The sequence below is a fragment of the Canis lupus genome, chromosome 20 (genome assembly GCF_048164855.1).
Source record: "Canis lupus baileyi chromosome 20, mCanLup2.hap1, whole genome shotgun sequence".
Lineage (NCBI taxonomy): Eukaryota > Metazoa > Chordata > Mammalia > Carnivora > Canidae > Canis > Canis lupus.
Genome location: NC_132857.1, coordinates 26,941,486 through 27,013,574, shown reverse-complemented (window position 1 = coordinate 27,013,574; position 72,089 = coordinate 26,941,486).

Below are 72,089 nucleotides of genomic sequence, written 5' to 3'. Positions count from 1 at the left end.
TGTATATTACATATATATATATATATATATATATATATTAATATACCAGAGAAATGTGGATACAAAGAAGCCTAAGAGAAATACATTCCAAGAAGGGATTATCTTTTCTGCCCTCTGTGGGGCATCTGCTCAGTCAGGATGTTGACTGGAAGATTTGGCTTAGTTAAAAGTGAATGGAATGGAATCTGTAGGAGACTCAGATGCAAGAATGAATTTCTCCCTCTAGCACATTCACCCTCAAAGAACATTTGCTGAATGTGAGAAATGCCAGAATGGAAGACTGGGACCTGGGTATGTAAAGGAAGACAAAGTATTAGAATTGTGGAGGAAACTAGAAAATACGTTTATTCTTCTAGAAGTGTTTTTTTTAAAAAATATTTTATTTATTTATTCATGAGAGACACAGAGAGAGAGAGGCAGAGACACAGGCAGAGGGAGAGACAGGTTCTGTGCAGGGAGCCCAACATGGGACTCGATCCCATATTTCCAGGATCAGGCCCTGGGCTGAAGGTGGCGCTAAACCGCTGATACCTGGATTGCCTCTCTAGAAGTGTTTTTAAATAGCTTTATTGACATACCTTTGAAATATAAAAAGTATCTATATTTAAGGTGTAAAATGATGTTTTGATATATGTATACATTGTGAGAAGGCCACTACAATCAAGCTAATAACTTATTCATTTACCGCCATATAATTTTATCACTGTATATGTTGAGATTTATTTTTTTAAAGATTTTATACATTGAATAAATAAAGGGAGAAGCAGAGACATAGGCAGGGGGAGAAGCAGGCTCTCCATAGGAAGCCTGATGTGGGACTCGATCCCAGGACCCCGGGATCACACCCTGAGCCAAAGGCAAAGGCTCAACAGCTGAGCCACCCAGGTGTCCCTATGTTGAGATTTAATTGAAGATCTACATTCTTGGCAAATTTCAATTACGAAATATACTACTGTTACTTATCACCATGTTATATGTTAGATCTCCAGGGCCCAATGATCTTGCATAAGCTAAACTTTCTACCCTTTAACCAACATCTTAACATTTCATCCTCCTCAGTATTCCACTGCCCCACAAACTGGAAACTACCATTCTACTCTCTATTTTAAGAGCTTGACTGTTTTAGAGTCATTATCTAAGTGAGATATGCAGTATTTGTCTTTCTGTGTCTTATTTCCCTTATAATAATATTCTTCAGGTAGATTTATGTTCTTGCAAATGGCAAGGTTTCCTTCTTTTTAATGTTGAATGATATTCCATTGTATATATGTACACCACACATTCTTCATTAATTTATCCATTGATAGACATTTAGATTATTTCCATATCTTGGCTATAGTGAATGGTGCTGCAATAAACATGGAAGCGCAGCTATCACTTTGAGATCGAGATTTCATTTCCTTTGCATATATATCCAGAAGTGAGTTTGCTGGATCATATGGCAGTTCTATTTTTAATTTTTTCAGGGACCTCCATACTGTCTTCCACAGTGGCTGAACCAGTTTCTATATCCACCAACAGTACAGGAGGGTTCCTTTTTCCTCCACATCCTAGCCAATATTCATTGTTTCTTACCTTTTTTATTTTAGCCATTCTGACATGTGTGAGGTTGTATCTCCTTGAAGTTTTGATTTGAATTTCACTAATGATCAGTGATGTTGAGCATCTTTTTATGTGTCAGCCATCTGTATGTCTTCTTTGGAAAAATGTCTATTTATATCTTATGTCCCATTTTTAATTGGATTTTTTTTAGTATTGAATTATAGAAGTTCTTTATATATTTTGGATACTAGCCCTTTATGAGATATGTCATTTGCAAATATCTTCTCACATTCAGTAGGTTGCCTTTTAGTTTTGCTGACTGTTCCCTTTGCTGTGAAGAAACTTTATTTTGATGATGTCTCAATAATTTATTTTTGCTTTTGTTTCCCTTGTCTCAGGAGATATAGCTAATATGAATTTGCTATGGCTGATGTCAAAGAAGTCACCTGCATGTGCTCTCATCTATGATTTTTATGGTTTCATGTCTCACATTTTGGTCCATAATCCATTTTGAATTTATTTTATTAATGGTATAAGGAAGTGATCCAGTTTCATTCTTTTACATGTAGCTGGCAGTTTTCCCAACACCATTGCTGAAGAGACTTTTTCCCATTGCACATTCTTTCTTCCTTGTCAAAGATTATTTGACCATGTAGTTGTGTGCTCATTTCTGGGTTTTTTATTTTCTTCCATTGATCTACATGTCTATTTTTGTGCCAGGATCATACTGTATTGATTGCTACAGCTTTGTAATAACTTGAAGTCTATAGTTGTGATACTTCTATTCTCTTTTCCTTTTTTTCTGTACTTTTATTTTGTTTTATTGTTTTTAGGAATAGAATTTAGTGACTCAGCACTTGTATTTAAAACTCAGTGCTTAACATGACAAGTACCCTTCTTTTTTTTCATTTTTAATTGAAATTCAATTTGCCAACATACAGTATAACAGTCAGTGCTCATCCTGTCAAGTGCCCTCCTCAGTGCCTGTCACCCAGTTACCCCATCCCCCCACTCAACTCCCCTCCTTGCTAATCCATCACCCTCCTCCTTCATCAACTCTCAGTTTTTTCTCTATTGTTAATAGTCTCTAATGGTTTAATTCCCTCTCTCTTTCTCCTCCTTCCCATATGTACAACTGTTTTGTTTCTATAATTCCACACATGAGTGAAACCATATGGTATTTGTCTCTGACTGACTTATTTTGCTTAGCATAATACATTCTAGTTCCATTCATTTCAGGACAAATGTCAAGATTCCATCCCTTTTGAGGACTAGTATATGTATTTATTTTTTGTATATTTTGTTATTGGAGTTCGATTTGCCAACATATACCATAACACCTGGTGCTCATTCCTACAAATGCCCCCCTCAGTGCCCACATCCAGTCACCCCAAACACTGCCCACCTTCCTTTCCACTACCCCTTGTTCATTTCCCAGAGTTAGGAGTCCCTCATGTTCTTTCAGCCTCACTGATATTTCCCACTCATTTTCTCTCCTTTGCCCTTTATTTCCTTTCTACTTTTTATATTCCCCAAATGAAAGAGACCATATAATGTTTGTGCTTCTCCAATTGACTTACTCATTCAAAATAATACCCTCCAGTTCTATCCATGGTGAACAAAAGGTGGGCATTTGTCATTTCTAATGACTGAGTAATATTCCTTTACATATATAGACCACATCTTCTTTATTCATTCATCCTTCGATGGACACCAAGGCTCCTTCCACAGTTTGGATATTGTGGATATTGCTGCTATAAGCATTGGGGAGCAGGTGTCATGCTGTTTCACTGCATTTGTATCTTTGGGGTAAATACCCAGCAGTGCAATTGCTGGGTGTTAGGGCAGTTCTATTTTTAACTTTTTGAGGAACCTCCACACAGTTTTCCAGAGTAGCTACACCAGTTGACATTCCCACCAACAGTGTAAGAGGGTTCCCCTTTCTCCACATCCTCTCCAACGTTTGTTGTTTCCAGTCTTGTTAATTTTCACATTCTCACTGGTGTGAGGTGGTATCTCATTGTGGTTTGGATTTGTATTTCCCTGATGGCAAGTGATGCAGAGCATTTTCTCATGGCTTGTTGGCCATGTCTATGTCTTCCTCTGTGAGAATTCTGTTCATGTCTTTTGCCCATTTCATGATTGGATTGTTTGTTTCTTTGTGGTTGAGTTTAATAAGTTGTTTACAGATCTTGGATACCAGCCCTTTATCTGATATGTCATTTGCAAAAATCTTCTCCCATTCCGTAGGTTGCCTTTTAGTTTTGTTGACTGTTTCTTTTCCTGTGCAGAAGGTTTTTATCCTGAAGAAGTCCCAATAGTTCATTTTTACTTTTGTTTCCCTTGCCTTCGTGTATGTATCTTGCAAGAAGTTGCTGTGGCCAAGTTCAAAAAGGGTGTTGCCTGTGTTGTCCTCTAGGATTTTGATGGCTTCTTGTCTCACAATTAAATCTTTCATCTATTTTGAGTTTATCGTTGTGTATGGTGTAAGAGAATGGTCTAGTTTCAGTCTTCTGCATGTGGATGTCCAAATTTCCCAGCACCATTTATTGAAGACACTGTCCTTTTTCCAGTGGATAGTCTTTCCTGCTTTGTCGAATATTAGTTGACCATAGAACTGAGAACCCATTTCTGGACTCTCTATTCTGTTACATTTATCTATGTGTCTGTTTTTGTGCTAGTACCACAGTGGCTTGATGATCACAGCTTTGTAGTACAATCTGAAGTCTGGCATTGTGATGCCCCCAGCTCTGGTTTTCTTTTTCAGTATTCCCCTGGCTATTCAGGGTCTTTTCTGATTCCACACAAATCTTAAGATGATTTGTTCCAACTCTCTGAAGAAAGTCCATGGTACTTTGATAGGGACTGCATTGAATGTGTAAATTGCCCTGGGTAGGATTGACATTTTCAGAATATTACTTCTTCCAATCCATGAGCATGAAATATTTTTCCATCTCTTGATGTCTTTCTTAATTCCTTTCAGAAGTGTTCTGTAGTTTTTAGGGTATAGATCCTTTACCTCTTTGGTTAGGTTTATTCCTAGGTATCTTATGCTTTTGGGTGAAATTGTAAATGGGATTTACTCCTTAATTTCTCTTTCTTCAGTCTCAGTGTATAGAAATGCCACTGATTTCTGGGTATTGATTTGGTAGCCTGCCACACTGCCAAATTGCTGTATGAGTTCTAGCAATCTTGGGGTGGAGTCTTTTGGGTTTTCTACATACAGTATCATGTCATCTGCAAAGAGCGAGAGTGTGACTTCTTTGCCAATTTGAATGCCTTTTATTTCTTTTTGTTGCCTGATTGCTGAGGCTAGGACTTCTAGTACTATGTTGAATAGCAGTGGTGAGAGTGGACATCCCTGTTGTGGTCCTTATCTTAGGAGAAAGGCTCTCAGTGTTTCCCTATTGAAAATGATATTTGCTGTGGGCTTTTCATAGATGGCTTTTAAGATGCTGAGGAATATCCCCCCTAACCCTACCCTCTGAAGAATTTTGATCAGGAATGGATACCGTATTTTGTCAAATGCTATCTCTGCATCTATTGTGAGGATCGTATGATTCTTGTTTTTTCTCTTGTTGATATGATCTATCACATTGATTGCTTTATGAAGGTCGAACCAGCTCTGCATCCTGGAGATAAACCCCACTTGGTCATGGTGAATAATCTTCTTAATGTACTATTGGATCCTATTGGCTAATATCTTGTTTAGAATTTTTGCAACTGTGTTCATCAGGGATATTGGTCCATAATTCTCCTTTTCGGTGGGGTCTTTGTCTGGTTTTGGAATTAACGTGATGCTGGCCTCATAGAACTAGTTATGAAGTATTCCATCCCTTTCCAACTTTCAGAACAGCTTTAGTAGAATAGGTATTGTTTCTTCTTTAAAAGTTTGATAGGATTCCCCTGGAAGCCATCTGGCCCTGGACTTTTGTGTCTTGCGAAGTTTTTGATGACTGCTTCAATTTCCTCCCTGGTGATTGGCTTGTTCAGGTTTTCTATTTCTTCTCGTTCCAGTTTTGGTAGTTTGTGTTTTTCCTGAAATGTGTCCATTTTTTCTAGAGTGCCTAATGTATTGGTGTATAGCTGCTCATAATATGTTTTTAAAATCGTTTGTATTTCCTCTGTATTGGTGGTGATCTCTCCTTTTTCATTCATGATTTTATTAATTTGAGTCTTTTCTCTTTTGTTTTTAGTAAGGCTGGCTAATCATTTATCTTATTAATTCTTTCAACGAACCAACTCCTGGTTTTGTTGGTCTGTTCTACAGGTCTTCTGTTCTCTATTTTATTGCGTTCTGCTTGAATCTTTGTTAGCTCTCTTCCTCTGGATTGAGTAGGTTTTTATTTTTTAAGATTGATTTTATTTATTTATTTATTTATTTATTTATTTATTCACTTATTCATTCATCCATTCATTCATATATTCATTCATTCAGGAGATACACACAGAGAGAGGCAAAGACATAGGCAGATGTAGAACCAGGCTCCATGCAGGAAGCCTGATGTGGGTGTCCATCCCAGGATGCCGGTGTCTCACCCTGAGCCGAAGGCAGTCACTCAACCACTGAGACACCCAGGTGACGCTTGGTGGTTTAGGTTTTATTTGCCTTCTTTCTCTAGTTCCTTTAGGTGCAAGGTTAACTTGTGTATTTGAGTTTTTTCCAGTTTTTGAGGGATGCTTGTATTGTGGTATATTTCCTTCACATGACTGCTTTGGCCTTATCCCAAAGATTTTGAACCGTTGTATCTTCATTCTCTTTAGTTTCCATGAATCTTTTTAATTCTTCTCTAATTTCCTGGTTGGCCCTTTCATCTTTTAGCAGGATAGTCTGTAACCTCCTGGTCTGCCAGGTCTCTGTGTAGAGTTCGGCTCTTAATCTAATATATCTCCCCATATAAGTTAGGGATCTCTTGTCTCTTGCTGCTTTAAAGATCTTCTCTTTATCCTTTTAATTTACAAGTTTCACTATTAAATGTCGGGGTGTTAAACGGTTTTTATTGATTGTAGGCGTGGGTTATCTCTCTATCTCCTGGATCTGAACGCCAGTTTCCCTCCCCAAATTAGGGAAATTCTCAGCTATGATTTGCTCAAATATGCTTTCTGGTCCTCTGTCCCTTTCAGTGTGCTCTGGAACCCCAATTAAACATAGATTTTTCCTTCTGAGGCTGCCATTTATTTCCCTTAACCTTTCCTCATGGTCTTTTAACTGTTTTTCTCTTTTTTTCCTCAGCTTCCTTCCTTGCCATCAACTTGTCTTCTATGTCACTCACTCCTTCTTCTACCTCATTAACCTTCATCTTTAGGTCCTCCAGTTTGGGTGCATCTCATTTAATTGATTTTTCATTTTGGTCTGATTAGATCTAAATTCTACAGTCATGAAGTCTCTTGAATCCTTTATGCTTTTTTCCAGAGCCATAAGTAGGTTTATAATTGTGCTTCTGAATTGGCTTTCTTACATCTAATTGTAATCCAAATTCTTTAACTCTGTGGCAGAGAATACTATTTCTCATTCTTTCTTTTATGAGGAGTTCTTTTTTCTAGTGATTTCTTCAGAGCAGAGTGGCTAAAAACAATTTGTATTGTAAAAAGGAAGAAAAAAAGAGAAAAAAGGTGAAAAATCAAAGAACAAACAAAGAAACAAAAACAAAGGACAAAAACAAAAACTAAAAACAAGGAGGGTGTCCTCTGGTTCTATACAGTGTAAATTCATCGACTTCCCCTGGAGCTTTTCAGTGCTTCTCTGTCAGGAACTTGCTCTCCCCTGTCCTTCCAGTGGTCTTCTGGGAAGGAGGGCCTGTTATGCTGATTCTCAGTTGTGTGCCTCTGGGAAGTTGCTCTGCCCCCCTGCCTGCTACACGAATCCATGTGAGAGCTGTTTATCCTGTGAGGCCCCTGTTCCCTGGTGGCCCTGATCCTCCCAGGCACAGGGTGACACCAGGAGGAACAACAACAGTGGTGTTGTTGACTACCACTGTTGTTGACTAGCTCCCTAGCCCTGGAGTTAACTCCCACAGTGACTACCACAGTCTCTCAGTCTGTAATGGTCTGGATGCTCCGGGGGTTGGGGACCCTGGTCTGCACAGTTTGGGGTGCCCAGCGGCAGGAGTGTCCTCGCTGTCCTGTGCCCTCCCAGCCTCTGCCTGTCCTGAGTGGAACACAGGATCCTGGGCTGTGTCCCCTAGCATCCTGGGTGCTGCTTAAATTGGGCTCCCAGGGCCACGCAGCCCCCTCTGCCCAGAGATGCCGACTTAGCTTCCCCTGAGGCACTGCTGAGAGAGTGTTCCAGCCCTTTCCTGTGCTTGTCCCATGGTGTGTCGTGTGCTCTCCCCTTGGGCGCACTTCATCTGTTAGTGACCCCGGGATCCTGGAGGCTCCACTGCCCCTCCTAGGATCCTATCCAAATTCTCTGGGAGCGACTTTCTGTCTGGGAGGATTTTAAAAGTTCCTGCTTCTGTGGACTGGGCTTTTCTGTCCTGGAGGCTCTGGGTGCTTAGCCTTAGCCTGGCTCCTCGGTGGGCCCCTGGTTTCCTTTCTATTTCTTTTTTTTTTTTTCCATTTTCCTACCTTGTTAGTTGCATGAACTCTTCTCTCTGTAGCATTCCATCTGTTCTGTCTTTAAATCTCAGGCCAAATTCGGAGGTTTTCAGGATGATTTGAAAGCTATCTAGGTAAGTTGGTGGGGACAGGTGACTTTGGGACCCTATTCCTCCACCATCTTGCCCCATCCCCTTGATGGGATGAGCACTGGGTGTTATGCTATATGTTGGCAAATTGAACTCCAATAAAAATAAATTTAAAATATAAAATAAAATGAAATAAAAACATAATTTGAGCAGCTATATGCCAATAAATTAGGTAATCTAGAAGAAATGGACAGATTTCTGGAAAACCACAAACTACCAAAATGGGAACAGGAAGAAATGGAAAACGTGAATAGGCCGATAAGCGGAGAGAATATTGAAGCAGTCATTAAAAACTTCCCAGGGCAATAAAATCCAGAGGCAGATGGCTTCCCAGGGGAATTCTATCAAACGTTTAAAGAGGAAATAATACCTATTCTCGTAAAGGTGTTCCGAAAGATAGAAAGGGATGGAATACTTCCCAACTCGTTTTGTGAGGCCAGCTTCATGTTAATTCCCCAAACTAGACAAAGACCCCACCAACAAGGAAAATTATAGATTAATATACCTGATGAACACAGTTGCAAAAATTGTCAACAAGATACTAGCCAATAGGATCCAACAATACATTAAGATTATTCACTATGACCATGTCGGATTTATCCCTGGAATGCAAGGCTTGTTCAACCTTTGTAGGACAATCAATGAGATTGTTCATATGGTCATATGAACAAAAGGAAAAACAAGAACCATATGATCCTCCCATTAGATGCAGAGAAAGCATTTGACAAAATATAGCATCCATTCCTGATCAAAACTCCTCAGAGTGTAGGGATAGAGGGAACATTCCTCAGCATCTTAAAAGCCATCAAGGAAAAGCCCACAGCAAATATCATTCTCAATGGGGAAGCACTGAGAGCCTTTCCCCTAAGATCAGGAACAAGACAGGGATGTCCACTCTCACCACTGCTATTCAACATAGTACTGGAAGTCTTAGCCTCAACAATCAGGCAACAAAAAGAAATAAAAGGCATTCAAATTGGCAGAGAAGTAGTCAAACTCTCCCTCCTTGTAGATGACATGATACTGTACATAGAAAACCCAAAACTCTCCACCCCGAGATTGCTAGAACTCATATGGCAATTTGGCAGTGTGGCAGGCTACAAAATCAATGCCCAGAAATCAGGGACACTCCTATACACTAACAATGAGACTACAGAAATAGAAATTAAGGAATCAGTCCCATTTACAAGTGCACCCAAAAGCATAAGATACCTAGGAATAACCCTAAGTAAAGAGGTAATGGATATCTACCCTATAAACTACAGTACATTTCTGAAAGAAATTGAGGAAGACACAAAGAGATGGAAAAATAGTCCATGCTCATGCATTGGAAGAATTAATATTGTGAAAATGTCAGTGCTACTTAGGGCAATTTACACATTCAATGCAATCCCTAACAAAATACCATGGACTTTCTTCAGAGAGTTGGAACAAATAATCTTAAGATTTGTGTGGAATCAGAAAAGACCCGAATATCAGGAGAATATTGAAAAAGAAAACCAGAACCATGGGCATCACAATACCGGATTTCAGTTTTAGTACAAAGGTGTGATCATCAAGACAGAGTGGTACTGGCACAAAAACAGACACATAGATCAATGGAACAGAATAGAGAACCCAGAAATGGGCCATCAGCTCTATGGTCAACTAATGTTCAACAAAGCAGGAAAGACTATCCACTGAAAAAAGGACAATGTCTTCATAAATAGTGCTGGGAAAATTGGACATCCACATGCAGAAGAATGAAACTAAACCATTCTCTTGCACCATACACAAAGATAAACTCAAAATGGATGAAAGATTTAAATGTGAGACAAGATTCCATCTAAATCCTAGGGGAGAACACAGGCAACACCCTTTTTGAACTTGGCCACAGCAACTTCTTGCAAGATATGTCTATGAGGGCAAGGGAAACAAAAACAAAAATGGACTATTGGCACTTCATCAGGATAAAAAGCTTCTACACAACAAAAGAACAGTCAACAAAACTCAAAGACAACCTACAGAATGGGAGAAAATATTTGCAAATGGCATAGCAGATAAAGGGCTAGTATCCAAGATCTATAAAGAACTTACTAGACTCAACAGGAATGAAACAATCCAATCATGAAACAGGCAAAAGACATAAACAGAAATTTCACTAAAGAAAACATAGACATGGCCAACAAGCACATGAGAAAATGCTCTGCATCACTTGTCATCAGGGAAATACAAATCAAATACATAATGGGATACCACCTCACACCAGTGAGAGTGGTGAAAATTAACAAGATAGGAAACAACAAATATTGGAGAGGATGTGGAGGAAAGGGAACCCTCTTGCACCTTTGGTAGGAATAGGAACTGGTACAGCCACTCTGGAAATCTGTGTGGAGGTTCCTCAAAGAGTTAAAAATAGAACTGCCCTATGACCCAGCAACTGAACTGCTGAGGATTTACCCTAAAAATACAGATGCGGTGAAACAGCAGGACACCTCGGTGTCCTTCGAAAGATGAATGGATAAAGAAGATGTGGTCTATATATACAATGGAATATTACTCAGCCATTGGAAATTACAAATTTCCACCATTTGTCTCAACGTGGATGGAATTGGAGGGTTTTATACTGAGTGAAGTAAGTCAATGGGAAAAGGTCAAATATGTTCTCATTCATTTGGAGAATATAAAAAAATAAAAAATAACGAAAGAGAATAAAGGGGGAGAGAAAATGAGTGGGGTATATCAGTGAGGGTGACAGAACATGAGAGTCACCTAACTCTGGGAAATGAACAAGGGGTGGTGGAAACAGAGGTAGGTGGGGTTTGGGGTGACTGGGTTTTGGGCACTGAGGGGCACTTGATACAATGAGCACTGGGTGTTATGCTATATGTTGGCATATAGAACTCCAAAAAATACATATATATATACAAAAAAGAATTGTTATTTATACAATAGTGAATTGTAAGAAGAAGAAACTGGCAAAATACTTGGAAAAAAGCTTCTAATTTGGGATCAGCTTTTTTTTTAATTAATAAACTTATTTAATCATTCACTCCCAAAACATATTTTGACTATCTCCAGGTGAACACTCGTAAGACTAGAATGAACCTGGATATTTTCTGCCTTTATGAAACTTGCAGACTTCTGAGAGATATAGATATTCCCATAAATAATTGCAAGAAGCTTTGCTGGGAGAAATTCCTGGCCTGGATAAAAGCATCTAGAAAAGATGGTATTAGAGCTGAGTTTAGCCATTTGAGCTGAGTTTAGCATTTTTAAGACACATTTCAAGACCTATAGAGTAATCTGGTATATAGGGGGATGATTTTGTGTTTCCAGGGACAGAGAAGGCTTGAGCTTGGTAGGTGAAATAAACAAACATTGTAGGCACACTTCACATTATCCCACAGCTGAGCATACTCTTGTTACTTGGGGCCTGGGCCCAGCCACTAAGGGCTGCACACCCAATCACTTTTAAGCATTTATTCATTTTCTGTCATGCTCACAGTCTTAGAGGTGGAAGAGAGATGTGAAGATAACTGGCATGTTGTCTATCAGCAGGTCCCTACATTGAGTCTGAAGGAAGAAGCCTGGATTGCCCTGGCCAGAACCAGAGACTCTTATAACACTCCAGTGGTGGGACCATAAAGTGCAGAAGGACCAGTGATAATCAAGTGCTCTGATGGGGTGAATCATGAGAAGAACTAGAAGTCCTTCTGTGAGGTCAGGTGTGTAAAGTGAAGGCATGGATGGGGGGGATCTGTCTCAGGTGGAGCTCAGTGGGAACATGCACTTTGTTACGGTGGCAACAGTACCAGGTAACCATAGTTCACAGAGGGCATGGATCCCTGCCTGTAGATGTGTTTTTCCTATTAAGCTATTCTGCAGAAATCATTTAAGGTATTTCCCAATGTTTATTAGAAGAAAAGTGCTGGTGGACAATTTTGTATTTGTCTCCTAGTGTGTATGAATAAGAGCTTTTGGGATCAGAGTGCCTGTCGAATAGCAAGTCTAGGCTTATTAGTGGGTCATAAAAACATGTAGTGGTCAAAGTCAGCATAACAAAGAAGGTGGCATGATAGAATACAAAATAAACAGTACTCACATGTGGAAAGGATAAATTTTTTTCATGAAATACACATGCATATTTACATCATACACACTTATGTGTTCTGTATTTTAGGTTATAACGTAAATAAAGTGGGTTTTCTACATGAATTCAGATAAAAACCATTTGGAAGCCCACATTCTGGTTATATACCTAAGAGTGATTTGCTGATCACATGGTAGGTGCATCTTTTACTATGCCTGATATTTCCTGATTCATCACCAAAGTGGTCATGTTAATTTTTATACATCTTGCCCATTTTTAAATCAATTTGTTGGTTAAGAAATTGTATCTCATTATGATTTTAATTTGCTTTTCCTGAATTAGTGGTCTAAGCTGAGCACTTCACCATATTTATTTCCTACTTAAGTTGCCTGCTCATCTTTTTTCCACTTGTTTATTGAGTTATTTGCTTTTTTTCTTTACGATTTGTTAGGCATATATATTTGACATAAATCCTTTTCCAGTTACATGTACAGTTAACCTTCTCTTTGTCTATCTTATCTTCTCACATTATTTAGTATGTCTTTTGTGTACGTTTGTATTTTAACATGTCAAAAATGATCTTTTCCTGTATGAATTGTTCTTTTTGAAACTTTTAGGGAAATCTCCTTATCTGGAGGTCAGAAAAATATTATCCTGTGTTTTCTATTGAAACATTCAAAGATCTAATTTACTCTGTTCCATCTATCAAATAGCCTATCCCTCTTCTACTGGTGTATTACATACTATGCATCCATGATTGTGTGTTTGGGTTTTCTGTTCTCACCCTGAGTCTACCTCTGCCTCTACATCAGCACCCCATTGTCTTAATTGCATTACCATCTGCCCTGACAGGGTCAGGCATCCACGTTCTTCTTCCTAAATACTGTCTTCATTGTTTCTGTCCCTTTGGCCCCTTTATAAAAATTATAGAATCATGTCAAGTCCCCTGAAAATTTTATGGCATTTTTATTATAATGTCATTGAATTTATAAATTTGAGAATAATTGACACTTTTATGATATTGAACCTTCAAATTTATGGATGTATTTCTCCATATACCCAGGTTTTCTTTGATGGCTTTCAGTCATGATTTTTAAGTTTTCCTACCACTGTCTTTCACATATTTATTCCTATAAGTATGAATAGTTTTTGTAACTATTTTTGCAAATATTTTTATTACATATTATAATTGGTAATTGTTGATTTGCAGAAGCATGATTTATTTTTGAATGTTGATCTTATATCTAGTCAGCATGTTATTCTCTCCTCTTAGTTATGATTTTATCTATACTTCCTTTTTTTAAAAGATTTATTTATTTATTTATTCATTTATTTATTTATTTATTTATTATAGACAGAGAGAGAGAGAGAGGCAGAGACACAGGAGGAGGGAGAAGCAGGCTCCATACCAGGAGCCCGATGTGGGACTCGATCCCGGGACTCCAGGATTGCGCCTGGGCCAAAGGCAGGCGCTAAACCGCTGAGCTACCCAGGGATCCTCTATACTTCCTTTTTTATTTTTATGTAGCCTATCATAATTTCAAAAAAGTATGATTTAATTACTTCCTTCACGTTTTTGATACTTTTTTTGTTTAATTTTTACACACATCTTTAATGAACATTTTTTTTTCAAATTTAAATGTCACACACACACTGATTAAAAGATTATCAACTACAGAAAAGTGGAATGAAGAAAATGAAGCCCATAATACTGTTAGCAGAGTGGACTATTGTTATTATTATTATTTTTTTTTACAATTTAAAAACTTCAAAATCTGTATACAGTAAAATTTATTGTTCTTTGAGTGCACTTTTGTGAATTTTGACAAATATATAGTCTTAAAACCATCACTACGTTCAGGATATTGAAGAGTTCCCTCATCCCCAAATTTTCCTTCTTGCTGCTCCTTTGCAAAAAAACTCCTGTCACCTCAATCTCTGGCAAACATTGACCTATTTTCTCTCCTTACAGCTTTACCTTTTCCAGAATGTCACGTAAAAGGAATCATATAGTACGTAAGCTTTTGCTTCTGACTTCTTTCACTTTCAATAATGTATTTTAGATTTATCTATTGATGTGTATATCAATCATTCATTTTTTGAATGCTGAGTAGTGTTGCATTATATGGAGGTATCACAATTTGTTTATCCATTCAACTACTGAAGGATTTGAATTGCTTCAGTTTTGGCAATTATGAACTGATGCTGCTATAAACATCCAAATGGAGGTTTTTGAGTGAACGTAATTTTTTTTTCACTTTTTAAGGCATATGATAAGTATATGTTTGAAATATTCTTTAAAGCCTGAAAACCAAAAAAAAAAAACAAACAAAACAAAACAAAACAAAAAAACAGCGAAACTATTTTCCACAGCAGCTTTACTGTTTTGCAATCCTTCCAGCAATGTATGAGATTTCTAAATGTCTTGTATCCTTACCAGCACTTGGAGCTGCTTTTTTAAAAATCTGTACTCTTCTAATAGGTGAATATTGGTATCTCATTATGATTTTACTTTTAATTTTCTAAATGACTAATGATGTTTAGAATCCATTCATAAGCTTATTAATAGTAGCTTATTAATATTAGCTTATTATGGCCAATAAGCTTATTAGCCACCTGTCTTCTTCAGTGAAGTGTTTGTTCAAATCTTTTATCAATTATTTAATGGTTCTTTTTCTTTATTGTTGAGTTTTGAAAGTACTTTATAAATTCAGAACACAAGTCCTTTGTCACATTTTTTTATTTGAAAATATGTATTTTGGTTTCTAGTTTATTCTTCCATCTTTTGAGAATGTCTTCCATAAGGTGAAAGATTTTTTTAATTTTAATAAAGTCCAATTATTATTTTTTCTTTTGATTATTATGCCTTTGGTGATATATCTGAAAGTCTTCACTAATCCGAGGACACAAAGATTTTCCTCATTTTTTTCCCTAAGAATTTTATAGTTTTACCTATGAACTTTAAGTCTATGATCCATTTTAAAGTACTTTTGTATAAAGTGAGAAGTATAGGTCAAGTTTATTTTAAGGGATGCACAGCTATCCCAACATCATTTTGGAAAATACTTATTTTTACTCATTGAATTGCTTTTAATCTCTGTCAAAACCTCTTTGGCCATATTTGATGGCTCTATTTCTGGACTCCATTCTGTTCTGTTGATACCTGTGTCTGTCATTTCATCAGCACCACAGTCTTGGTTACTGAAGCTTTAAGCATTATCTTCCTTGATGATTACATTTCCAACGGGTAGTCCCCGGGTTTTTGAGGAAGACATTTCTTGAGTTGAACTAGCAAGACTCTGGGAGAAGATTTACATATGGATCAAAATGGACAGAGAGGGTACTTAAAATTACAAGTTTTCTAAAAATAATGATCTAAAGATTGAAAGGTCAGGGGACTACAGGCAGAAAGAAGACTAAGGCTTGGTCAAGCTAAGGGACCCTTGAAGGATGTCTTGGCCCCCCCTGTGAGAAACAATTTTATTAGTAAGAACTCAGTGCTTATGTGCAAGAATTTTTTTTGCCATTATAGATGTCACACATTTTCAAAATTATTTCAGTCAGGAACTTTCTCCACTCCCTTCATTAAAGTTGTTCTATATGTTTGTAATAGAGATAGATATTTTTTTTTGACATTCTGCATTTCATGCTGGGATCCTTTGACCTTCTAAAAATAATTTGCATATATTAAAGTTTACTTTTTAGGTGGTGAAGTTCTGTGGGTTTTGAAGAAGACATATTATGTTTCCTATTATGTTTCCTAGGACTTTAAAGCACCACAGGATTGGAAGTTTAAACAACAGAAACTTATTTTCTCACAGTTCTGGAGGTTGGAAGTCCAAGAACAAAGTGTCAAAGATTGGGTTTCTGCTGAGTCCTCTCTCATTGGCTTGTAGACAGCCATCTTCTTCCTTCTGTGTTCCTCTGTGTCCTGGTTTCTTATGACACCATCATATTGGATTAGGGCCCACCCTAATGATCTCATTTTAACATAATTACTTCTTTACAATCCTGTCTCCAAATAGTCATTTTCTAAAGTATTGTGGGTTAGAACTTCAATATATGAATTTTATGGGGACACAACTCAGCCCATATCTACTATTAGAGTATTATGGAGAATAATTACATTGCCTTTATTTTATTTTTTAAGGTTTTATTTACGTATTTGACAGAGAGAGAGAGAGAGAGAGAGAGGGAGAGAGAGAGAGAGAGAGAACACAAGCAGGGGAGCAGCAGGCAGAGGGAGAAGGAGAGACAAGCACCCTGCTGAGCAAGAAGCCTGATGTAGCGTGCAACTCCAGGACCCTGGGATCATGACCTGAGTCACAGGCAGATGCTTAACCAAATGACTGAGCCACCCAAGAGCCCCATTACACTGCCTTTAAAAATCTCATATGTTTCATTCATTCCATTGCCTCCCCAATCCAAACCCTAGCAACCACTGATTTTTTTTTAATTGTCTCTGTAGTTTTGGCTTTCCTGGAATGTCATATAATAAAATCATGCTATATGTGGTAGCCTTTTCAGACTAAAATCATTCATTTAATGATATGTATTTAAGATTTAAAATAATATATTATTTTTTAGAGAGAGAGAAGAAGGGAGAGAGAGAGTAAGGGGAGGAGCAGAGGGAGAGGGACAAGCAGACTCCACATCAAGTGCAAAACCCAATGCAGGGCTTGATTTCAGGACCTTGAAAACATGACTTGAGCTGAAATCGAGTTGGGAACTCAACGAATTAAGCCACCCCAGGTGTCAATGTATTTAAGATTCATCTATGTCCTTCTATGACTTGATACCTCATTCCTTTTGGTTGCTGATTCGTTTTATCTATTTGATGAATGCACCATAATTTACATACTCATCATTTACTGAAGATTATCTTTGTTGCTTTCAGTTTTCATCAAATATGAATAAAGATACCATAGACACACATGTGCAGGCTTTCATTTGGACATAATTTTTCAAATCAACTGGGTAAATACTCAAGGGGCACAATTTCTGGATTATATGGTAAAATAATATAGCTCTATAAGACACTGCCAAGGTGTCTTCAAAAGTAGCTATACAATTATTATTTTTTTAAATTTCTCCATCAATTAATGAGAGTTTTTGCTCCACCTCCTTGTTTGCATTTGGGATTGTTAGTTTTTGGATTTTAACCATTCTAGTAGGAATGTAATAGATCTCATTGTTTTAGTATGAAATCCCCAAATGCCAAATAATGTTGAGCATTTTTTTAGTATGCTTATTTTCTCCCTAATCCATATGTACTTTGGTGGGATGTCTGTTCGTGTCTGTTGCTTGTTATTTATTTGTTTAATTATTTAATTATTCATTCATTCATTCATTCATTCATTCATAAATTTGTTTTGCTAGTATTTTGTTGAGGATTTTTGCATCTATTTTAACAGTGATATTGGCTTATAGTTTTCTTTTTTAGTGGAGTCTTTATCTGGTTTTGATATCAGGATGATACTGGGTTCAAAAAATGAATTTAGATGTTTTCTTTCTTTTTCATTTTTTTGGAATAGTTTGAGAAGAAATGTTTGTAGAAATCCCCTGTGAAAATGTCTGGTTCTGGACTCTTGTTGGCAGATTTTTTACTGCTGATTCAAATTCTTTGCTGGTTATTGGGCTGTTCAAGTTTTCTATTTCTTCTTGCTTTAGTTTTGGTAGTTTATATGTTTCTAGAAACTTATCTATTTCTTCCATGCTGTCCAATTTGTTGACATTATAGTTTTTCATAATATTCTCTTACAATTATTTGTATGTATATGATGTTGATATTTCTCCTCTTTAATTGTGATTATGAGTCTTTTTTTCCCTCTTTTTTTATGAGTCTGGCTAAAGATATATCAATTTTATTGATGTTTTCAAAGAGCCAGCTACTGGTTTCATTGATCTGGTTTATTGAAAATAATATGTATTCTGTTGCTTTAGGATGAAATGTTCTGAATATATATCTGTTATACCCATCTGTTCCAGTGTGTCACTGAAAACCAGTTTCTTTGTTGATTTTGTTTGAATGATCTGTCCATCTATGTAAGTGGGGTGTTAAAGTCCTCTACTATCATTATGTTATTATCAATAAATTCCTTTAGGTTTATTATTAACTATCTTATGTATTTGGGTGCTCCCATGTTGGATGCATAAATACTTACAATTGTTATTACTTCTTGTTGCATTGTTCCCTTTATTATGATATAGTGTCCTCTTTGTCTCTTGTGACAGTCTTTGTTTTAAGGTCTTTTCTCCCCTAATATAGGTATTGGTGGTCTGGCTTTCTTCTGGCATCCATTTGTATGATAAATGTTTCTCCATCCCTTACTTTCAATCTGTAGTTATCTTTAAGTCTAAATAAATCTTCTGTAGGAGGCATAAGGATGTGTCTTTTTTTTTTTAATGCACTCTGTTACTCTATGCCTTTTGAATGGAGTATTTAGTCCATTTGCATTCAAACTAATTTTTTATTGATATGTATTTATTGCCACTTTGCTACGTGTTTTGTGATTATTTTTGTTTTTCTTTGATGCTTTCTTCTATTTCTCTCTATCAAAATTTACTGGTTTTAATGATTTACTTGAATTGCTTACTTTTATTTTTTGCATACCTATTACTGTTTTTTGATTTGTATTTACCCCGTGGTTTATATAAAACATCTGCATATAGAAGTCTATATTAAGCTGATGGTCAGTTAATGTTGAATTTATTCTTTATTCCTCGCTTCTCTACATTTCATATATTTGGTATCATGTTTTATATCCTTTTGTGATTCTCTTGACTGATTTTTACAGGTATGTTTATTTTATTTATTTGTTTATATTTTGCTTTTGTATTTCCTTTTTTTTTCTTTTACTTTTGGTTTTTGTTTTCTAGTTGTAGGGTCCACCTTAATATTTCTTATAGGGCTGGTTTAATGGTCATGAATTCTTTTGACTTTTGTTTGTCTGGAAAACTCTTTATGTCTCCTTCTGTTCTGAATGACATCCTGGCTGGATAAAATATTTTTGGTTGCAGATTTTTCCCTTTTAGGGAGTGCCAATTTCTTCTGGCCTGCAGAGTTTCTGATGAAAAATCAGCTGATAGCCTTTCCTTTGTATGTAAAGTCTTTTTATTTTCTCTGGCACCTTTAAATTTCTTTCTTTATCATTATTTTGTTGTTGTTGTTGTTGTTATTTTAATCACTATGTGTCTTAATGTGGACCTCCTTGGGTTGAATTTATTGGGCAATCTCTGTGTCTCCTAAATCTGGAGGTCTGTTTCCTTCCTCAGATTCAGGAAGATTTCAGCTATTATTTCTTCAAATACATTTTCTGCTCTCCTATCTCTCTTTTCTCCTTTTGAGATCCCTATAATGCAAATGTTATTACACTTGATGGGGTTATGGAGTTCTTTAAGTCTATTCTTATTGTATAGTATTTTTTTTTTTTTTTTGTCTCTCACTTGTTCAGCTTGGTTTCTTTCCATTGCTCTATCCTCCAGGTCATTGATATATTTCTTTGCTTCCTGAAGCCTACTATTTAGTCCATCTATTGTATTTTTAATTTCACTTATTGAATGGCTTCATTTTTATTTTTTAGTAGAGACTTTATGAAAAGAGGTCCTGTGGTACCCTGCAGTTCAGTGTCCCCTGTTCACCAGAACCTGGCACTTCAGAGGAGTCTCCTCTGTGTATTGCTTGTCTCCTGTTATTATGTCTGAGTTACTTTATCTTTCAGTCTATATGTCTGCACTGACTCTGTCTGTTCTGAGCTATGATTCTCTCCTAGTGAGACTAAGGTATGCCAGTTCTGAGGGAGCATAACAAGAAGGCCTAGAGTAGGGTGGTGGTATTAGCAAAATTTGCACTGAGCCCCTAGTCCTAAGATGGATTCCCCAAACATAGTGGCTTCCAGGAAGCATGGCACTCAGCAGCCAGGGTACATTGTCTGTGCAGGTGGTAGTCTGGGTGGGACACACATAGTATTAACAAAATTGGTGCTAAGCCCAGGGCAGAGGCCATCAGGTTTGGAGTGTTCAGGTCCTTAAAAGAACTTGTGGGTGGGAAAAAAAAAAAAAAAAAGAACTTGTGGGTGGGGCACATGGCTAGCAATTTAGGTGGCAAAGTTCTGTGCAGTGTCTCCTTCCACAGGTTGTTTCCTATTTTTTAGTTTGTTTCTTTTGTTATTTTCAAATTTTAACAATTTTTGGTATATTTTGGATACATACCCTTTATTAAATTTATATTTTTCACATATTTTCTCTCATCCTGTGACTTGTTATTTCATGCTTTTAATATTATTTCCATAGTGCATAACTTTTAATTTTAATAAAGTTGCATTTATCCATCTTTTGTTTTTCAAGGATCATTCTTTGTAGTTGCATTTAAAATCTCCACCCCAAATCCAGTCTGAGTTGAGTCCACAAACATTGTTCTCCTTATTCAGAATTGTGTTAATGATTCTAGGTCTGAAGAAGAGATCCTGTAGTGCCTTTCCACATACACTTCAAAATTTGTTGTTTATGGAAAAACTTGGCGCATAAAATTTCTAGGGACCCCAGGTATCCAAAACAATATTGAAAAAGGAGAACAAATTTAGGGCAGTCACACTTTCTGGTTTCAAAGTATACTACAATGTTACAATGATTAAAACAGTTTGGTACTGTTATAAGACTAGACATAGAGACCAGTGGACTAAACTGAGATTCCAGAAATTAATCTATTATACTTATGGTCAGTTGATCTTTAACAAGAGTGCCAAGATCATTTTCAATAGGGAAAAGTGTAGTCACTTGAATAACTAATGCTAGGATAACTGTTACGCATATTCAATACAATTAGTTTGGGCTTTTATATCACAACAAGTACAAAAATTGACTCAAAATACAACAAATACCAAATGTAAAAGATTGGACTATAAAACTCCTAGGAGAAAACATAGGAGCAATTATTGTTGATCTCAGATTTTGGCTATAGATTCTTAAATATGGAACCAAAAATACAAGGAACAGTAGCAAAAAATAAATACATTGGATTTCATTAAAGTTAAAAATGTTTGTTTATTAAAGGATGATATTAAAAATATCAAAAGTTAATCTATAGTATGGAAGAAATATTTGGAAATAATATATCTGACAATGGTGCAGTATTCAAAATATATTAACTCTTAGGCCTCAACAATGAAATTATAAACAGCCCAATTAAAATCTGGGCAAATAATTTAAATAGATATTTCTTTAAAGGAAATATACAAATGGCCACAAAGCACCTGAAAAGATGTTCAATATCATTAGTCTTTAGGAAAAGAAAAATAAAACCACAATGGGATAATACTGCACACCTACTAGGATAATTATAAGAATTTAAAAATAGAAAAAAAATATTGGTAAGGATGTGGAGTAATTGTAATTTTTGTACATTCCTGGTGGGGATGTAGAATGGTGCAGCTGCCATGGAAACAGTTTGCCAAATGCTCAAAAAATTAATGTAGAATTTTTTTTTTGACTTAGAAATTCCACTCTTAGGAATATACTCCATGTTGTAAACATATATTCAAATAAATGAAATGCTGTGCACAAATGTTTATAGCAGCACTATACACAGTATCCAAAAGGTGGAAACAACTGAAATGCACGTCAATAGATGAATGGACAAACAAAATGTGGTATATTCATACAATGGAATATTACTCAGTCATAAGAAAAAACGAAGTACTGATACATGCAACAGTGAATGAGCCTCAAATAATGTGAATTGAAAAAAAGCCAGGCACAAATGGTCATATATTAAGATTCCGTTTGTATAAAATATCCAGAAAGATAAATCCACAGAGACAGAAAAAAAGTTAGAGGTTTCCCAGGAATGGGAAAGAGAGGGAATGAGAAGTAATTGCTTTAAGGGCAAAAGTAGTAACTGCTTTAAGGGTTTTGAGGTGATAGAAAAGTTCTGTAATTTCGGTATGAAAAAATGAAAAAGCTCTGGAGATAGATGATTATAACAGTCACACAATGTTGTGAATATACTAAATGCCACTGAAGTCACATACCTTAAAATGGTTAATTTTATGTTATTTTAATTTTATCGCAGTAAAAAATGGCGGAATTTTTATATTTATTACTTTTGAGATAATCTTTTCATCATTTCTAGTACATTTTCTATGGATTTTTCGTATTTAAATGAATTATGTAGATTTTTTAAAACATTTTTTAAAAATTTAAATTCAATTTGCCAATGTATAGTATAACACCCAGTGTTCATCCCATCAAGTGCCCTCCTCAGTGCCCATTACCCAGTCACCCCATCCCCCTGCCCACGTCCCCTTCCACAACCCCTTGCTTGTTTCCCAGAGTTGGGAGTCCCTCATGATTTATCTCCGTCTCTAATTTTTTCCACTCAGTTCCCTTCCTTTCCTTTATAATCCCTTTCACTATTTCTGGTATTCCATGTATGAGTGAAACCGTATGATGATTGTCCTCCAATTGACCTTACATAGATTCAATTATATCAATAGTTTTTCGTTTTTCCTATAATTCAGTTTTCAATTCTGAAGTCATTTTGTTTTTTATTTATTTTCTGAATTCTATGAATTTCCAACATTTTTCTATTTTCTATTTATTCTGTAAGATTTCTTTTTTGTTGTTAATACATTTCATCAGGTTCCTTCTTAACTGTATTTACTCATTAAAAAATATGTTGGAGGGGTACCTGAATGGCTCAGTGGTTGAGCCTCTGTCTTTGGCTCAGGTCTGATTCCAGGGTCCTGGGATCGAGTCTTGCGTCGGGCTCCCCACAGGGCGCCTACTTTTCCCTCTGCCTATGTCTCTGCGTCTCTCTGTGTGTCTCTCATGAAAAAATAAATAAAATATGGGATCCCTGGGTGGCACGGCGGTTTAGCGCCTGCCTTTGGCCCAGGGCGCGATCCTGGAGACCCGGGATCAAATCCCACATCAGGCTCCCGGTGCATGGAGCCTGCTTCTCTCTCTGCCTATGTCTGTGCCTCTCTCTCTCTCTATGTGACTATCAAAAATAAAATAAATAAATAAATAAAATATTTTTTAAAAATTAAAAAAAAAGTTGGAATGTTTTGTTTCTATTTTCCTCTTATTTGTGGCAGTTGGAATGTTTTGTTTCTATTTTCCTCTTATTTGTGGCAGTGTTTTCTGGTTTTATTTTGCTTCTAACAATCTCTGAATTTCTATTTTTAAAAATTCTGTCTTTATGATAATGTGGCATTCTTTTGTATTAATAATTGAATGAGTTGACTTATCTTCGATCACTTATTACCAGAAAAACAATATTGTTGGGGGTATTTAAAGCCATTTCCCCCATTTCCCAAAGATCTCTTTTTTCTATTTTCACAGGGAGGATTCTTTCTTTCAAATATAGCTATTTTTAAAATTTTCCTACACTTCTATTATCTCAACTCTTCTTTTTCTTTTGTTTACTCTACTGGTTCTTCTTTTTTTTAAGACTTTATTTATTTATTCATGAGACACAGAGAGAGAGAGGCAAAGACACAGGCAGAGGGAGAGGCAGGCTCCATTCAGGGAGCCCAATGTGGGACTCGATCCGGGGACCCTAGGATCACGACCTGGGCCGAAGGCAGGCGCTAAACCGCTGAGCCACCCAAGGATCCCCTCTATTGGTTCTTAAATGTATCTTCATAATTTCCTCACTGGTCGGGGAATTTGGAGATAAATGTAGCTAGATATTTTCTGGATACCACCTTCTATTGTGTATTGTGGTAAATAACACATATTAGTCATAGATGTATGGGATTTTTTCTGTATTCTTTCTTGATTCCATTCCATTGTTTTATATGTCTATACTTGTGTCAGTATCACACTGCATTGATTACTGTACCTTTGTAATAAAATTTGAAATTTGGAAGTGTGAGTCATCCAACTTTATTATACTTTTTCAATATATATTTTTCACCTACTTGGGATCCCTTTTAATTCCATATGAATTTTAAGTATTATCATATTCATTTCTTCAGAGAAGATCATTTGGATTTTTATAAGAATTGCATTGTATCAGTAGCTTCCTTTGGGTTTGGCATCTTAACATCAATTCATTCAATTTATGAACATGGGATATTTCTATTTACTTAGGTCTTCTTTATTTTGTTTCTTTTTTTAAGATTTTATTTATTTATTCATGAGAGACACACACACACACAGAGGAACAGACACAGGCGGAGGGAGAAGAAGGCTCCATGCAGGGAGCCTGACACAGGACTCGATCTGGGTCTCCAGGAATACACCCTGGGCCGAAGGCGGCACTAAACCGCTGAACCACCTGGGCTGCCCCATTCTTTATTTTATTTCAATAAAGTTTGGTGGTTTATAGTCTGGGCTTTCTTAAGTATGTTATTATTTTAAATGCTACAATAACTTAATTGTTATCTGAATTTTCAGATTTTTATTGCTAGTATATGAAAACACAACTGATTTTTGCATGTTCATCTTCTACCCTGAAATTGGGCTAAATTAATTAATTAATTAGTTCTAAAAATATTTTTTGGTGTATTATTTCATATTTTTTACATATAAGATCATGTTATCTGGAAATAGAGTTAGTTTTACTTCTTTCTTTACAGTTTGAATTTCTTCTTACCTGAGTTCTCTGGCTAGACTTTCTAATACAACGTTAAATAGAAGTATCAAAAGGGTTAACCATATCTATTAACCCTTTAACAGATATGTCATTTGCAAATATCCACTCCCATTCTGAAGGCTGTCTTTTAGTTTTATTGATTGTTTCCTTCACTGTGTAGAAGCTTTTTACATTGATGAAGTCCCAATAGTTTATTTTTGCTTTTGTTTCCCTTGCCTCAGGAGACCTATTTGGTAAGAAGTTGCTATGGCTGATGTCAAAGAGGTTATCGCCTAAATTATCTTCTGGGATTTTGATGGTTTCCTGTCTCACATTTAGGACTTTCATCCATTTTGAGTTTATTTTGTGTATGATGTAAGAAACTGGTCCAGTTTAATTCTTGCAGATAAAGGGATGGGGATGCAAACTGGAAAACAGTACAGAAGTTCCTCAAAAAGTTAAACACAGAACTATCTTATGATTCAGCAACTGCACAACTAGGTATTTACCTAAGTATACAAAAATACTGAATCAAAGGAATATATGCACCCTGATGTTTATAGCAGCATTATCAACAATAGCCAAATGATGGAAAGAGCCCAAATGTTCATCAACTGTTGAATGGATAAAGAAGAACTGGTACACACACACACACACACACACACAGTGGAATAGAATATTGCTCAGCCATGAAAAAGAATGAAATCTTGTCATTTGCAATGACATGGATGGAGCTAGAGAGTATTATGCTAAGCAAAATAAGTCAGTAAGATAAAGACCTTATGATTTCACTCATATGTGGAATTTAAGAAACAAAATAGGGACTAGAGGAGGCAAGAGAACAAACTGAGGCTTGCTGGAGGGGAGGTGGATGGGTTAAAAGGGATGATAGTAAGGAGGGCACTTGTGATGAGCATAGGCTGTTGTATGTAAGTGATGAATCACTAAATTCTATACCTGAAACTAGTGTTACACTGTATATTAACTAGTTGGAATTTAAAGAAAAACTTGAGAAAAAAATAAATATCAAAAGGTAGCACCTTCATCATGATCCAATCATGATCAACAACTACGACTAGTTTGTTGAGTGTTTTTGTTGAGAAAAGATGATGGATTTCTGAAATGCTTTTTCTGTACCAATTGAGATGATCATGTAGCTTTTTCCTTTATTTTATTAATGTCATATACTACATTGATTGATTTTCATGTACTGAACTACTCTTATATTCCTAGAAAACCTACTTTGTCAGAATGTATAATTGTTTTTAATGTGCTGCTATATTCATTTTGCTGGTATTTTGTTGAAGATTTTGAACTTATATTCATACAGATATTGACCTGCAGTTTTCTTTTCTTGTGATGTCTTTGTCTGTGTTTGGTACCAGGGTAATTCCGACTCCATAGAATGAGTTAAGAAATTTTATCTCCTGGGATCCCTGGGTGGCGCAGCGGTTTGGCACCTGCCTTTGGCCCAGGGCGCGATCCTGGAGACCCGGGATTGAATCCTACGTCGGGCTCCCGGTGCATGGAGCCTGCTTCTCCCTCTGCCTGTGTCTCTGCCTCTCTCTCTCTTTCTCTCTCTGTGACTATCATAAATAAATAAAAATTAAAAAAAAAGAAAAAGAAATTTTATCTCCTCTTCTATTTTTTAGAAGAGTTTGTAAAGCATTGGTATTAAGTCATATTTAAATATTTGATAGAATTCACCAGTGCAGTCATCTGGTAATAACTTTTAATTTTTGTAATGTTGTTGATTATTGGCTTAAAAATCTTTATTTCTTGGGACACCTGGGTGCTTGCTTCTCCCTCTGCCTATGTCTCTGAATGAATAAATAAATAAATAAATTTTTATGAGAGAGAGAGAGAATTTCCCTGCAAGGAGCCTGATGTGGGATCATGCCCTGAGCTGAAGGCAGACACTCAACCACTGAACCACCCAGGTGTCCCTAAATAAATAAAATCTTAAAAAAATAAATAAAATTTTACTTATATATTTATTCAGATACTCTCTTTTTCCTTTAGTCAATTTTGGTAGTTTTAGGTTTTTAGAAATATGTCCATTTCATGTAGGTTGTCTAATTTTTGGCATACAATTGTTTATGGTATTCTCTTAAAATGCCTCCTTTTTCTCTAAGGTAATAAATCCATTTTCATTTTGATTTTAGCAGTTTAAATTATTGCTCGTTTTTCTGATAAGTCTAGATAAAGGTTTGTCAATTTTGTTAATAGTTTAAAAGAACCAACTTTAAAAAAAAGATTTATTTATTTATTTGAAAGAGAGAGCAGGAGAAGGGGCAGGGGGAAGCAGACTCCCTGCTGAGGCTCAGTCTTCTGACTGGGAGATCATGACCTGAGTGGAAACCAAGAGTTGGATGCCTCACTGACTGAGCCACCCAGATGCCCCACCAACTTTTGGCTTTATTATTTTCTCTATTGTTTCTGTATGCTCCATTTTGTTTATATTTGATCTTTATTATTTGCTTCCTTCCTACCAGTTTTGACACCATTCTTTCTTTTTCTAATTTTCTAAGGTATAAAATTAGGTTTCTGATTTGAGATTTTTCTTTATATTTGGACACTTACAGCAAAACATTTCCCTGGAGCATTTGTTTCACTACTTCCCATTTGTTCTGATATGCTGTGATTTCACTTCATTCATCATGAAGTATTTTCTAATTACTCTTGTAATTTCTTCTTTGACCTCTTTACTAGGAGTGTGTTGCTTAATTTTCACATATTTGTGAATTTTCCATTTTCTCTTATTGATTTCTAGTTAAATCTATTGTAGTTGGAAAGATATTTTTTTATGATTTCAGTCCTTTTAAATTTATTGAATCTTGTTTTCAGGCCTGATGTATGTTCTATCCTAGGGAGTATTTTATGTGCACATGAAAATAATGTGCATTTTGTTGGTTTGGGTGAATTATTCTATCTATACCTGTTCGGTTTCATTGGTTTGCAGGGGTTTTTCAAGTCCTCTATTTTCTTGCTGTTGTCTGTAGGTGTTCTAACCTTATTGTAAGTAGGATATTCAAGTATCTGTTACTGTAGAACTATTTTTCTATTTATTTCTGTCACTGTGTGTTTCAGATATGTTGAAACTCTGTTGTTAGGCATCTATATGTTTATAATGGCTGTATCTTCTTCACCGATTAAATTATTCTTCAAAGTCCTTTAATTCTTATAAAAATATTTAACTTAAAGTCTATTTGTCTAATATTAGCATAGCTACTTCCAAATTCTTTTGTTACTATTAGCAAGAAATTCTTTAAAATTTATTTTACTTTTAACCTATTTGTGTCTTTGGATTTAAAATGAGACTATTGTAAACAACATGTGGATGGATTCTGTTATTTTATTCATAATTTCAATCTCTACCTTTCAGATAGAGGTTTTAATCAACGTACATACAAGTAACTACTGATAAAGACAGATTTATTTCTGAAATTTTTGTTTCTTTTCAGTTAAGATCTTAAACTTATAACAACTAATTTAAATAAATACCAATTCAGCTTTAATAGTATGCATAAAGTCAACTCTATTAATCTTTGTGCCTCCCTCTTTTGGTTGTTATTGTCACCAAATATATTTTTTTATATTGCCTGTGCATTGGTATAGATTTACAATGATTTGTTTTTGCATTGGTTTTTAAAAACTAATTCATTTCATTTTATTTAAAATCAATTAATTAACATAAGTGATTATTAGTTTCAGAGGCAGAGTTTAGTGATTTATCAGTTGCATATGACACCCAGGTCTCATTATATCAAGTGCCCTCTTTAATGCACATAGTTTAAATATGTATTGACCATTATATTTTATCTGTACATTGAAGAAAGTATTTATGCTCTTTCAGATTTTGTTGTTACTGCTTGTAAGTATATTGTTAGTCTAATTATAATTCCATTGAAGGTGATATGATTTTTTAAAAAAATTGTCAGCTTTTAAAATTTTACAGTCTTTGAAATTTTTCAATTTTTACTACAATGTACCTACCTACATATTATCTTCTTTTGGTTTAGTTGATGAAATTGTTTTTCCTGAATTTGAGAAAGTATATTTTTGATCAAAGATGAGAAATTTAAGCTGTTTTCCTTTCAAAATATTGCTACTCTACTATTGTACATTTCTCAAAATTTATGTAAGATATAAATTAGATCTTGTAAGTCTATCTTCCAAATCTTGTAACTTCTTTCTATATCTCTACAATGGCTTTAATTTCTGGGTTTTTTTAATTTCAGAAAATAATTTTCTCTGAGTGTTTTTGTCCTAGTTGTTTTGATTTCCTTTATGTGTTAATCATTTTATTTTATTTTTAAAAATATTTATTTATTCATGTGAGACACAGAGAGATGGGCAGAGACACAGGCAGAGGGAGAAGCAGGCTCCCTACTGGAAGCCCAATGTGGGACTCGATCCCAGGATCCCAGGGTCACGACCTGAGTCGAAGGTAGATGTTCAATCGCTGAGCCACCCAGGTGCCCCTAAAGATTTTATTTTTAAGTAACCTCTACACCCAACACGTGGCTCGTGTGATCAAGAGTCACACGCTCTACTAACTGAGCCATGCAGGCATCATTTTAAATGTACTGTTTGAATACTCTTTTATTATCTGAAAATCGGATAGCTATTGATTTTGATTCTGACCAAAGATCATGAAAGATTATTTTTCTCATGCATTGTATTACTTTGGATTATGAACTCATTTTATTTTTTTAAGTTTTATTTATTTAAGTAATCTTTACACCCAGTGTGGGCTCAGACTTATAACCATAAGATCAAGAGTATCATGCTTTTGGCTGAACCAGAAAGGCACCCTATGGAGTGATTGTGAGTTCATTTTTAAATGGATTCATTTTAAATAAATTCCTCCTCTGGGAGTCCTTCATATTCTGCACTGAGAACTTTCCTAACAGTAAGCGCTATAAGGTGCCCTAGAAGCATTACCAGACTAAGACCATTTTTTATGCTAATATTAAAACACAAACCATGAATTATTCCAGATTCTCCAGTAAATAGAACCCATAGGCTATCCATCTATCTTTCTATATATTATCTATGTATATTTCTACCTTTTACCATCTTTACTTATCTATCCATCTATTATATTCATCATATATAAAGAGACTGATTATAAGGAACTAGCTAATGCAATTATGGAAGTCAGCAAATTCAAAATCTACCGAGCCAATGTCCTAGGTTGAGTCTGAAGCCAGAAGATGCTATAGAACCAGGAAGAATTGATATCCTTAAACTTTGAGTTTAAGGCTAGGTTGCTGCTGTAGAACCAGGAATAGTTGCTGTTCCAGTTTGAAGGTACTCAGGCAGGAGAATTATGTTTTACTTTTTGTTCTACTCAGGATTTAAAGTGATTGGATGAGGCACACCTACATTATAGAAGGTAATTGCTTTACTCAGCCTACTTATTTAAATGTCAGTATCATCCAAAGCATATTCACCAAAATATTCAGAATAATATTTCACCAAATATCTGAAAACCTGTAGCTGGGTCAAGTTGACACATAAAACTAACCATCACAGACTCTATCTATCTATCTATCTATCTATCTATCTATCTATCTATCTATCGGCCTTAGTTCCAATTTCCTAATACTCCTCTAGGACATAGTCTATTTTCTCCAACATGGTATTAAATCCCATTTCTTTTTTTTAAGATTTATTTATTTATTTTAGAGGTGGGAGGGGTTAGACTCCCCATCAGCAGACTCCCCTCTGAGTGCAGAGCCCAATGCTGGTCAGATCTCAGAGTCATAAGATCATACCTGAGCTGAAATCCTGTTGAATTCTTAACTGACTGAATGAGCCCATCCAGGTGTCCCTAAATTCCATTTCTTGAGTAGCAAAGACTGGCGATTTCCTCAGTCTGTCCATCTCCTGGCACTTGCTGCATGAATTCTTGTGGGTTTTGTTTGTTTGGTTTTGTTTGTTTGTTTTTTGGTCTTTATCTCTTTTCTCTTAGATTCTGGATTTTTTCATACTCATATTGTATTGTGCAAGCTGATTTCTTTATTTAATGTAATGTTTTTAAAATAATTTCCTAGCATTTCTAGGTGCTTGTCATAGGAAATTTTCAGCATATTTATTATCTATTATGTTAATACCAAGAAGGCAAATTGATTATTGTAACTTTGTGATTTGGGGAATAAATTTACACAAATGTAGTATTAGTATGTTATAAAGCTAGTGGAGTAGAACCGGTAGTTTCTGAAGCTACCTGAACCAAATGATGATCTCATTTAGTTTAATTCCTTTCTTTATTGTAAGATTTATGTATTCTGTCCTTTCAAACTTTTCATTTTTTTAAGCACTGTTTAATTGTAAAATTTTACATGGATAATTCGGCAAACATTCTTTCCCTTTGTTTATCCTCATAGTTATAAAATCATGATTAAAAGAAGAGATAAATATTTTTATTTTATTTTATTCAGAAAATTTTTATGTTTGATATTTTTATAATATTTAGTAGGAAACAAAAGTATAAGCTTTAATAAAACCTCTTGATATTTACTTGATGCACAGCAGCCTGTGTTTTAAAAGTCAATAGGATAAGTGAGCTTTTATTCCCAAGGATGATATATTATTCCCTATATGGTCACCCTGGACCCAGAATTATAAAATACTCTTTGCCTCAATTCTGCTGAGTCCCTTGTATGGAGACTTTTAATTAGATTCTGGTGTTGGTTTGATCTTCCACAGAGAGAAAGGATTGCTGAATGTGGTTATTCATTGCAGAGTTAGAGCTCAAAGCAGCTGGGAGATTCAACTGAAAAATTGTAAAAAATATGGATTCCAACATGGCATTTTCAGAGAAGGCCTAACAGGAATAGTCCAGAGTTACTTGGGCTACTCAGGAAATGAAAAGTAAGGCTACTTTTTAAACTTACAAAATAAGCTATTTTACAATGGATTTTTGGTTTACAAAAATGTTGCAATACAATACATAGATTTCTCTGATAACATAGATTCAACTTTACTTATTAATAATACTTACAATAGTAAGATAAAATTTCTCAATTAATGAACTACATCAATTAATGAATACATCATTATTACCTAAAGTTCATACTTTTATTTAGAATTTGTGCGTTCTACCTGTAATCTTCCAGGATCCCACATAGGATAACACATTACCATATATGTAGTCATCAAGCTGCTTTAGGCTCTTCTTGGCTGTGATAGATTTTCATACTTTCCTTGTTTTTTATGAAATTGAGTTTTTAGAAATACTGGCTAATTGGAGTTTGCCAGGTGTTTTTATCATGACTGAGATAGAATCATGAGTTTGGGGAAAGACTACAGATGTGAACTGCCATCTTTATCACATCATATCAAGAGTGCACACTGCCGACATGACATAACTATTGAAGTTAACCTTGATCATTATGCTAAAGTAGGGTTGCAAAGTTACTCTTTCTTCTTTTTTCAATACCATACTCTTTGGAGGGAAGTCACTATGCACAGTTTGGACATAAAAAGTGGGGAACTATACTCCACCTACTTGAACGTATAGTACCTGCATAAATTATTTAGTATTCTGCTTAAAATAATTGTTTATATTTCCCTTTTTATAGAATTAATCTTAATTTAATCGTTTGTTGTCAGTATAGACTTAGGGATATTTATATCATACATAGGGTTATAATTCAGAACTATGTTACTTGTTTTTTTGTTTTTGCAATTTATTTCCCGGTTTAAGCATTAAGAATCATTTCTATTGGCTATGTCCCTTGCACATATTCTTATCAGTGTGGTTAGTTTGTTTGAGAACTTCCTTATTTTTTGAATTCCCCACACTGATCTTGTGTATTTCCTAATCCAGTCTTAGAATCAACCATTTTTCCAAGGATCCATAGTTCCTTTTATTGGATAATGGTATCAGAAACCAGAATCTAGGCACTTGTTATGCTCATTGTCTCAGAGGTATCATGGTTTCAAGACTCTCTCAGCTGACAGAGAAATATGTATACGTGTGTGTGTGTATATATATATATATATATACAATCAGTAAATCTATGTGTTTTTAAAATCTATGTAAAACATAAGTTTATACTGATGTCTCCAAATCCAATTCATTAGCTGTCCCACTTATCTGCAACCCTCCACTTCACAGTGAGAAATTATCTGCCACTATCTGCCATGCATATATTTAATTTTTCAATTATATCACACATGTATACTTTATAACATTGTTTAATTCATACCTCATGTGAAACTACTTTGTCATTTCTTACTATTATTATGTGCAGATTCTTTTTCCTTTAGTTTATAGACTCCACACTTCCAAAGTTACTTAAGTTAATAACTTTCCTCACATTCCTTTCCATAATGGAAGTTCGGTTATTATGTCACATTCTGGATTCTATCCTGAGGTCTGCTGACCTCCACATTTTTAAAACTTAGCATATATAAATATTCATACTTTCAGCTATAGAATTTGATGAGGTTTGACAAATGCTTAGTGTCATACATCCCTTATCAAAATACTGTCACCACTCTAATAAAAATATTCTATTAATCTCCTATTGAGTATTTCTCTCTCTGAACCAGAGGCAACCACTGATCAGTTTATCACCTTTTTAGTTTTCCATTTTCTATAATGCCATATAAATTGAGTCATCCACTATACAGCCTTTTCAAACTGATTTATTTCACTTAGAAATATTCATTTATTTATCATATCTTTAATTGATTGAATAGTTATTTTCAATGCTGCAGAGTATTGCATTGTATGGATGGATATACCACAATTTGTCAACTCCTTTAATGAATATTGGTGGCTTCTAGGTTTTGATGATTATGAATAGCTGCTACAAACATTACCTTGTGAGTTGTGTGTGAACAAAACTTTCAAATGAGTAAATGTGTAGGTGCACAATTACTGGATTATATGGTGTGGTAAGGTGAATAAAGACCCTCAAAGTAATCCAGGACCAAATACTTTTTATTTTTTTATTTTTTGGTAAAACTAGACTTTATTCCAGACTGCCATGCTCTTATCTAAAAATCCAGTCTCCATTACAATGGAAGGAGAGGAGAATGGATATTGGGAGAAAATGAACAGTTTCTGCTAAAGATATTGCTTTATCATTGCCCAAACCACCAGTCATGTCCTTTGGTTACCATAGTAATTCCCTTTCCCCTTTTTTGACCCTCATAAGTACTCTCTTCTTCCGGTACTACTTCTTCTTATTTTCTTTTTTTTAAATATTTTTAATTGAAGTTAGATTTGGCAACATATAGTATAACACCCAGTGCTGACCCCGGCAAGTGGCCCCCTCAGTGCCCGTCCCCCAGTCACCCCATTCCCTTGCCCACCTCCCCTTCTACTACCCTTTGTTCCTTGCCCAGAGTAAGGAGTCTCTCATGTTTTGTCACACCCCCTGATTTTTCCCACTTATTTTCTCTCTGATCCCCTAAATCCCTTTGACTATTTGATATATTCCGCACATGAGTGAAACCATATAATGATTGTCCTTCTCTGACTGACTTACTTCACTCAGCATAATAACTTCCAGTTCCGTCCACATCGATGCAAATGGTGGGTATTCATCATTTCTAATGGCTGAGTAATATTTCTTTGTATATATAGACCACACATTCTTTATCCATTCATCTTTCGATGGACACAAAGCTCCTTTCACAGTTTGGATATTGTGGACATTGCCACTATAAACATTGGGGTGCGGGTGTCTTGGCTTTTCACTGCATCTGTATATTTCAGGTAAATCCCCAGGATTTCAATTGCTGGGTCATAGGGTAACTATTTTTAACTCCTTGAGGAACCTCCACACAGTTTCCCAAAGTAGCTGTACCAGTTTGCATTCTCACCAGCAGTGTGAGAGGGTTCCCGTTTCTCCATATCCTCTCCAATATTTGTTGTTTCCTGTCTTGTTAATGTTCCCCATTCTCACTGGTGTGAAGTGGCATCTCATTGTGGTTTTGATTTGTATTTCCCTGATGGCAAGGGATGCAGAGAATTTTCTCATGTGCTTGTTGAACATGTCTGTGTCTTCCTCTGTGAGATTTCTGTTCATGTCTTCTGCCCATTTCATGAATGGATTGTTTGTTTCTTTGCTGTTGAGTTTAATAAGTTCTTTGTAGTTCTTGGATACTAGTCCTTTCTCTGATATGTCATTTGCAAATATCTTCTCCCATCCTATAGTTTGACTGTTACTTTTGCTGTGCAGAAGCTTTTTATATTGATGAAGTCCCAATAGTTCATTTTTGCTTTTGTTCCCCTTCATAGATGTATCCTGTAAGAAGTTGCTGTGGTCAATATCAAAAAGGATGTTCTTCTGTTCTCCTCTAGGATTTTGATGGATTCTTGTCTCACATTTAGATCTTTCATCCATTTTTGAGTTTATCTTTGTGTATGGAGCAAGAGAATGGTCTAGTTTCATTCTTCTACATGTGGCTGTCCAATTTTCCAGCACCATTTATTGAAGAGACCCTTTTTCGAGGGAATAGTCTTTCCTGCTTTGTCAAATATTAGTTGACCATAGAGTTGAGGGACCAATACTGAGTTCTCTATTCAGTTCCATTGATCTATGTGTCTGTTTTTGTGCCAGTACCACACTGTCTTGATAATCACAGCTTTGTAGTATAACTTGAAACCCAGAATTGTGATGCCTTGGCTCTGGTTTTCTTTTTCAATATTCTCCTAGCTATTTGGGGTCTCTTCTGATTCCATACAAATCTTAAGATGATTTGTTCCAACTCTCTGAAGAAAGTCCATGGTATTTTTATAGGGACTGCAATGAATGTGTAAATTGCCCTGGGTAGCATAGACATTTTCACAATACTAATTATACCAATCCATGAGCATGGAATATTTTTCTATCTCTTTGTGTCTTCCTCAACTTCTTTCAGAAGTGTTCTGTAGTTTTCCTTTACCTCTTTGGTTAGGTTTATTCCTAGGTATCTTATGCTTTGGGTGCAATTGTAAATGGATTGACTCCTTAATTTCTTTCTTTAGTCTCATTGTTGGTGGATAGAAATGTCACTGATTTCTGGGTGTTGATTTTGTATCCTGCCACAGTGCTGAATTGCTGTATGAGTTCTAGCAATCTTGGGGTGGAGTCTTTGGGTTTTCTATGTAGAGTATCATGTCATCTGCGAAGAGGGAGAGTTTGACTTCTTCTTTGCCAATTGGAATGCCTTATATTTCTTTTTGTTGCCTGATTGCTGAGGCTAGGACTTCTAGTACTATGTTGACTAACAGTTGTGAGAGTGGACATCCCTGTCTTGTTCCTGATCTTAGGGGAAAGGCTCTCAAGTTTTTCCCTCATTGAGAATGATATTTGCTGTGGGCTTTTTCGACTTTTAAGATGCTGAGGAATGTTCCCTCTATCCCTACACTCTGAAGGGTTTTGATCAAGAATGGATGCTGTATTTTGTCAAATGCTTTCTTTGCATCTACCAAGAGGATCATATGGTTCTTGTATTTTCTCTTGATGCGATCTATCACGTTGATTGTTTTATGAGTGTTGAACCAGGCTTGCATCCCTGGGATAAATCCCACTTGGTCATGGTGAATAATCTTAATGTACTGATGGATCCTATTGGCTAGTATCTTGTTGAGAATTTTTGCATCCATGTTCATCAGGGATATTGGTCTATAATTCTCCTTTTTGGTGTGGTCTTTGTCTGGTTTGGGAATTATCGTGATGCTGGCCTCATAGAATGAGTTTAGAAGTATTCCATCACTATCTTTCAGAACAGCTTTAGTAGAATAGGTATTGTTTCTTCTTTAAACGTTTGATAGAATTCCCTTGGAAAGCTATCTGGCCCTGGACTTTTGTGTCTTGGGAGGTTTTTGATGACTGCTTCAATTTCCTCCCTGGTTATTGGCCTGTTCAGGTTTTCTATTTCTTCCTGCTCCCATTTTGGTCATTTGTGGTTTTTCCAGAAGTGTATCCATTTCCTCTAGATTGCCTAATTTATTGGTGTATAGCTGCTCATCATACATTTTTAAAATCATTTGTATTTCCTTGGTATTGGTGGTGATCTCTCCTTTTTCATTCGTGATTTTATTAATTTGAGTCTTTTTGCTTTTTAATAAGGGTGGCTAATGGTTTATCTCTCTTATTAATTCTTTCAAAGAAACAATTTCTGATTTTGTTGTTCTGTTCTACAGTTCTTCTGGTCTCTATTTCATTGAGTTCTGATCGAATCTTTATTATCTCTCTTCTCCTGCTTGGTGTAGGTTTTATGTCCTACATAATAACCTTCTTTCTCCAGTTCCTTTAGGTGCAAGGTTAGCTTGTGTCTTTGAGGTTTTTCCAGTTTTTTTGAGGGATGCTTGTATTGCAATGTATTTCCTTCTTAGGACTGCTTTTGGTGTAACCCAAAGATTTTGAACAGCTGTATCTTCATTGTTATTTGTTTCCATGAATCTTTTTAATTCTTCTCTAATTTCCTGCTTGACCCTTTCATCTTTTAGCAGGATGCTCTTTAACCTCCATTTGTTAGAGTTTCTTCCAAATTTCTTCTTATGATTGAGTTCTAGTTTTAAAGTTTATAGTCTGAAACTATGCAGGGGATATACCAATGTTTTGGTATCGATTGAGACCTGATTTATGACCCAGCATGTGGTCTATTCTGGAGAAAGCTCCATGTGTCCTTGAGTAGAATGTGTATTCAGTTGGTTTCAGGTGAAAAGTTCTGTAAATATCTGTGAAATCCATCCGGTCTAGTGCATTATTTAAAGGCCTTGTTTCTTTGGTGATGTTGTTCTTAGAAGATCTGTCATTTGCCGAAAGTGCCATGTTGAGGTCTCCTATTATTAGTGTATTCCTATCTAAGTATGCTTTTACTTTGGTTATTAATTGATTGATAAAGTTGGCAGCTCCCACATTAGGGGTATAAATATTCATGATTGTTAGGTATTCTTATTGGATAGACTGTTTAAGTATGATATAGTGTCCTTCTTCATCTCATACTACACAGCCTTTGGGATCAACTTTAATTTATGTGATATGAGGATTGTTACCCCAGCTTTCTTTTGAGGACCATTTGAATGGTAAATGGTTCTCCAACCTTTCATTTTTAGGCTGGAGTTTTCCTTAGGTCTCAAATGAGTATCTTGTAGACGGCAAATAGATGGGTCTTGTTTTTTTATCCAGTCTGAAACCCTGCATGTTTTTTTGATGGGATCATTCACCCCATTCATGTTCGGAGTAACTATTTAAAGATATGAATTTAGTGTCATCGTAATACCTATGCAGCCCCTGCCTTATGGATTATTTCTTTGACCTTCCTCTTTCTATTACAGGGTCACCCTTAATATTTCTTGCAGAGCTGGTTTGGTGGTCACATATTCTTTCAGTTTCTGCCTATCTTGGAAGTTCTTTATTTCTTTTTTTTAAAGAAGATTTTATTTATTCATGAGAGATACAGAGAGAGAGAGAGAGGCAGAGACATAGGCAGAGGGAGAAACAGGCTCCATGTAGGGAGCCCAATGTGGGACTCGATCCCAGAACCCTGGGATCACGTCCTGAGCTGAAGGCAGACGCTCAACTACTCAGCCACCCAGGCATCACTTTATCTCTCCTATTCTGAATGACAGCCTTGCTGGATAAAGCATTCTTGGCTTCATGTTCTTCTCATTTAGGACCCTGAATATATCCTGCCAGCCCTTTCTGGCCTGCCAGGTCTCTGTGGAGCATTCTGATGTTTCTCTAATATTTTTCCCCATATAAATTTAGAATCTCTTGTCTCTTGCTGCTTTAAGGATTTTCTCTTTATCTTTGTAATTTGCAAGTTTCACTATTAAGTGTCCAGGTGTCCAGTGGTTTTTATAGATTTATTTGGGGGGGAGGTAGGGACCTCTCTATCTTCTGGATCTGAATGCCTGTTTCCCTCCCCAAATTAGGGAATTTCTCAGCTATAATTTGTTGAAATATGCTTTCTGGCTCTCTGGCCCTCTTGGCGCTTTTTGTAACCCCACTCATATATAGATTCTTCCTTCTGAGGTTATCATTTATTTCCTCATGGTCTTTTCATTGTTTTTCTCTTTTTTCCTCTGTTTCCTTCAATGGCATCAATTTGTCTTCTATGTTGCTCACTCTTTCTTCCACCTCATTAACCCTCCTTGTTAGGACATTCAGTTTGGATTGCATCTCATTTAATTGATTTTTAATTTCAGCCTGATTAGTTGTAAATTCTGCAGTCATGAAGTCTCCTTTATGCTTTTTTCAAGAGCCACCAGTAGCTTTATAATTGTGTTTCTGAATTGGCTTTCTGACATTGAATTAAAATCCATATTCTGTAACTCTGTGACAGAGAGTACTGTTTCTGATCCTTTCTTTTGTGGTGAGTTCTTCCTTCTAGTCATTTTTCTCAGTGCAGAGTGGGTGTATGAGCAGGCTGAGTCAAGAATATCAACCATCATTCGTTTTGTTATATATAGTTAACTTTTTAAAAAAATATATGTTATTTATTTATTCATGAGAGACAGAGGCAGAGACATAGGCAGATGAAGAAGCAGGCTCCATGCAGGAAGCCTTAGGTGGGACTTGATTCCGGGACTCCAGGATCACGCCCTGAGCCAAAGGCTCAACCACTGAGCCACCCAGGCGTCCCTGTTACAGTTAACTTTTAAAAGTTTTTTTTTTGTATATATTTAGTACAAGTTACTTATGATGTATAGATTTTGCAAATATTTTCTTCCAGTCTATAATTTGTATGTCTATTCTCTTACCTGTGTGTTTCATAGTGCAAAGGTTTTTAATTATAATTAATTCTAATTTATCAATTTGTTCTTTCTTAGATTATGTTTTTGATGTCATATCTAAAAAGTTACCATTAAAATAAAATCACCTAAATTTTCTTCTATTTTTTTTCTGTAAGTTTTAGAGCTTTGTACTTTCCAATTAATTTTATAATACATTTTGAGTTAACTTTTGCATGAGTTATAAGATGTTATATTGGATAATTTATTTTTGTATAATGTGGTAGAAATTTTGAATATTAGATTTAGTATTATGCATCGTGTTACATCTTATAAATTGAGAAGGCCTTGGATAGTCTAACTGCAAGTCTTCTTCCCCAAACTGTTCACATGGATATGGTTTCCAGCCAAAAAACACTTCATTATCATGGAAATAAGGCATAGTGCTTTGTTATTCCCAAGTAGTGGGCTTCAGTTCACTGCTAGCCTGAGGAATTATTCAAACAAAGCTTGATGGGATGAACACTGGGTCTTATACTATATGTTGGCAAATAAATTCCAATAAAAATATACAAAACAAAACAAATAAACAAAAAAAAGCAATCAAGTTCTCCAGAGGTGACCATGTGTCTTTCGTTTTGTTAATGCAAAGCCTGCCTCACAGCCCCTGCCTTTTCAAAAAAGTATAAATCCTTTGTGACACTGCAGGGCTCAGTAACCTTTTCTCCGGTCTCTGTTCATATATGACTGGTAAAGTGCTATCAATCTCATCTGTCTAGTGTCAGCTGTATTGTGTTTGGCTTTCCAAAGGAAGAGGAAGGGAATCCTTCACTCACCAATAGGTTGAAGATGATTCCAGTAACATTTGTTAAAAACGCTATGCTTTTCCCATTTGATTGCCTTCATTTTTCTGAAATATCAGTTGATTATATTGTTGTGGGTCTATTTATGAATTCTTTATTCTAATTCATGGATCTACATACCAATCTCATGCTTCACCAATACCACACTGTCTTAATTACTACGCTTTTGCAGGAAATCTTGAAATTATATAGAGTGCATTCTTCAATTTTCTTTTTGTCCTTCAGATTTTCATTCTAGGTCTTTTTCTTTTTTGTATAAATTTTAGAATTGGGGCACGTGGGTGGCTCAGTGATTGAGCATCTGCCTTTGGCTCAGGTTGTGATCCTGTGGTCCTGGGATCTGGGATCTAGTCCTGCATCAGGATCCTTGCAGGGAGCCTGCTTCTCCCTCTCCTGTGTCTCTGCCACTCTCTCTCTGTGTCTCTTACGAATAAATAAATAAAATCTTTTAAAAAATTGGGGAAGCCTTGAAAACTTAACAGTATTATGTCTTTCAATCCATGAACATGGATAATCTTTTCATTTATTTATATCTTTGGTTTAATTCCTCAGGGTTTTATAACTTTCTGCATTTAGATCCTATACATATTTTTGTTAGATTTATACCTAAATACTTCATTTTTAGAGTGCTAATATATAATTCATATTTTTAAAATTTCAAATTTCAATTGTTCATTGATGATACATAGGAAGCAATTTTTTTAATGTTGACTTTACATCTTTTTTAAAAATATTTTATTTATTTATTCATGAGAGATACAGAGAAAGAGAGAGAGAGGCAGAGACATAGGCAGAGGGAGAAGCAGGCTCCATGCAGGGAGCCTGACGCGGGACTCGATCCCGGGCCTCCAGGATCACGCCCCGGGCGGAAGGCGATGCTAAACGGTTGAGCCACCCGGCCTGCCCGACTTTACATCTTTTGAACTTGCTATACTTAATATTTGAAATTTTTTTCTTTCTTGTAGATTTTTAATGGTTTCCTATGTAGCTTATGTCCTTTATAGGCAAAAACAGTTTTGTGTGTTTTCTTTTAAATCTGCATACATTTTATTTCTTTTTCTTGCTTTGTTGTGCTGGGTAGGAATTCCAGAATGATTTTGAATAAATAGTTATGGTGAGAGGACATTCTTACCTTATTCCTGACCTTAGCATGAAAACATATCCCTTTACATGATTAAAGTATGACCTTAGATGTCGTATTTTGGTGTGATTTTCTTTTTCAAGGTGACGAAGTTTACTTATATAGCTAGATATCTGAAATTTTTTTAGCCATAATTGGGCACTGCATTGCATCAATTTTCTATGTGTATCAGTAACATAATTATATATTTTTTCATATTTTAAAATATTTTTCCTTTTGGATTACATTGATTAAATTCCCTCCTTTGATTTTTTTGTTATAATTGATAAAATTGTATATATTTAAAGTATACAATGTGATGATTTGATATACATTGTGAAAGGAATACTAAAAATTAACACATCTATCATTTCACAGTAACATGTTGTGCCTTAGATCTTCAAAATTTATTCATCTTAAAACTTAAAGTTTGTACTCTTTGACCAACATTTCTCTATATCTTCTACTTACCAGCCCTTGACCATCACCATTCAATTCTATTTTTATGAGTTAGTTCTTTTTAAAAAAATAAGATTTCATGTAAAAGAGATATTACATAGTATTTGTCTGAGTTGTCTATTCTGTTTCATTGTTTATGTGTCTATTTTTATGCCAGTACCACACTGTGCTGATTGCTATATTTTGTGATATAATTTGAAATAAGGAAGTGTAGTATCTCCAGATTTGTTTTTTCAAGACTGGTTATTTGGGATATTTTGTGGTCCTATGCAAATTTTAGGATATTTTTTATTTATGTGAAAAAAATGCCATTGGAATTTTAATAGAGATTGCATTGAATCTGTCAATCACTTTGGTTGTATAAGGATTTTAACATTAATTTTTACAATCCAAGAACCTGAGATATCGTTCTTATTTGTGTCTTCTTCAATTTCTTTCAATGTTTTGTAGTTTTCGGTGTATATGTCTTTTGTCTCCTTGGTTAAATTTATTCCTAAGTATTTTATTTATTTTTAATGCTATTGTAATTGGGATTGATTCTTTACTTTCTCTTTTAGATAGCTTATTGTTAGTGATAGAAGACTAACTGAGTTTTATTCATTGGTTTTGTATCCTGCAACTTTCATTTATTAGTTCTGATAATCTTTTGCTGAAGTCTTTGGGGTTTTCTCCATATAAAATTATACCATCTGAAAACAGATAATTTTACTTCCTCTTTATAATTTTGTTGTCCTTTATTTCTTTCTCTTGCCTAATTGCTGTGATTGGGAATTTTAGTACTATGTTGACCAGAAATGACAAGAGTGGAAATTCTTGTCTTGATCTTGATCCTAAAGGAAAAGCTTTTAGCTTTTCACCATTGAGATTAAGCTGCTAGTTGTTGGCTTGCAAAACGTAGCTTTTATTATGTTGAAGTATGCTTCTTATATATCTATTTTGTTGAGAGTTTTTTTCCTGAAAGAATGTTGAGTTTCTCAAGTGCTTTTTCTATATCTTTTGAGATTATAATATGATTTTTATTCTTTATTCTGTTAATGTAGTATATCACATTAACTGATTTGTATACACTGAACCAATCTTGATTTCCAGGGATAAATCCCAGTTGATCATGATGTATGATTCTTTTATTTTTTTTATTTTTTATTTTTGATTCTTTTATTTTTATTTTATTTATTTATTTTAAAGATTTTATATATTTATTTATTCATGAGAGAGAGAGAAAGAGAGAGAGAGAGAGAGAGAGGCAGAAACACAGGCAGAGGGAAAAGCAGGCTCCATGCAGAAAGCCCAATGCAGGAATTGATCCTGGGACCTGGGATTATGCCATGAGCCAAAGGCAGACACTCAACTGCTGAGCCACCCAGGCATCCCATATGATTCTTTCAATATTCTATTGAATTCAGTTTGCTTCTAGTTTGTTGGGGATTTTTGCATATATGTTCATCAGGAATATTGTCTTGTAATTTTTGTTTCTTGTAGTCTGCATGTCTGGTTTTAGTATCAGGGTAATTGTGATCCTGCAAAATGAATTTGAAATTGTTCCTCTTAATTTTTTTGGAGAAAAAGCACTGGAGAAGTGTTGCCTTTAATTCTTCTTTGAATATTTGGTATAATTTACCAATGAAACTATTTTTTTCCAGGTGTTTTCTTTTTTGAGAGATTTTGACTACTGATTTAATTTCCTACTAGTTATTAGTCTTTTAAGATTTTATTTTTCATCATGATTCAATCTTGGTATGTTGTATGTTTTTAGGAATTTGTCCATTTCTTTTAGGTTATCCAATTTGTTAGTGTATAATTCTTCATAATACTTTCTTATAATCATTGTATTTCTGTGCTATCAGTTGTAATGTTTCCTTCTTCATCTCCGATTTTATTTACTGTCTTTTCTCTTTTATTCTTAATCTATTTAAAGGTTTGCCAATTTTTATGTTTTCAAAACGACAACTTCTCATTTCATTTATCTTTTCTATTGTGTTTCTATTCCTTATTTCATTTATTTCTGCTCTGATCCAATTTTGCCTACTTTAGGCTTCTTTTTCTTTTTATAGTTTCTTGAGGTTAAAAATTAGTCGGTTTATTTAAGATCTTTAATTCTGAATGTGGGCATATATCAATATAAGCATCCTTAGATGTACATCCTCAATTTAGGTATTATAATTCTCAGAACTGCTTTTTTTTTTTTTGCACCCATTAGTTTAGTATATTATATTTTACATATTTGTTTGTTGTAAGATATTTGCTGCTCATGATAATTTAAACTTCCACATATACGTCACTCTTCCAGTTATTTTCCTGTTATTAATTTCTAGTTTCATACCATTGTGATTAGAGAGGTTATGACAGAATCTCAGTCTTCTCAAATTTGTTAAGGCTTCTTTCATGACCTAACATAGAATTTACCCTGAAGAATATTCTCTGTTGTGCACTTGAGAAGAAAGTATAATCTGTTGCTATTGTGTGGAATGTTCTATTCCATATTTTGTCCAATATATTCAAGCCTAATATTTCCTCATTGATATCCTATCTAGATTATCTACTAATTGTCAAAAGTGGGGTATTGATTCCCTGCTATTGTGTTGTTTTCTTTTTTCCCTTTAATTGTTATTTGCTTAATATATTTAACTGCTGTGATGTTCAGTGCATACATACTTAGAATTGTTAAATTCTTCAATGATTTGATATCTTTATCATTATATCATAACTTTCTTTGTCTCTTGTTATTTTTTAATTTAAATTTTATTTTATCTAATATAAGTATAGCCACTCCTGTTCTCTTTTGGTTTTCATTTGCATGGAATATTATTTTACATCCCTTCACCTTAGACCCTTAAAGCTGAAATGAATCTCTTGTAGGCAACATGTAATTGAAACTTTTTAAAATTTTTATCTTTTTAAGATTTTATTTATTTATTTATGAGAGACACAGAAAGAAGGCAGAGACATAGGCAGAGGGAGAAGCAGGTTCACTGCAAGGAGCTCAATGTGGGACTCAATCCCAGAATTCTGGGATCAGGCCCTGAGCCAAAGGCAGATGCTCAACCACTGAGCCACCCAGGTGACCCTGAATCTTTTTTTTTTTTTTTTCATTCATGCACACTATGTCTTTTGTTTGGCTAATTTAGTCTATTTAACAATGTAATTGTTGAGAGGTGAGGACTTACTCTTCCCATCTTAACTATTTCATAGTTCCTTGTTCCTTTCTTCCTCTTTTGCTGTCTTTCTTTGTGTTTGATGATTTCTACAGTAATATGCTTTGATTCCTTTTCTTAATCTTTTAACTTTCTACCACAGGTTTTTGCTTTGTTATTGCCATGTAGCTTACATAAAATGTCTTATGCTCATAACAATCCATTTTAAGTGGATAACTTCAACTGTAGATAAAAACTGCATCTTTTTATTCTCTCTCCATATTTTGTTTTTGATGTAAAAATTTACATCTTTTCGTATTGTCTAAGTATCAACAAATTGTTGTAGCTTTATTTATTTATTTATTTATTTACTTACTTACTTACTTATTTTTGGAGGGTCACCTGTGTGGCTCAGTGGGTTAAGCATCTGCTTTTGCCTCAGGTCATGATCCCAGGGTTCTGGGATTGAGTCCCTTGTCAGACTCCCTGCTCAGTGGGGAATCTGCTTCTACCTCTCCCTCTGCAGCTCCCCCTGCTTGTTTGTTCTCTCTCTGTCAAATAAATGAATAAATAAAATATTTAAAAATTTGTTTTTTAACTTTTTTTTACTGGGGTTAAGTGATTTACACACTACCATTACATATTAGAGTATCTTGAATTTGACTATATACTTATCAATGAGTTTTATACTTTAATGTTTTCATGTTACTAATTAGTGTCGTTTTATTTCAGCCTGAAAAATTCCCTTTAGCTTTTCTGGTAAGACTGGTCAAATGGTGATGAATTCCCTTGGCTTTTGTTTGGGAACATATTTATCTTTTCTTCATTTTTGAAGGAGAGCTTTTTTGGGTAAAGTATTCTTGTTTGGCAGGGTTTTTTTCCCTTTCAGCATTTTGAATATACCAACCTACTCTCTTCTTGCCTGGAAATTTCTGTTTTTTTAAGATTTTATTTATTTATTCATGAGACAGAGTGAGAGGCAGAGACATAGACAGAGGGAGAAGCAGGCTCTTCACAGGGAGCCTGATGTAGGACTTGATCTCGGGGCCTCCAGGATCACACCCTGAGCCAAAGACATGCTCAGCCACTGAGCCACCCAGGTGTCCCTTGACTGGAAATTTCTGCTGAGAAACCCACTGATAGCTCTACAGAGTTCTCTTGTGTGAGATGATTTTTTCTCTTGCTAATTTGAAGACATTAAACATTAAACATTCAGTTTACTTTTTCCTTGTGTGTATTTATGGTCAGTTGTATCTTTTGAGAAGATACAAATTTTATTTTCCATTTTATTTAAATTATAAAAGTTGAAAGAAGTCATCCATAGCTTTCTTTTATTATTTGTTTTATTATTCTTTGTCAGTTTGATTATAATGTGTCTTGGTGAAGTATTTGGTTTGAATCTGTATGGAAACCTAGAAGTTTCATGTACCTGGAATCCATATCTCCTCCCAGATTTGGGAAGTTCGGACATTTCATTTTCTGTTTTACTTTATTTTGCTTTGTTTTGGAGGGATGGAGGGACAAAAGGAGAGAGGGAATCCAAGCAGGCTCCATGCCCAATGCAAAGCCTGATGCGGGGTCAATTTCACAATCCTGACATCATGACCTAAGCCAAAATCAAGAACTGGACACCCAACTGATTAAGACACCCAGGCATCCCACAGCCTGTCTTTCTTTCTTTCTTTCTTTCTTTCTTTCTTTCTTTCTTTCTTTCTTTCTTTCTTTCTTCTTTCTTTCTTTCTTTCTTTCTTTCTTTCTTTCTCTTCTTTCTTTCTTTCTCTTTCTTTCTTTCTTTCTTTCTTTCTTTCTTTCTTTCCTTCCTTCTTTCTTCTTTCAAGATTTTATTTATTTATTTGAAAGAGACAGAGTGAGTGAGAGAGAGCCTGAGTAAGGAGCAGGGGGAGAGGCAGAAAGAGAGGAAAAAGCAGGATCCACACTGAGAAGGGAGTCGAATGTGGGGCTCAATCCCACGACTCTTGGATCATGACTTGAGCCCAAGGCAGATGCTTAACTTACTGATCCACCCAGGATCCTTTGCCATTCTTTCTTTAAATAAGCTTTCTGCCACTTTCTCCTCCTTGACTTCTAGGACTCCCATAATTTAAATATTGTTTAATTGGACTGTACCCTATAATTCATGTAGGTTTTCTTTAGACTTTTAATGTTTTTTTTTTCTTCTCTGACTGGATAATTTCAAATTACTTGTGTTTGTGCTCACAGATTCTTTTTCTGCTCAATCAAGTATGATGTCAATACTCTCTATTATATTGTTCATTTCTTCCATTGTGTTCTTCAGTTATAAAATTGCTATTTTTTATTATTTTTATTTCTTAGTTGAACTTCTCATTTTGTTCATTTTTCTGATTTTGTTGAGTTCTTCTATCTGTTTTTCTTATAGCTTGCTTAGTTTCTTTAAAACAATTATTTTGAATTCTTTATCTGGCAACTCATAATCTATTTCTTTAGGTTTGTTACTTTGTTATTGTGTTACTTTGATGGTCTCCTGATTTCTTTTAGTTATTTTTTTTTAAAGATTTATTTATTTATTCGAGAGAGATAGATAGATAGATAGATAGAGAGAGACAGGGGGAGAAGCAGGCTCCATGCAGGGAGCCCGATGTGAGACTCCATCCCAGTTCTCCAGGATCACACCCTGAGCTGAAGGTGGCGCTAAACTGCTGAGCCACCAGGGCTGCCCATGATTTTTGCGTTTCTTATATCCTTTCACTGATACCTGTGCATATGATGGAACAGACAACTCTTCCTGACTTTATAGTCTGACTTCTAGGAGGAAGGCTTTGTGGGTGGATGTGAGGGTAATGGCTGGGTGAAGTGTGGCAGTCACAGTTCCAATGAAGACTCAACATAGTCTCCATACCACTCCATAAACTGAAGTCAGCTTTGACAAAAATTTCAGGCATCCTCAATGGCCAGTGCTGCAAGTAGGCTATAGAGTTGGTAAAGGCTATTGTCATCTTCAGTGGCAAAGGCTCCCAGGATCCACCTCATCTCTTTGTCTACTATGGATATTGTGGCCAAGAAGATCCTTCTCATCACCTGACCCAGTTTGTGAGAGTCTTTATGCTTATGGTATTACTGGTGCCTGATATGTGGGGGCCTGGGGCACTGGCTAGCCTGCAGCAGTGTGGCTCCAAGCCTGTGTCATGGATACCCAGAATAGCCATGGAGGAGAGACTGGAATGTGGGCTCTGTGGAGTGACAGTGGCTCCAGGGTTTGAAGAACTGGCTAATTCATAGTGGAAGTGGCTCTGGTGTGTGTAATGAGGGTGCACACTGAGGAGTCAGGGGTAGCATTCAAAGTATTGTTACATGTGGAGGGAGATGAGCTTTAGGATTTGGGACATTGGGCTAGCCTGCAGCAGCATCACTAGTAATACCCATGACACAGGTGTACATGGAGCAGCCATAGAGGCAGATATTGGAGCATGAGTAGGTATAGAAAAGCTGCAGAGCCAGCTCTGGTGTTTAGGCTGTTATTTACCAGTAGTGAAAGCTGCTGCTCTCTTCTCTGAAGCAAGCTGCTGGGATCCATACTGATTAACACAACCTGGTTTCCTACTGTGAAAGCTATGGATTCTCCACAGTAGTTTCGGGAGCTGTTGAGGTCCTTCTTGACAAAGACTGCCAGAGGTCTTCAAAGAGAAGCCCTCTGGTGGGTTGTCTTGGCACTTGCTGCATGCCTGATACAGATAATGCTCACATTTGTTCTTATCTGTCACCTTTAGACATCTCAGTTATGTTAATCTCCCTGTGATTCTTTCTTTGTGGTTATTCTCTCTTTTTTTTTTTTTTGCTCTACTATGTTGCTATATGTTCTTAATTGGACTCTTGGGCCTTCCCAGGACTAGTTTTGTTCATGGATTCTTTCTTTCTTTCTTTCTTTCTTTCTTTCTTTCTTTCTTTCTTTCTTTCTTTCTTTCTTCTTTCTTTCTTTCTTTCTTTCTCTTTCTTTCTTTCTTTCTTCTTTCTTTCTTTCTTTCTTTCTTTCTTTCTTTCTTTCTTTCTTCTTTCTTTCTTTCTTTCTTTCTTTCTTTCTTTCTTTCTTTCTTTTTCTTTCTTTCTTTTGGGCAAAGGCTGGTATTTCTTATTCTGCCATCTTGCTGATAGCAATCAGCTTGCAGTGATTGATTTTTGAATGTTGAACCAGATTTACATTTCCATAATATATGTCATTTAGGTGAGTATAATTCTCTTTTACATTGTTGGATTCAATTCACTAATAATTTGTTGAAGGTTTTTACATGTGAGATACTGATTTGTAGCTTTCTTTCCTTGTATATTATCTTATTTCGGTATTAACATAATGTCAGCCCTATAGAATAAGTAGGAAATGTTTCCTCTGCTTCTGTTTTATGGACGTGATTGTCAGGATTTAGTATTATTTCTTAAATATTTGGCAGAATTCACTAGTGAAACCATCTTAGTTTGGTAATATAGTTTTTGAAGAGTAATTAATTCAATTTCTTTTATAGATGAAAGGCTATTTTTTTTCCTTGTGTGTATTATGGTCATTTGTATCTTTTGAGAAATTGTTCATTTTATTTATTATAAAAGTTGAAAGAAGAGTCATCCATAGCTTTCTTTTATTATTTTTTAAATGTTCAAGCCTTTAGTTATGATGATTCCTTTTCATTTCTGATATCGGAATTTTCTAATTCTTTCTCTTTTCTCTTATTTAGCTTAACAGAAGGTTTATCATCTTTATTGATCTATTCAAATAATCATTCTGTTGATATTATCTATTGTCTTAGTTTCAATTTCATTGATTTATACTCTGATTTTTATTATGTATTTGTTTTTCTGCTTGCATTAACCTTAAATTGCTCTTATTTCTCTAGTTTCCTAAGGTGGAAGTTCATGTTATTGATTCTGGATTATTCTTCTTTTCCAATACATGTATTTAGTACTACAAATTCCCTAAAAGTATTGCTTTCACTACATACTACAAATTTGTATGAGTTATTTTTCATTTTTACTTAGTTAAAAATTCCAAAATTGTTTTGAGGATTATTATTTTATTTATGTATTATTAAGAAGTAATATTTAAGTTTTAGACATTTGGGGATATTTCAACTATCTGTTACTGATTTCTACATTAATCTCACTGTCATCTGAGAATATACCTTGTATGATTTCTATTCTTTTAAATTTGTTAAAATATGTTTTATGGCCCAGGTCTTGTTGAATGTTCCACTTGATTTTTATAAGAGTATGTGTTCTGCCATTGTTGGATAAAATATTTATATATGTCAGTTAGATCTAGTTGATTGATGGTGTCATTCAGCTCAACTACATTATTACTGATTTTCTGCCTGCCTTATCTATCAATTACTTTAAGAGGGATGGTGAACTCTATAATAGCTGAATTGTCTAGTTCTCCTTCAGATTTATCTTTTTTACCTCATGTGTTTTGATTCTTTTTTATTTTTATTTTTTAGGTACATATGCTTCAGATTCTTGTCTTTAGTAAATTAATTTACTAATTTGTCATTATGCAATATCTCTCTTTATCCCTGATAATATTCCTTGTTCTGAAGCTTGTTTTGTCTGAAATTAATTTAGCTATTCTACTTTTCTTTTGATTAGTGATATTTTTCACCATTTCTTTACTTTAACCCTATCTCAATCTTTATTTTAAAGTGGGGTCCTTGTAAATAGCCTATATTTGAGTCTTGTTTTCTTTTTTAATCAACTCTGACAATCTCTGTCTTTTCATTAATGTTACTAGACCATTCACATTTAAAATGATTATTGAATAGATTGATTGTCTATGTAAGTGTTTGCTATTGGTTGCATTTCTTCCTCTTGTTTTTCTCCTCTTTTCCTGTTTTATTTTATTGTAATTTGTTTTAAAGATTTGATTTATTTATTTGGGGGATATATAGGGGAAAAGCATGAACATAGGGAGGGGCAGAAAAAGAAGCAGACTCCCCACTGAGCAGGGAGCCCAATATGATGCTGAACACTGGGATTATGACCTAAGCTGAAGGCAGATGCTTAACCGAGCCACCCAGGCACCCCCTGCCTTTTCTTCTTTTATTTGAGCATTTTTTATAAAGCCATTCAATCTCTTTTCTCACCACATCACAAATTTTAAAAATGTAGTGGTTGCTTAGGGTCTACAATATACATTTTAAGCTAATAAAAGTCCACTTTTAAATAACAGTATAGCACTTCATATGTAGTGGAGATACCTTAGAGAAGTGTGTTATTTCTACCTCTAACCATTTTTTGGGTGTTACTGTCATTCATTTCACTTGTTCATAAGTTATAATCAAATACATTGTTACTACTGTTGCTTTACTCTTTTATTGAAGTATACTTCAATAAAACATTGTAACATTGCCACACAATGTTGCATTAGTTCCAGGTGTACAACAAAGTAATTCTACTACAACTTCATATACCATGCTATGCTCACCACAAGTGTAGTTACCATCAGTTACCTTGCAATACTATTATTACCACAGATTATATTCTCTATACTGTGCCTTTCATCCCTGTGACTTATTCATTCCATAACTGGAAGCGTGCATGTCCCACTTCCCTTCACCTATTCCCTATCCCCTTTCCCCTCTGGCAACTACCCTTTTGTTCTCTGTATTAATGAGTCTGTTTCTGTTTTTTGTTTGTTTGTTCATTTGTTTTTTAGGTTTCACATATGAAAGTGAAATCATATGACAGTTGTTTTTCTCTCTTTGACTTATTTCATTTAGCATAATTTCTTCTGTGTCCACCCATGTTGTCACAAATGGCAAGATCTCATTTTTTTATGGCTGAGTAATATTACATTGTATATATATTATATATGTATACATATATATGCTACATTATACATGTACATACATATGTTACATATATGTTTGCCCAGCAAAATCAAAACCAAAACCAAAAATTCTCAACAAATGAAAAGGCAATTTACAGAATGAGAGAAAATGTTTGCAAGTGATACATATGATGGGTAAACATCCAAAATATACAAATAACTTATACAACTCAACACCACAAAAATAAATAACCCACTTAAAACATGAAGAATAGGGCAGCCTGGGTGGCCCAGCAGCTTGGTGCCACCGGCCCAGAGCATGATCCTGGAGACCCGGGATCGAGTCCCACATCGGGCTCCCTTCATGGAGTCTGCTTCTCTCTCTGCCTGTGTCTCTGCCTCTCTCTGTCTGTCATGAATAAATAAATAAAAACTTATTTAAAAAAAATGAAGAATATCTGATAGATATTTTTCCCAAATGGACATATAGATTGGCAACAGACACCTGAAAATATGTTCAACATCACTAATCTTCAGGAAAATGCAAATCAAAACCACAATGAGGTATCACCTTACATGTGTCAAAAAGACAAGTAACAATAAGTTTTAATTAGTATGTAGAGAAAAGGGAACTGTTGGTGGGAATGTAAATTGGTTCAACCACTGTGGAAAAAGTATGGAGGATTCTCAAAAAATTAAAAATAGAAATATCATACAATCCAGTAATACCAATAGTGGTTATTTATTCAAAGAAAAAAAAATGAATGCAAGATATACACACCCTTATGTTTATTGCAGCATTATTTGCAAATGCCAAGATATGGATGCAACTATTATTGCTTTAAACAAAGTTATCTTTTTGATCAACTAAGAATTTGAAAAGAAAAATAAAATATCTTGTAGTGATTTATCTATTTTATGAAGATCATCCTCACTTAATGTATGTTCTGATGGCTGATTTAGATTTTTCTCCTATCTGAAAATTATTTCATTCTTTCAGCACTTCTTGATGAGCAGCTCTGCTGTTGTCAAATTTTTTCCTCCCACCACCATTTTTTTTTTTTTTTGGCCAAGAAAACTTAATTTCTCTTTCACATCTTGAACATTATTTTGCTCAATATAGAATTCTAGGCTATTTTTCCTCTATACTTTAGATATTTCATTCTAGTCTCCTTGTTTCATGGTTTCTGATGAGAAGTCCACTAAAATTCTTATTTTTCCTTTATATGTAATCCACTTCATCACTCCACAGTTCTGGCTGTTTTTTTCTTGTTTTTCCTCCCAATTTTAATATGTCTGTATTTGGAGAGACAGCAGTACTTATCCTGCTTGGTGTTTTCTAAGCTTCCTAGATCTATGGTTATTTCTTGTTTATTTTTACATTTTGGAAAGTTCTTGGCCATTATTACTTCAAGTATTTCTTCTGCTCCATTCAGTCATTTCTATTTTTCTGATATATTAATATCTCGTATACTGCATCTTTTGATATTATTCCACATTTTCTGAATAACTTGCTCAATTTTATTTGATGGTAATGATAATTACTATTATTAATTATTTTCTTGTTCTTTCCTTTGCACTTCAGTTTTGCAAATTTCTATAGTTTTGTCTTCAAGTTCACTCATTCTTTCCTTGGATTCAAATTTATTGTTGAGCCCATGAAGCAGGATTTTGCTTAATGTTCACTGAAGCTATGATACCAGGGCCATCAAATTCCTCTTATGTCCTTGTTTTTGCCTCCATGCGACCTTAGTGTTTTACTATGTACTCCTCCTCAGAGAGTGTGTGTCTTATAACTTTTTAACCTTTAATTTATGGCTATTACATTATGTTATAGTCTTACTGGTGTAATGATAAAGTGTGGATTAGGAGTAGCATTCTAGAATTCTTTTTTTCATTAAGTCTTAGTTTTGTTAATTTGTTTTTTTATTTTGGAATGTGACCTGTGAAAATATTTTTCCATTGGCCTAGCTTTTTGTTTTTCTGTTCTCTACCCTATTCCTTGACTGCAGTATTCACAATCTATTTTCTTAAAGCTCTGACTCCTTTTTATTATTTTTCCCCCTTAGATAAACCATGAAATGTGGAGGGGTATGGAGTGTGAGTAATTCCCTTTTTCATGTAGGATAAGTCTCTGGCAAAGTGCTTCTCCTTGGAGATTAGGCTTTTGTTATAGAGAGGTCTGTGGATTGATTTCATATAGGTTAATCTTACTGTCTCTCTGCTACAGCCCTGAGGACATCTTTCTAGATCTTCATCTGAGAATCTAGTAATTTTCCCAGAGATAAACCTCAGAAAATTCTAGTGTCCCCTAAGTTGTGGCCCGTAGAGAGGAGGGGCAAGATGGCGGAAGAGTAGGGTCCCCAAATCACCTGCCCCCACCAAATTACTTAGATAACCTTCAAATCATCCTGAAAATCTATGAATTCGGCCTGAGATTTAAAGAGAGAACAGCTGGAATGCTACAGTGAGAAGAGTTCGCGCTTCTATCAAGGTAGGAAGACGGGAAAAAAGAAATAAAGAAACAAAAGGCCTCCAAGGGGGAGGGGCCCCGCGAGGAGCTGGGCTGAGGCCGGGGCGAGTGTCCCCAGGACAGGTGAGCCCCGTCCAGGAGAAGCAGGAGCTGCACCAACCTTCCCGGGTGGAAAGGGGCTCCAGGGAGTTGGAGCAGGACCCCAGGAGGGCGGGGATGCCCTCGGGCTCCTGGGGACACTAACAGACACCTGCGCCCCAGGAGAGTGCGCCGAGCTCCCTAAGGGCTGCAGCACGCACGGCGGGACCCGGAGCAGCTGGGGGGGCTCGGGGGCGGCTCCGCGGAGGGGGCTGCGGGGCGGGAGCAGCTCGGGGGGCTCGGGGGCGGCTCCGCGGAGGGGGCTGCAGGCGGGAGCAGATCGGGGGGGCTGCGGGGCAGGAGCAGCTCGGGGGGGCTCGGGGGCGGCTCCACGGAGGGGGCTGCTGGGCGGGAGCGAGTCCAACAGCGCAGGCCCCGGAGCACAGGGCGCCGGGACACAGCCCAGGATCCGGCCTCCCCCGGGACAGGCAGAGGCCGGGAGGGCCCAGGACAGGGAGGACGCTCCTGCCCAGAGCTGAGCAGAGCAGCGGCCCCGCCCCGGAGCCTCCAAGTCCTGCAGACAGAGAGCTCAGGAGCTACTGCGGGAGCTGACTCCAGGCTCCAGAGCTGCCTCAGCCACTGGGGTTGTTCCTCCTGGGGCCTCACGGGGTAAACAACCCCCCTGAGCCCTGCACCAGGCAAGGGGCAGAGCAGCTCGCCCAAGTGCTAACACCTGAAAATCAGCACAATAGGCCCCTCCCCCAGAAGACCAGCTAGACGGACAAGATCCAGGGGAAGTCCAGGGACTTAAAGTATACAGAACCAGAAGATACGCCCCCGTGGTTTTTCTTTTTCTTTTTTTCTTCTTCTCTTTTTGTCTCTTTTTGATTTCTGATTGCTTCCCCCACCCTTTTTTTTTCACCTTTCTTTTTCTTTCTCTTTTTCTTCTCTTTTTTCCTTTTTTTCTTTTTCTCTTTTCTTTCCTTCTCTCTTTCTCCTTTTCCCAATACAACTTGTTTTTGGCCACTCTGCACTGAGCAAAATGACTAGAAGGAAAAACTCACCTCAAAAGAAAGAATCAGAAACAGTCCTCTCTCCCACAGAGTTACAAAATCTGGATTACAATTCAATGTCAGAAAGCCAATTCAGAAGAACTATTACACAGCTACTGGTGGCTCTAGAAAAAAAAGCATAAAGGACTCAAGAGACTTCATGACTGCACAATTTAGATGCAATCAGGCAGAAATTAAAAATCAATTGAATGAGATGCAATCCAAACTAGAAGTCTTAATCACGAGGGTTAACCAGGTGGAAGAATGAGTGAGTGACATAGAAGACAAGTTGATGGCAAAGAGGGAAACTGAGGAAAAAAGTGACAATTAAAAGACCATGAATGAAGATAGATTAAGGGAAATAAACGACAGCCTGAGGAAGAAAAACCTACGTTTAATTGGGGTTCCCGAGGGCGCCGAAAGAGACAGAGGGCCAGAATATGTATTTGAACAAATCCTAGCTGAAAACTTTCTAATCTGGGAAGGGAAACAGGCATTCAGATCCAGGAAATAGAGAGATCCCCCCCTAAAATCAATAAAAACTGTTCAACACCTCGACATTTAATAGTGAAGCTTGCAAATTCCAAAGACAAAGAGAAGATCCTTAAAGCAGCAAGAGACAAGAAATCCCTGACCTTTATGGGGAGGAGCATTAGGGTAACAGCAGACCTCTCCACAGAGACCTGGCAGGCCAAAAGGGCTGGCAGGATATATTCAGGGTCCTAAATGAGAAGAACATGCAACCAAGAATACTTTATCCAGCAAGGCTCTCATTCAAAATGGAAGGAGAGATAAAGAGCTTCCAAACAGGCAGCAACTGAAAGAATATGTGACCTCCAAACCAGCTCTGCAAGAAATTTTAAGGGGGACTCTTAAAATTCCCCTTTAAGAAGAAGTTCAGTGCAACAATCCACAAAAACAAGGACTGAATAGATATCATGATGACACTAAACTCATATCTGTCAATAGTAACTCTGAACATGAACGGGCTTAATGACCCCATCAAAAGGCACAGGGTTTAAGACTGGATAAAAAAGCAGTACCCATCTATTTTCTGTCTACAACAGACTCATTTTAGACAGAAGGACACCTACAACCTGAAAATAAAAGGTTGGAGAACCATTTACCATTCAAATGGTCCTCAAAAGAAAGCAGGGGTAGCCATCCTTATATCAGATAAACTAAAATTTACCCCGAAGACTGTAGTGAGAGATGAAGAGGGACACTGTCTCATACTTAAAGGATCTATCCAACAAGAGGACTTAACAATCCTCAATATATATGCCCCGAATGTGGGAGCTGCCAAATATTTAAACCAATTAATAACCAAAGTGAAGAAACACTTAGATAAAAACACTTATACTTGGTGACTTCAATCTAGCTCTTTCTACCCTCGATAGGTCTTCTAAGCTCAACATCTCCAAAGAAACGAGAGCTTTAAATGATACACTGGACCAGATGGATTTCACAGATATCTTCAGAACTTTACATCCAAACTCAACTGGATACACATTCTTCTCAAGTGCACATGGAACTTTCTCCAGAATAGACCACATACTGGGTCACAAATCAGGTCTGAACCGATACCAAAAGATTGGGATCGTCCCCTGCATATTCTCAGACCATAATGCCTTGAAATTAGAACTAAATCACAAAAAGAAGTTTGGAAGGACCTCAAACACTTGGAGGTTAAGGACCATCCTGCTAAAAGATGAAAGGGTCAACCAGGAAATTAAGGAAGAATTAAAAAGATTCATGGAAACTAATGAGAATGAAGATACAACCATTCAAAATCTTTGGGATGCAGCAAAAGCAGTCCTAAGGGGGAAATACATCGCAATACAAGCATCCATTCAAAAACTGGAAAGAACTCAAATACAAAAGCTAATGTTACACATAACAAAGCTAGAGAAAAAACAGCAGATGGACCTCATGCCCAACAGAAGAAGAGAATTAATTAAAATTCGAGCAGAACTCAACCAAATCGAGACCAGAAGAACTGTGGAACAGATCAACAGAACCAGGAGTTGGTTCTTTGAAAGAATTAATAAGATAGATAAACCATTAGCCAACCTTATTAAAAAGAAGAGAGAGGAGACTCAAATTAATAAAATCATGAATGAGAAAGGAGAGATCACTACCAACACCAAGGAAATACAAACGATTTTAAAAACATATTATGAACAAGTATACGCCAATAAATTAGGCAATCTAGAAGAAATGGACGCATTCCTGGAAAGCCACAAACTACCAAAACTGGAACAGGAAGAAATAGAAAACCTGAACAGGCCAATAACCAGGGAGGAAATTGAAGCAGTCATCAAAAACCTCCCAAGACACAAGAGTCCATGGCCAGATGGCTTCCCAGGGGAATTCTATCAAACATTTAAAGAAGAAACCATACTTATTCTCCTAAAGCTGTTTCGAAAGATAGAAAGAGATGGAGTACTTCCAAATTTGTTCTATGAGGCCAGCATCACCTTAATTCCAAAACCAGACAAAGACCTCACCAAAAAGGAGAATTACAGCCAAATATCCCTGATGAACATGGATGCAAAAATTCTCAACAAGTTACTAGCCAATAGGATCCAACAACACATTAAGAAAATTATTCACCACAACCGAGTAGGATTTATCCCCGGGACACAAGGCTGGTTCAACACTCATAAAACAATCAATGTGATTCATCATATCAGCAAGAGAAAAACCAAGAACCATATGATCCTCTCATTAGATGCAGAGAAAGCATTTGACAAAATACAGCATCCATTCCTGATCAAAACTCTTCAGAGTGTAAGGATAGAGGGAACTTTCCTCGACATCTTAAGCCATCTATTAAAAGCCCACAGCAAATATCATTCTCAATGGGGAAGCACTGGGAGCCTTTCCCCTAAGATCAGGAACAAGACAGGGATGTCCACTCTCACCACTGCTATTCAACATAGTACTGGAAGTCCTAGCCTCAGCAATCAGACAACAAAAAGACATTAAAGGCATTCAAATTGGCAAAGAAGAAGTCAAACTCTCCCTCTTCACCGATGACATGATACTCTACATAGAAAACCCCAAAGCCTCCACCCCAAGATTGATAGAACTCATACAGCAATTTGGTACCGTGGCAGGATACAAAATCAATGCCCAGAAAGTCAGTGGCATTTCTATACACTAACAATGAGACTGAAGAAAGAGAAATTAAGGAGTCAATCCCATTTACAATTGCACCCAAAAGCATAAGATTCCTAGGAATAAACCTCACCAAAGAGGTAAAGTATCTATACCCTAAAAACTATAGAACACTTCTGAAAGAAATAGAGGAAGATACAAAGAGATGGAAAAATATTCCATGCTCATGGATTGGCAGAATTAATATTGTGAAAATGTCAATGTTACCCAGGGCAATTTACACATTTAATGCAATCCCTATCAAAATAGCATGGACTTTCTTCAGAGAGTTAGAACAAATTATTTTAAGATTTGTGTGGAATCAGAAAAGACCCCAAATAGCCAGGAGAATTTTAAAAAAGAAAACCATAGCTGGGGGCATCACAATGCCAGATTTCAGGTTGTACTACAAAGCTGTGGTCATCAGGACAGTGTGGTACTGGCACAAAAACTTCCACATAGATCAATGGAACACAATACAGAACCCCGAAGTGGACCCTCAACTTTATGGTCGACTAATATTCGATGAAGGAGGAAAGACTATCCACTGGAGGAAAGACAGTCTCTTCAATAAATGGTGCTGGGAAAATGGACATCCACCTGCAGAAGAATGAAACTAGACCACTCTCTTGCACCATACACAAAAATATAGTCAAAATGGATGAAAGATCTAAATGTGAGACAAGATTCCATCAAAATCCTAGCGGAGAACACAGGCAACACCCTTTTTGAACTTGGCCACAGTAACTTCTTGCAAGATACATCCACGAAGGCAAAAGAAACAAAAGCGAAAATGAACTATTGGGACTTCATCAAGATAAGAAGCTTTTGCACAGCAAAGGATACAGTCAACAAAACTCAAAGACAACCTACAGAATGGGAGAAGATATTTGCAAATGACGTATCAGATAAAGGGCTAGTTTCCAAGATCTATAAAGAACTTATTAAACTCAACACAAAGAAACAAACAATCCAATCATGAAATAGGCAAAAGACATGAAGAGAAATCTCACAGAGGAAGACATAGACATGGCCAACATGCACATGAGAAAATGCTCGGCATCACTTGCCATCAGGGAAATACAAATCAAAACCACAATGAGATACCACCTCACACCAGTGAGAATGGGGAAAATTAACAAGGCAGGAAACCACAAATGTTGGAGAGGATGCGGAGAAAAGGGAACCCTCTTACACTGTTGGTGGGAATGTGAACTGGTGCAGCCACTCTGGAAAACTGTGTGGAGGTTCCTCAAAGAGTTAAAAATAGACCTGCTCTATGACCCAGCCATTGCACTGCTGGGGACTTACCCCAAAGATACAGATGCAATGAAACGCCGGGACACCTGCACCCTGATGTTTCTAGCAGCAATGTCCACAATAGCCAAATTGTGGAAGGAGCTTCGGTGTCCATCGAAAGATGAATGGATAAAGAAGATGTGGTTTATGTATACAATGGAATATTACTCAGCCATTCGAAACGACGAATACCCACCTTTTGCTTCAAAGTGGATGGAACTTGAAGTCAATCGGAGAAGGACAAACAGTGTATGTTCTCATTCATTTGGGGAATATAAATAATAGTGAAAGGGAATATAGGGGAAGGGAGAAAAATGTGTGGGAAATATCAGAATGGGAGACAGAACATAAAGACTCCTAACTCTGGGAAACGAACTGGGGGTGGTGGAAGGGGAGGAAGGCGGGGGGTGGGGGTAAGTGGGTGACGGGCACTGAGGAGGACACTTGACCGGATGAGCACTGGGTGTTATTCTGTATGTTAGTAAATTGAACACCAATAAAAATTATTTTATTAAAAAAAAAAAAGGCTTGGCAAAAAAACAAACAAACAAACAAACAAAAAAACAAACAAAAAAAAAACATGTGGCCCTTAGGAGCTTTTCAGTCTTAAACTAGTCTACACTTGACCTCTAGCATTTTGTCTAAATTAGTATTTACATATTTCTACTAGGCTTTGGTTCCAGCAACTTCTGCTCAAGGTAAGGAAATCTCCACTGTGTCTGACCCTACTGGTTTCTCCCCATTATGGGATGGCGATTTGTCCTGCAATATCAGTTCTCTGATGGGTCTAAGCAAAGTTGTTGGTTTTCAGTTTGACCTATTTTATCTTATAGTGACGATGGGCGTTACTATCCAAGCTCTTCTCATATTAGAACTGAAACTGGAAATTACAGATAAAAATTACAAATAAATTTTTATTTATTATTTTAAATAAAAATACTTAAAAATATTTTTAAATTTACTTTGGAATTTGGGTGTAGCTTCAGCCATTCTACTTGAAAGTGCCTGGGTCTGCTCATAGTTTTTTGTTTTGCATGTTTTTAACATTTTATTTATTACACATGAGCCTGAGGGCTTTTATTTTAATCCAAAACAGCCACACAAAAAGAAGAAAAATGGAATTGAATGATCAAAAGTAGTGTTAGAATTGGGAAATAATCTTAAAGTTGTTATTTAAAAACAAACAAAGTATTGTATATTTAATAGTTGTGTGTTGATATTTTAATGCCTGAATCCACTTTGCCTCTCACTAAATCCTTTCCTTACCTCTGGATCCCCAGTGAGTAATACAGCAATAACATTAAACTACTGTTTTAAATTAATATCTGGGCAAATTTTTGTCACCTCAAAACCAGGTGCTAGTGAAAGTTAGACTGGAGAATTTGGTTTTGGTTAGCCTTCACCTTCTCCACATGTGTGTGAGGCTGAAACAACAGGTGAGAGACAGAACTAAGGGATGATGTTGAGTACTCTGAAGAACTCTGAAATAAAGGGATGTGTTTATAGACATCCCTTTGTGATTCCAAAATCTCAAGTGTCTATGGAAGGCAATAAAGTAGTCTTCCCAGTGGATCACTCACATACAGCAAATAACTTGAAGTGATGGAAAGCATCAACTTTTGAGTTAGGCAGACTGGGATCAGGTGACAGTACTGTCACTCTACTCTTATGGCAGCACTGCTCAGACCTCCCTGCAAACAGTGAAGTTAACTGACAGTCCTCAGATGTTAAAAATGCCAAGATCCAGTTTCAGCTTCCAAGCTGAGACTGCTCTCCCTGGATAGCTTCAGTCAATGGCTACACATGGCTATGATACCAGAGTCTGGCCATTCCTATCTAATAATGGAACTCCTGCATCAGACAGTCTTTTTCCTGAGCTCCCAGTTGGATTGGCTGATATTGTCAGATGTCTTTGAGATGTAAGACACACTTTGTTCCATCCTAATGTCTTAGTTTCATGTTTATTCCCAAGTGTTGGTCTTTTCCTTCTGAACTTCTTACATTCTTCATTCTTTCTCAGTGATGGCTTCTACAGAACATTCCAGAAACAGTATGTGATCTTGGGCAGCTTATATAACATTATAACTATAAATTAAAAAAAAAGATTATCATTACTTCAAAAGTTTGTTGTGAAAGAAACAATGAGATGTGGGGAAAGTATTAGGGAATCTCTGGTTCCAATCCTGTAGCTCTTTTACTTATATGTCACCTAACAAGTAGGGTATACCTCCCTTTATAGATATACAGATATATGCTGTGTATATACTCTATATTGTAAGATGAGTGTTTAAGCTAAATTGAAATGAAAATGGGAAGCAAAAGAAGAAATAGATCAGGAGGCAAAAATGGAAGGGGGGAAAGACGACTGATTCTGCAGATTAAACTTACCACTAAAATGCACTTATTAATGAATATTGGGTCTAGTTGTGGAATAACTAGGTATTTGTCCTGCTTTGCCCTGTAAGAGTCATCTGATTTAATAGGGTAATTTATTTTTGCTTTTTTAAACAACTCATTGTTAAGAGGGTTGGAAAAGAAAGTAGTTAGAAGCCCTGGGATTCAAGATAAACATCAGTGAATGAAATCTGAGGTCTGCAGAAAGTCCCCAGGTTGGGGTCATCAAAATAAAAAAGTGCATGTGGTATCTTAAATATTACAACAAAATTGTCTCAAAAATAGTTGCCAAAATATAATATAAATTGCTGATTGTCTTTACAAAAGTCTTTCAAATTAGATCATTTTCTCTATTTTTTAGAAGAGTAATATCAGGCCACGCCCCTTTCCCAAAGTTATACATGGGAAATGATTGTCCAAACTAAAAAGTAAAATCAATGGCATCTGCACCATCACCTTTATTTCTACATGATTCTCTTTAAAGCAAAACAGATTGTCTGTGCAACATCTGCTTGGAAGCCTTTATTTTCAACATAGTGGAGGAAGAATTTTATCTTTGAGTTAAGATTATTTACTAAATGAAGAAACCATGAACTTTTCCCATCAGAGAATCTGGCAAGTGATGTAGGTAAATCTTGGACCTTCCTTGGACTGGCAGGTCAAGAAAATTGATCAATAAACACAGTTCCAATAACCCTGTGTTATAGCCACTGCTGGTAGTGGGGTTTGTCAGCTGCAGCTCCAGGTGCCTAGTGCACTGCCAGTTCCTGTCCTGTTCTTGGAGATTCTCCACATGAACATTTAATTCATTTAGCCAGGCAAGAGTTTTACAAAATGTAAACTTATTTCCAAGTTAGTAAAACAATTATATAACACACCAATTTCTAATATCTAGCCTAAATCTGGTATACACTAAATGCTCAAATGCTTCTTTAAAGAATGAATACAATATTTAATATTAGGAGATTTCTTTCTTCCTACATAGCTTCCTAAAAAGGCAAATATTTGTTAATTAGTTATGGTTTTAATGAAGATTAAGCAAAATCATTAATATTTATCAAATGTTTGTACTCATGTTCTTCAAGTATATCATTTATACAATTTCATTTAATACCCACAATTATCTTGAAAGCTGTTTTTTTTTTTATTTACAGGAAAGAAAAGGGATAATCAGATAAATTAAATGACATACCCAAGGTGATCTGCAAGTAAATGGCATTGAGAGAATTTGAATCCAGCACTGACTAACTTCAAAACCAAAACATGCATCCTATCATACTAGGGGTTTCTAGGTATGGACCTTGGCCAGCAAGATCAGCATCACTGAATTGGAAACTCTGGGGATAGGGCCAGCGTCTTTGTTTGGGCATTCAAGGAGATCTCGATGCAACAGAGCAGGAAAGCCATTAACTTTGTGTCCCAACTTCTCCATTACAATCTTCTGGCTTTTCACCATGTCTTTCCCCCATATTTATATACATTGTACCAAAAAAAGAATATCTTCTCTAGGTTTCAGGAAGTCGTCAGAGAATTTCTGCAATGAAAATGTTTTCCTCACATAAGAACTGAATTACATGGCATACTTCTGGGGATAATACATATCTTGGAAAACACAATTTTTAAATAGTCACAAAGATAACTGCTACCCTTTATAGTTTTATCACAAATCTTTTTTTTTAGATTTTATTTATTTATTTAGTTATGAGAAGCACAGAGAGAGAGGCAGAGAGACACACACACAGAGAAGCAGACTCCTTGCAGGAAGCTGGATGTGGGACTCAATCCCTGAACCAGGATCACGCCCTGAGCTGAAGGAAGACAATTAACCACTGGGCCACCCAGGCATCCCTTATCACAAGTCTTAATAGAGTTTTGTTTTACTTGTCAATTATTTCAGTCAATTAATCAGGAAAATGATTCTACAATACTGTAGTGATGCAGATGTACTGTGCAACATTTTCTAATAAAGATAAGAATGATCAAATAAGTAAACAAATCATTGATGTGGGATGTGTTCACCACCACTGCCAAATGATTCTTGTGCTTATAGGTATGAGCTGAAGTGATGCACACTCTGTGGGTAGTCTCTATCTTCCCTCACCCACCATAAAGCCAGAGTCAGCATTTCACTGCATGCATCATTGACTAACAAAAACAACGCAGCAGCAGAAGTCTTTTGGGTTTTCTATGTAGAGTATCATGTCATCGGCGAAGAGGGAGAGTTTGACTTCTTCTTTGCCAATTTAAATGCCTTTAATGTCTTTTTGTTGTCTGATTGCTGAGGCTAGGACTTCTAGTACTATGTTGAATAGCAGTGGTGAGAGTAGTACCTCCAGTTTGGATTACATTTGATTTAACTGATTTTTAATTTCGCCCTAATTAGATCTAAATTCTGCAGTCATGAAGTCTCTTGAATCCTTTATGCTTTTTTCTAGAGCCACCAGTAGCTTTATAATTGTGCTTCTGAATTAGCTTTCTGACATTGAATTGTAATCCTAATTTTGTAACTCTGTGGGAGAGAGGACTGTTTCTGATTCTTTCTTTTGAGGTGAGTTTTTCCTTCTAGTTCTCAGTGCAGAGGCCAAAAACAAGTTGCACTGAAAAAAGGAGAAAAAGAGAGGAAAAAAAAAAAAAACGGGGGATGGGAAACAAACAGAAAACAAAAAACAAGGGGGAGTATCCTCTGATTCTATAAACTGTAAATCCCTCGACTTCCCCTGGAATTTTCCAGTGCTGCTTGGTCAATAACTTGCTTTTCCCCTGTCCTTCTTGCTGGTCTTCTGGGGGAGGGGCCTTCTGTACTGATTCTCAGGTGTGTGCACCTGTGGGACCTGCCCAGCCACCTCCCAGGTACACGGCTCAGTGGGAGCTCTTTATCCTGTGAGGCCCCTGCTCAGTCCCAGGTACAAGGTGACACCAGGAGGAACAACAACAGTGGCAGCGGCCAGCTCTACAGCTTTGGAGTCAGCTCCCGCAGTAACTACCTCAGCTCCCAGTCCGCAGGGGCCTGGAAGCTCCGGGGGCGGGGTCACCAATCTGCACAGCTGGGGCCGCCCAGTGGCAGGAGCATCCTTGGTGTCCTGTGTCCTCCCAGCCTGTCCCGGGGGGAGCGCTGGATCCTGGTCTGTGTCTCCCAGTGCCCTGCCTGCACCGCTGGAATCGTGCTCCTGGCGCTGCGCAGCCCCCTCCGTGCGGAGCCGCTGCCGGAGCTGCTCCCGGGCCCCAGGGGCGTGGCACTGCAGCCCTTTAGGGAGCTTGGCCCGCTGTGTGTGGCGTGCTCTCCCCTGGGGCACAGTTCCTCTGTTAGTGTCCCTGGGAGCCTGAGGGCATCCCTGCCCCTCCTGGGGTCCTGCCCAGTTCCCTGCTAGCGCCTTTCCACCCGGGAAGATTGGTGAAGCTCCTGCTTCTCCTGGACGGGGCTTTTCTGTCCTGGGGGCACTCACTGCGTGGCCTTAGCCTGGCTCCTCATGGGGGATCCTCCCCCTTGGATGCTTTTTTATTTCTTTATTTTTTTTTCCATCTTCCCACCTTGATAGAAGCACAAACTCTTCTCACTGTAGCATTCCAGGTGTTCTTTAAATCTTTAAATCTCAGGCCAAAAAAAAAAAAAAATCTCAGACCAAATTCATAGGTTTTCAGGATGATTTGAAAGTTATCTAGGTAAGTTGGTGGGGACAGGTGACTTGGGGACCCTACTCTTCTGCCATCTTGCCCCGCCTCCCCTCCCTGACTTTCTAACACCACACACATTCTTCCAAACTCAGAAACTCTTCAAAAGACTCTAGCACGTCTTTTGTCCTCATCTTGTTTTTTATTCCCAATTCTACTTTACAGAGGTTAAACAGTTTAGGAAGAAAGTCTCTCCCTCCTTGAATGGTGGGAGAAGGGAATAGGCTGAGCTCTGCTCAATAGGGAGAAAAGCAGAGGCTAGAGATTTTCATACAAAGATCTCCTTTATCCTGTAGTATGTAAGACAGGTAAAAGTGCATGTGGTCATTTTAACTAAAGAAATGGTAGAGAAGGGCAGCCCGGGTGGCTCAGTGGTTTAGTGCTGCCTTCTCCCCAGGGCATGATCCTGGAGACCTGGGATCGAGTCCCACATTGGACTCCCTGCCTGGAGCCTGCTTCTCCCTCTGCCTGCGTTTCTTACCTCTCTCTCTTTCTGTTTCTCCTGAATAAATAAATAAAATATTTTTAAAAAAGAAAAAGAAAAGGTAGAGGAGGGCCTTTTATCTTCAACCCACCATTAGTCTCTCTGTCTTTCCACTGGTCTCCCTCGAACTGCATGGACTTTGGGAGGTACTTTTGTAAGGAACCTAGCAATTAGCAGGGCACCAGTTTGAAAAACACTTCCAGGTATATAGATAATGCAAAAATGCAGCATTACAAATTGATGGAAGAGAGTATAGACTCCTCAGCCTGCAGGAAAATTGGCTTGCTTATGGTAAAACAAATAAAATTAGCTCACACTACACAAAATGTGTATTCTTTGTGGGATAAAGATTTAATGTTTTTAAAAAAGACAAAACAGCACAAAACATAAAGGAAAGGATAAGTTTGATGCATTAAAGTAATAAGATGGTTATGCTCTAAAAATTCAAAATAAGCAAATTGTTTTTTTTAAAAAAAACTGCTAGGTAGGAGGAGATTTTGCCAAGCAAACTTATTATCATAGCCAGAATACATCAAAAACTCCTACAAATCAGAGTGTAAACAGCAATGCAACAAAATAAATGGACGATGATATGTGCAGGCAATTCATAGAAGAAAACCCCAGCTGGCACATCAACATTTATTAAGATGCAAACACTCCTTAGAAATCAGGAAAACTCAATAAAAGCAACTAAAGGATACCACTTCATTCTCATTATATTGGAAAAAAACAAAACAGAACAAGTCTGACAGTCCAAAGTGTTGGCAAGGATGCAGGCTTGGAGGCTCTGCTAGGAGAAAGGGAGACAGAACATAAAGACTCTTAACTCTGGGACACAAACTAGGGGTGGTGGAAGGGGAGGAGGGCGGGGGGTGGGGGTGAATGGGTGATGGGTACTGAGGGGGACACTTGACGGGATGAGCACTGGGTGTTATTCTGTATGTTGGCAAATTGAACACCAATAAAAAATTAATTTATTAAAAAAAAAAAGGAAAAGTGCACATTGGTATAACGGCCTCAGAAAGAAGTATGGGAATGTCTGCCCAAATGAAGATGCACATTCCTTAAGTCTAACCAATTGTACTTGCAGGTAAATGCTCTCCAGATATTCTTGCTTGTGTGCACAAGGAAGCATGTTAACGAAGTTCACTGGACACTTGTTTGCAATAGAGTGAAAAACAAAACAAAACATAAACACCAGCAAGAAAGTAGATAATTAAGTTTTAGTATATTAATACAATTAAATGTCATTCAGACTTAAATGTGTGATCTAGATCCACATGAATAAATCTAGGAACATAAAATCAAGTGAAGAAAGCTTATTATAGAAAAAGCATAGTATGCCGTTTTTTACTCAGAAAATGGGTACCAAAATACCCAGGAAGATATAAAATGCTGCTTGTGAATTTATATATATGAGGTACTAGTATAAAAAAATTAACTTCAGAATAGTGATTAGGGAAGGGAGAAGAGGAAGCATAGGGGATCTGGTAGAGGTGTTAAGGATGTTATAACAATTCAAAATGTTTTATTTGTAAAATAAAACATGAAGCAAATATGACAAACATATCAACACTTGTCTGCCATGCAACTTACTCTGCTTTTTGAATGTTTGAAATATTTACCAATAAATACAAGGAAAAAGAAAGGAAAGGAAGCAGGCTGCTGCAGGATGAAATCCAACTGCTATGGGCATTCCAAGTCCCAAGGACATGGCTCAGCCTTCCTGTTCAGCCTCATCTTTGTCCACATCCTGACTCAAATCACATTCATGCTTTTAATGTATGAACCTTCTGTGGAGGACTCCCATCCTCCCTCATACCTTCATCCTCCTGATCCTGCTGGGTCCTCAGTCTTTTCCTCTTTGAGAAGTTGACCTTCTTAGCTGGGCAGTAACTCCTCCCTAGGTCATGTTTTCAGATGACTCCATAACAGTCATTAAATGTCAGTCTCATGGATAGACTGAGAACATGCTGAGGGCTGAGCTTGTGTTTAAATCCTATCTAGACCCAAAATTCAGTCCAGAACCCAGTAGAGCTCAATGTTTGCTGAATTCAGTTGACTTGATCTTAGGCATGCAACTGACTGTCTTCTGGTCTATCAGCGGGAGCAGCCACAGAGCTCAGTGCTTCCTGGCCTGCCTCTGTTCCTGAGGGAGGATGACAATCATGTGCCTACAGGTGAGATACTACAAACAAAGCTAACCCTGTTTCCTCTCTTCTGGGGATTTTCCTAAAACTTTTTAAAATGACTTTTGTTTATGTTTCGACTTTCACATCTCATTAGAGGCTTACCTCTCACCCTCACCAGCCTGCTCACACCTTGGCTGCTTGCTTTCAGGGACTGGATTCATTTTTGATACTCTAATGATTGAGAAGCAACTTATTGCTGTAGGTCTTTGCTATCAAGCACTTTCCATAATTATATCATTTAATCTTCTGGCTAACTTGTTAAGTGTATAATCATTGTTTGCATTTCACAAATGAGTAAACAGAGATTCAGAGAGGCAAAATGACTCCTGCAGTCACACAGCAAGACCCAGGTCCAGAAATTCTTCCCTAGATTGTGTGATTCTGCAACCAGGGCCCTGCTATCTCCCTTCCATCCTGTTCCTCCCCTGCAATTCCCCACCCCTCATTTCTCCTGCCTCCTGGGGTCAGCAGCCCTCATTGTCAGTGGGATTGAACCAGCAGAATAGACATGACAATAGGATAGATGTGTCTAAGCCTGGGGGAAAACAGTTAATAATGGACAACCTTGTTCCTCTGGGGCAATTGCACACAATTAACAGATTTGCTAATTTCATATTTTTACCTTTCCAAAAAATATGCAGTTTCATCTAGGAAGTTGTTGTTCATTTATTAACATGAAATTGCTCTACTCTGAAGTATAAGTGAAAAAGCAATGGCTGAGCCATTTCCAGGTGTCACATGTGCAAGGGCAGAATGTGAACTCTTCATAGGCTTTATCAGTAAACTGGCATCTCTGAGGGCAGAACACTCTATGTAGATGGGATCATTAGCAAAATTACATAGCTAATGAAGGGAAAATTAATGAAACTCTGTAACATTTTATAAGCTTGTACAAACACCAACTTGTCATACATCACTGGGAAATAATTGCCAGAGAGTTGCTTGGAATGTACTCATTAAGTCTTAACAATACCAACTGGACAGTTTATCCCCCACGGAGCAGATCATTCAAATGCACTTCTCTTTTTTTTTTTTTTTTAAAGATTTTATTTATTTATTCATGATAGTCACAGAGAGAGAGAGAGGCAGAGACACAGGCAGAGGGAGAAGCAGGCTCCATGCACCGGGAGCCCGATGTGGGATTCGATCCCGGGTCTCCAGGATCGCGCCCTGGGCCAAAGGCAGGCGCCAAACCGCTGCGCCACCCAGGGATCCCTGCACTTCTCTTTTTATCTCAGGCTCTGAGAATTGGATTTCAGTTCTCAATCTCAAGTAGCCTCACTTCCCATAGTGGGATGGGCATATTTGAGGAAATCATCTTAAGAGCCAAAGGAGGAAGAGAAATATGTCCCACTCCCCACCAAAGGGCACCAAGACATCAAATGGCAAAAATGTTGTATGTGTTGTTATGAAACAATTCATTCTCTATTCTTGCTTTCTTATAAGTAAAAGACAGCAAACAACAAAGGAATGATAATACCTGCTTAGATCAGTGAGCACTCCTGGCTGCATTTGGACAAGGTCCTGCAGCCCTGTGATATATCATGTGGTAATAATAATATTATAGCATAGCATGCACGCAGATACATGTCTTAAAATAATTAGCATTCTTGCCATGCTCTCTCATTATGTTGGAATATAACTAGCTTAAAATTAAAAATTCTTTTACAAATATTCATGAGGCCTCAAATTAAGACTGTTCTTTGTGGAGATGCTAGTGGAAACAAAATTGCAATAAGCCTAAAGTCCATATGTTGGTCTTGCTGTGCATGAGACCAGTGTGGATGGATGTGTGTAGTTAAATCGCTGCGTCTGTCTTCTGGTGTCAGCCTGTTGCGGACCCTGTGGGCAGGTTAGTGTCATGGTTCTGTGGGATAGACAAGGATGCATGCAAGACATTCATGGTTACTGCATTAGGAGGAAGAAAAGAAAGAACAAAACAAAGGAAACACTGTGGGAACCTCGTGGTTAAGGTCTTGGAATCTATCTCCCACTTGAGGTCATCAGGAGAGCACCAAACAGGCTCTGCCTGAACATTGAAGTGGTCTGTGCAGTGACAGGTTCTGAATTGATGATTACAACTATTCCTTGCAGGATCAGAAGAAACAGAGGCCGTGTGGAAAGAGCCAAGATGTCCATCGACAGATGAATCGGTAAAGAAGAAGTGATATATGATAAGAAGGACATGGACACACACAGGGAAGTCCATGTGAAAATACAGGGAGGAGACAGCTATCTGCAAACCAGGGAGAGGCTTTAGGAGAACCAACCCTGCCTATACCTTGATCTTAAACTTACAACCTTCAGAAGTGTGAGAAGTACATTTCTGTTGCCTAAGGTTCTCATTCTGTGGCACAAACTAACACAGACTAACACAGTTGAGAAACTAAATATGACAGGTATGGTCTTGACTAAGTATTAATTAGGGTAAGACACCAACACCCTGAACTCCTTTGGTGTCACAGTCTTGGGGAAACATGAACAAGTGTACCTAAATGCCCCTGGGTTTTACACACCCCCATTTACCCAGCTCCTGTGCTTGTCACAAAGGACCCCAAGTGTCCCATGAACCACCCCACGGTTGCTGTAAACAAACCTGTGGAGAGAAGTATGCTCCTACACCCTCTGTGAAGGACCTTATATTGGCCAGCCTTTCTGTGGCCACTGCAGTCTGGGATTGTCGAGCCTGAGTTAAGCAGCAAGGTAGTGATGTGCACCTACAGAGGTAAAAAAAATGCCTTCTTCCAACTGTCCGTTTCCTAACAAGGATATTAAACACTAATGCTATATGCTTTTGCCCTGATGACTTAAAGTATTGAAGCTAAAATGGTTGTCCGGTTTTTACTGACAGTTTCCTGCCTTTCACACTTCTTTTTCATCCTCTCTGCTCCAGGGTCTCCTTTCCTAGGCAGTGCTAAGGGATGTTTGGATTAAGGAGAAATTGACTTCAGGGAGGAAAGGATTATTTCTGCTTCTAGTGGATCCTGAGTCAGTGCTTCTCAAACTTGAACTGCCTCAAAATCACCCGGGGAGCCTATTAATAAAGTCCAGATTCATAGGCCTCATGTCTAGAGTTTCTGATTTAGCAGGTATGGAGCAAGGCCTGGGCATGTGCATTTCTTAAGGCTCCTGGAGTGCTATTGCTTCCTGTCTGAGGACCACTGTTTATTTTTTACTTTTGAAGGTTTGTACACAGCACAGTTTTAATGAGTTTAGCATAAGTCTATGCCCACAGGCTTCTACACATAAATTTGCAAACACGTATCTTGTGTGTGTGTGTGTGTGTGTGTGTGTGTGTGATACTGTGATTTATTCTAATTATTTTGTAAGTTTTTATTTAAATTGCAGTTAGTT